Source organism: Lithobates pipiens, unplaced genomic scaffold (assembly GCF_037356315.1).
Source record: "Lithobates pipiens isolate NorthernLeopardFrog02 unplaced genomic scaffold, aLitPip1_a1.2 Scaffold_25, whole genome shotgun sequence".
Taxonomy (NCBI): Eukaryota; Metazoa; Chordata; class Amphibia; order Anura; family Ranidae; genus Lithobates; species Lithobates pipiens.
This window is the reverse complement of record NW_027507787.1, coordinates 11,537,984-11,608,590: the sequence shown is the minus strand read 5'-3', so window position 1 is coordinate 11,608,590 and position 70,607 is coordinate 11,537,984. Positions and strand designations below refer to the sequence as shown.

At 44.5% G+C, this 70,607-nt stretch overlaps 1 protein-coding gene and 1 long non-coding RNA gene across 2 annotated transcripts; one reads left to right on the top strand and one right to left on the bottom strand.

The window, feature by feature from the left end:
- Window positions 1–9,961: 9,961 nt before the first annotated feature.
- LOC143930102 (pancreatic lipase-related protein 2-like) lies at window positions 9,962–50,331 on the top strand. Its single transcript, XM_077454056.1, has 14 exons — window positions 9,962–9,973; window positions 12,171–12,219; window positions 12,638–12,792; window positions 16,304–16,429; window positions 16,506–16,640; window positions 16,806–16,914; window positions 24,332–24,451; window positions 24,974–25,090; window positions 25,176–25,291; window positions 25,800–25,879; window positions 33,721–33,788; window positions 43,392–43,503; window positions 47,622–47,789; window positions 50,221–50,331. The coding sequence occupies exons 2-14, from the start codon at window positions 12,171–12,173 to the stop codon at window positions 50,294–50,296; spliced, it is 1,431 nt and encodes a 476-aa protein (XP_077310182.1). The 5' UTR covers window positions 9,962–9,973; the 3' UTR covers window positions 50,297–50,331.
- Window positions 50,332–56,074: 5,743 nt separating this feature from the next.
- On the bottom strand, window positions 56,075–65,492 carry LOC143930101 (uncharacterized). The gene is made up of 3 exons (XR_013262712.1): window positions 65,326–65,492; window positions 64,270–64,323; window positions 56,075–56,266 (listed from the first exon to the last, which is right to left on the bottom strand). It is a non-coding gene; the product is annotated as an uncharacterized LOC143930101 (long non-coding RNA).
- Window positions 65,493–70,607: the final 5,115 nt, after the last annotated feature.

Here is a 70,607-nt window from a genome sequence, read left to right as displayed (position 1 = left end):
GTGTCTCTCTCTCTCTCTCTCTACACCTCTCTCTCTCTCTCTCTCTCTCTACACCTCTCTCTCTCTACACCTCTCTCTCTCTCTACACCTCTCTCTCTCTACATCTCTGTCTCTTTCTCTCTCTCTCTACACCTCTGTCTCTCTCTCTCTCTACACCTCTGTCTCTCTCTCTCTCTCTCTACACCTCTGTCTCTCTCTCTCTCTACACCTCTCTCTCTCTCTCTCTACACCTCTCTCTCTCTCTCTCTCTCTACACCTCTCTCTCTCTCTCTCTCTACATCTCTGTCTCTCTCTCTCTCTCTCTCTCTACACCTCTGTCTCTCTCTCTCTACACCTCTGTCTCTCTCTCTCTACACCTCTGTCTCTTTCTCTCTCTACACTTCTCTCTCTCTCCACTTCTGTCTCTCTCTCTCTCTCTACACCTCTGTCTCTTTCTCTCTCTACACCTCTGTCTCTCTCTCTCTACACCTCTCTCTCTCTCTCTACACCTCTCTCTCTCTCTCTACACCTCTCTCTCTACACCTCTCTCTCTCTCTCTACACCTCTTTCTCTCTCTCTCTCTCTCTCTCTCTCTCTCTCTCTCTCTACACCTCTGTCTTTCTCTCTCTCTCTCTCTACACCTCTGTCTCTCTCTACACCTCTGTCTCTCTCTACACCTGTCTCTCCCTCTCCCTCTCTCCCTCTCCCTCTCCCTCTCTCCCTCTCTCTACACCTCTGTCTCTCCCTCTCTCTCTACACCTCTGTCTCTCCCTCTCTCTCTACACCTCTGTCTCTCTCTCTCTCTCTCTCTCTCTACACCTCTGTGTCTCCCTCTCTCTCTCTACACCTCTCTCTCTACACCTCTCTCTCTCGCTACACCTCTCTCTCTCTCTCTCTCCACACCTCTGTCTCTCTATCTATCTCTCTGTGTGTCTCTCTCGCTCTCTCTACACCTCTGTCTCTCCCTCTCTCTCTCTACACCTCTGTCTCTCCCTCTCCCTCTCTCTACACTTCTGTCTCTCTCTCTCCCTCTCTCTGTCTCTCCCTCTCTCTCTCTACACCTCTGTCTCTCCCTCTCTACACCTCTGTCTCTCCCTCTCTACACCTCTGTCTCTCCCTCTCTACACCTCTGTCTCTCCCTCTCTACACCCTCTCTCTCTCTCTCTCTCTCTCTCTCTCTCTCTCTCTCTCTCTCTACACCTCTCTCTCTCTCTCTCTCTCTCTCTCTCTACACCTCTGTCTCTACACCTCTGTCTCTCTCTCTCTCTACCTCTAGCTCTCATTATCATTTATTATTCAGACATCTTGTTTTATTTTATGTATTTTTAGTTTGCTTTGTTTATAATTTTTTCAACTCAATTGTATCATTTTTAATGTGATCTGACGTGCACAAATACACCGTGTTGACAAATGTAAAAGAATACATTTTTTGTAAAGTATATAATTTAACAAATGAGTGAAGTAGATTTATAGAACATTGTGCGCTTTGTTTCTTCAATAAATTTTATATTTTTGATAAATTGAAGTATTTTGTGTTTTACTTTACATTATAAAATCCTTTGTAATCTTTTGGGTACTATATAATGAGTTTATAAATACATACTGATCATAAATTTAAATTATCACATTATTGAAAGTTCTAAATCATCGTTAACACTATCTGTTTTAAAATTTTGATTCTTTTGACAGTCCAAATTATTTAAAATTATATTATTCACAAATTTGTTATTTTTTTATGGGTGTTATCTTTTATTTTTAAAATTTAATAATAAAAAAAAAGCGTAACTATGTTTGAATTTTGTTTTTCGTACTAATTATTATGTCTTCCGTAGACATGCCAAATTGTTTTGCTAAAATTTGCTGCAACAACAATGCTGGCAGAAAAAAAACAACGGGCACCATTAGATTTTTCACCTTCCCAAACGAAGCGAACAAAATTAGAATCTGGCTGGAAAATGCCGGTATGGAGCCAGACGTGATTGAGGAATTTATCCCACTGATCCAAAATGACTTGCGTGGAAACCAGTACAGCATGTGTTCTGAACATTTCAGCACAGAATCTTTCATCGGTGAAGGCAATCGTCGAAAACTTAAAAATGATGCTGTGCCGACTATTTTTATTTTGGATGACACAGCATCATCAACACCTAACAGATGGCAAACCAAACTGGACAAAATCAAACAAAAATCGTTTAGAATACAAGACACTTCTACGTCAACAACTGAGACGCCCACAATCTGCAAATGTCACCTTCCCAAAGTGCGAAAGAATGATGCAGGCACACAGACTGACACTGTTCACTTTGCTTTTTCACAATCAGAAGAAAGTTATATAAAACTAGCCAGTGAAAGAGTGTCAAGTTTGGATCATTCTTATTGCATGTCGGAAGAAGCTTTGCCCATACCTTTAGACGGTTCTACACCGATACATGATGCACGTCCATTAGAATCTGAATCTTCTATTGTATTTTCTCCGTCTACTAGTGTGACACCTTATTTAGACTCCACTAATAAGAGGGCTCGTTTCATCTCTGACGATGAGAGTCCACAAAACAGACCAAAACGTAGATTAAACTATTACGAGGACCCTAGTTTCCACTTGTCCGATTGTGACACACCTCTAAAAGGTGACCTGAGTTTATGTGACAGTATAGAAGAAATAGAGCCCGATAACACTCTTCCTTATCCGTTAAATTTGGTCAAAGAGAAAAAATTTATTATATTTGAAAGCAAACTTGATCTGTTATTGTATAAAATGCGTTGTCCGAATCATGATTGTTTTTCGCGCATTGTAAAAATTGAAAAAACTAAAATTGGAACAATGTTGTTGGTCTTTTCCACATGTTCTGCTAGCCATAGATTAAAGCTGTGGGAAAGCCAACCTAAAATAAAAAGTTATCCTGCTGGTAATATTTTGCTGGCAGGATCTATGTGTTTAAGCGGCGGAAGTTACACAAAAATCAGAGAATTATTTGATTTTTGTGGAATCAAAATTTTTGGCAAATCTTCATATAATTTGGCCCAAAGTAATTATATTTTCAAAACTATTGATTACTGTTGGCAAGAAAACCATGTAAATGTAATGAATGAATTGGCAAAAAAACCATTGTGTCTTGTGGGTGATGGTCAGTGCGATAGTCCAGGTTTTTCCGCAAAATACTCAACATACACTTTCATGGATCTCTTTAGCAAAAAAATTGTGGATTATGAGTTGGTGCAGGTATCTCAAACAACTTCATCAGTTGCTATGGAAAAATTCGGTTTTACAAAATGTTTAGATGGTTAATAGACCAAAAATTAGATATTCAATTTGTTGGAACAGATCGACACACCGGTATACGAAAATTATTAACAACGGAAAAGTACCAAAATATTAATCATCAATTCGACATCTTGCATTATGCGAAAAATTTAAAACGTAAACTTATGCAAATTTCCCCCAAAAAAAAATGTATCGACCAATTCAGCCGTGGATTTGAGCCATATTGACACATTTCTATTGGTGTAGTCGAGATTGTAATGGAAGCAAGGAACGTTTTAAACTTCTGTGGGAATCTCTACTACATCATGTAGTAAATGTACATGTATGGAAAATTGGAGATACAGAGCACAAATGCCAACATGATGAGATCGATGTGCATTCTCCGACTGTTCCTTGGCTAAGCCAACAGACACCTGCATTTCATGCATTATCCTCAATTGTTTTGGACCCTCAGTTGGCAAAGATCATGAAACATCTCACTTTTTTTTGTCAGACTGGGGTCATCGAAACGTATCACAGCATGATTCTAAAGTATAGGCCCAAAAGAATCCATTTTAAAATGGATTCAATGGATGCAAGAACTAAATTGGCGGCATTATGCCACAATCACAATGTGATACGTAAACCCGCTCTGACAAAAAAAAAAGGATGCAAGTGGTGAGGAGATTTTTGTGGAAAGGAAAAACCTGGAATTTCCACGTGGACGGAAAAAATTGATTCTTCGCAATGTATTTGAGAAGATGAACACTGACCATACTTTTGTAATGCTTGCAAACATGATTTCGATTATCGAGGGCACAATACATAGTTCTTGGACATCAAAAAAAATCTTCTGATGCCCAAAAACATAGCGCCTGTTGAGAGGCCGGAAACAAGTGCGGCGGTGCGTGAGCATATGACACAGGTGAAAAATTAACTTTTAAAGTATGTCATATCTTAAAGATAGAATTGACATTAAGTCAACACATAGTTGTAGGCTACTGTCCTTCTTTCGAACACAAACAACTGGTGATGAGTATGCGGAAGACGATTTTGTTACCCAATCTCGGTCAAGAAGGTTTTGGATATATTCTTTCACTTCTTTGTATAGGGGTTTCGGTATAGAATTGTAGCGTTTCTGGACAGGAGTTTCATCTTTCAGATTTATCCTCAGTTTCAGGTTAGGGATGCATCCTATGTCTCCCTCATCTCGAGCAAAGACATCTGATTCATCATATAACATTTGTCTCGCTATCTCCTGTTCTTCTTCTGAGTGATCTTTCAAATTGACAGGTGGATGCCACTTAACAGATTTGTTAGTGGATAGCTGATTTCCAGTGTCCACTTGATTCAACTGGTTTACATGAAACACCCTTTTCTTCTGGTCAATTCCCTTTCCATCGTCTTTGTTTGGAGACAATGGTAGAATCTCAGCTGCTGGAGAAATGGTACCCAATACTGTTCTGGGTGGAAGGTAGATGTCATGTTGAGTACGGTTCAGTATAGGTATCTTCACCAGTTTAAAAAACCCATTTGGCACATCTACCACTGAAGGAAATAGTTCAAGTCCTTCCTCAACTGGATATTCGGGAAGTGGTTCAAATGGCATGATTCCTCCTTTCGGCCATGCTCTAATTCTGCATTTGACTTCACAGAGTTCGCCTCCTTTAATCTGGAGTCCCTTCTTCCTCACTTTGACCATACGACTATTGAATATTTCTCCTGGGTCAGTTGCTTGACTGACAGCATTGACAATGTTATTCGCTACACTCTGTCTTACTTTCATAGCTTCACTCAGCAAGATAGTCAGGTTTTGGATGCTGTTTGGTCGGTCACGGTTTTCTCTGATCAATTCTTCGATAACATTAAACCCAAGAATTGGATTGTCATTACAGCAGTCACTCACCAGCATTGGCACATAAATGGCTGAGTTTCCATGTCCACTACTTTCGAATTCCAGGCAGACTTCAATCCATCCAATGAATGCAATGATAGAACCATTTGCAGCTGTAATGGATAAGTTGTCATCAAAAAGTAAATCTTGTATGTGCCTAATGGAGACGCTGGCTGACCTGAGCTCCTGTATCCATCAACATGTCAACCGGAACACCATTCATCCGACATGACAGTAAGCATTTTCCTCCAATTAATTGTGCTACGTGTTGTTTGGAGAATCCATTCTCTTTTGGGAGTGTTCTAGTTGACCGGTGGGTGAATACCCTGTTTACCTTAGCATGGGACAGATCATTTGAGGTGGTCACTGGTTGTCCCTTTCCCAGTGACCGTCTGTCGTTTCCCAACTGCCTTCTTTTCTTCAAGCAATCAAGTGCTCTGTGTCCTGTCCAACCACAGTAGAAACAATGGTAGCAGTTCTGACTCTCTCGTTTAATGCAATCATCTCACCTGAGCTTGCAGTGAGTTGTATCTGGAACTTGAACATTGGTTAGTGGCTTAGTCATTTGGTTTCCAACAATAGGAGTTAGCTTCATCATCTTTTCCAGGTTCTTTGTGAGAGCAGAGACCTGTGTTGTTAGTTCCATTAATGCAGTGTGATTTGCTCTAGCATCTCCCTCAACTCCCTTTTGGAAGGTGTCTTTTTCACTATTCCCTGGTGTCTGTGATGAATGAACAGTAATAGGTTTATGTTTAGGAGCACTGTTTAAGCGTCTCTGCCTTTCTGTTTCCTCATCAACTGATCTGGTGACTTGCTCTATGATAAAGTCATCCGTTACTGTTAAATCAGACATGTAAGGCTTGATATCTCGTCTAACATTAGAATTTTTCTCATTTAGTCCCTGATACAATGTATGAAGGAATATGCCTTGCACCAGTTTTTTGTCATAGTTAAACTCTCGCCTATCATGTTGTGATGTAGACAGAACTTTTTGTTTTAACCCCACTAGCCTGTAAACAAATTGTTGTGCTGTTTCTCTTTCTTGCTGGGTAGCATTGCTAAGGTCCTGAAATAACTCATTACCACTCCGTTCTCTCATATGTGACTTCAAAAACCTTTTCAATTCAGCAACAGTAAGATCATCTTTGTCAGTCAACATATCTTTAAAATTACCAGGTTTGATTATTCTCAACACTGTGCGTATAATTTCAGATTCAGGGAATTTTTCTGTTAGACCCTCGTCAAATTGTCTGCACGCGCTACTGTAACTCATGTCCGGACCATGATCGGAAATGACACCACCATGCATTTTAAATTCTCTACGTGGCAATAAAGCAACAACATCAGTTAATCTCACCACCTCCGATACCTGTTCAGTCCTTGCAGGTTTACTACTTATTTTTTTTGCAGCGGTTGCAATGTCCACAGTTGGTGTACTTTCCTTGTTAAGTTTTAGTTCATTGATCTTGTCTTGGATGATGAGTAGGTAAGACATACCTTGATCTTCCAACTTTTCCAGCTGATCACTTCTCAAGTAGTCTTTAATAAATTCAACAAGTTCCATTTCGTTGGTACCAGTCACTGATGGAACATCCACTTCTCTTTCATCTCCCAGCGTAATAGCAAGGCTATGCAGCTGTTCTTCATTAAGCAGATGAATTTGTTTCCGGATATCCCACATCAGCACACGACGAGGAGACGCCATCCCTGTTGCAATCTGAAGACTTGCACTCACGAGGCAGACGACACTCACGACTCTCCTTGTAGCTCTGTAGCAGGCTCACGCTTGTCTCGCACTTCCCTTTCACTGGTAACACAACGAATCCCGGCACACGAGCCCCCAAAATGTTACCGGCCTCAAAATGTGAATTAAGAGAGCCGATGATTGTAGACGCGATGAGATAAGGTGATCAGCTTGGTGTGGACTGCAAAGAATCACACAAACAGCATGAGATATGACCACTGACTTTATGGCTGGAAGTAGTTTAATTTTTACATAACAATACATCTTTTACATTTTTATAGTCACATGTTTATAACCATTAACAATATATAATACAGATTTTAACTAAAGTATTTTAAAACGTAGTTACAACAATGAACATTACTATATTTTAATAACATATATATCCCTGTTATTCAGTGTTATAGATAATTATCTTTATCTCTCTGATACACTTTAACTGTGCAATAATCATACTGGCAATACATTGCTTTAATACAAATATTTTCATGGTAGTACTCTTTATCAACCACTAGATGGTGGACATTGCATGTCTGTATGACACAATGCATAAGCTTTACATACAATAGTTTGTTTTCTTTTTTAATAGTAGAAACCATGTGCTTTCTAATCTGAAATTTTCAACAAATCAGGTTTAAATATACCTATTTAGAACGGTTTAGTGCTTATAATAGACATTTGTTCTGACTAATGCAGTATTTTCATGTTCTTATGCCCTTTTCACTTGTTTCTCACACATGCTGTTCTAAACTTCTAATTACAGCAAACCTATAGCATAAAATCTGCTGAGACTTTTTCTGCATCTGCTCAAGATGTTTAGGAATCTTTCTATCACAGGTTAATACAGATTAGGAACAATTTAGAGTACATACCTGCCAAGAATCACACAAACAGCATGAGATATGAACACTGACTTTATGGCTGGAAGTAGTTTAATTTCCAGTCACATGGTGAGTGGCCTTATATAGACTCTGTTTGTGTACCTTCTCTGCCATCTACTGGTTATTAATAGAATAGAAGGGAGATATTTAGCAATAAAATAAAAAAAATGAATATGTACTTTGCTTTGGGGTGTCTGTTTTGTGACCATATAAACCCCAGTCCATCACATAAACGAGAAAGTGCATCAGCCACTTAATTCTCAACTCCTGGGATATGCACAGCACATACAACAATGTTCAAAATAAGACCATGTAACACCAAATGATGCAACAAACGCATCACCAGCAAAGATGACGTGCATGAACCACCCCCAGGTTATCACAATGAAAACAGACCCTCCAGTCCCTAAACTCCACCCCCCAAAGATCCAACACAATAGGGAACAATTCCAACAACATCAAATTCCTCAATTCCTCATCTATTCAATCACCACCGCCCCTGAAAGTAAGCTGCGAAACCCCCAGACCCTGCTGCGTCTGTGAATGACTCGAGTTCCTGCGCCTGCACCGCAGGCCCAAGTCAAAAAGACCTACTATTATACTACTCCAAAAATTCCCCCCAAACCTTTAAATCGCCCCTATGGTCCCGACCCAAACAAACAAAATGATGCGGGACCTTGACCCCAACCGTAGCAGCTGCCAGCCTCCGGCAGAACACCCTTCCCATTGGCATAATGCAGCACACAAAATTGAGTTTCCTCAATAATGCCACTGTCGCCACTGACTCTTTAAGATCATCCAGCTTATCTCCTGGAAAACGGCACTCCATACGCTCAATATCGATCACTATACCCAAGAACTTCAACACTGGTACAGGACCTTCCATCTTGTCCTGAGCCAACGGTACCCCAAAAACCTGAAAAACATGCTGGATGGTGGCCACCAAAATCAGACAGATACGATTGTCCGGAGGGCCTATCACAACAAAATTATCTAAATAGTACAAAATCAAATGAAGGCCCATCAAATCCTTGACCACCCATTCCAGAAAGGAACTGAACACTTCAAAGTAAGAACAAGAGATGGCACAATCCATATCCACGAAAAGCTCCCCTTCCCAACAACAGCCCAATAAATGCATGCTCTCCAGATGAACCGGCAACAGACGAAAGGCCAACTTCTACAGTGCTCCAAAGATGCTTTTTTTTTTACCGTCCTGCAAACGCACCACTCAAGTGTGAAAGCCCTTGGGCTTTCACACTGGAGAGACAGGAGAGGCTCTTTACAGGCACAATTTGTTTATCGCTGTATCGCCTATAAAGCGCCTCAGTGCAAAAGTAGCCTTATGGGCCAGTTAACACCACATGCAGTCCAGTGAATTTTTTTTCTGCATCAAAAATGCATAGAAAGTAGGTTATATGGTTTTCAATGGCATAGTTCACACCAGTATTTGCAGTTCCAGTGTGTTCCAGTTCCAGAAAAAAAAAAGTAGAACATGCTGCAGTTTTCCTGCACTGGACTGTACTGGAACACTGCAGAAAGTATCAAAAACTCACGGCAACGGACTGGAATGCATCTAAACATTTCAAAAATGCACTGGAACACCCATGTTCTTATTTAAGGTTAGGGCCAGTTCACACCACATGCAGTCCAGTGCGTTTTTCTCTGCATCAAAAACGCATGGAAAGTAGGTTATATGGTTTTCAATGGCATAGTTCTCACCAGTGCTTGCTGTTCCAGTGCGTTACAATTGCAGAAAAAAAGTAGAACATGCTGTATTTTTTCCGCACTGGACTGTACTGGAACACTGTAAAACATATAAAAAACTCACTGGAATGCACTTAAATGTACCAAAAATGCACTGCAACACACTTGTCCTTATTTAAGGTTAAGGAAATAAAGGGGAGGATGCACTGGACTGCATCAAAAATGCACCAAAAACGCACTGGAACACGTCAAAGACATGCATGCAGAAAAGCACCTGGAACGCACCCAGACTGCGTTTCTATGGTGTGAACTGGCCCTAAAAACAACCATTTGCCCGGTGTTCCACTTTAAAATTAGCTTGGGTTGGGGCAAAAAGCTAGTAAATTATGAAAGGTGAAAACAGGATGGTGATAATCTCAGCTGGTCACCATTATCCTAACAGAGCTAATTAGGCTCAGCTGCAGGTGCTTTAAATACAACTTCCCCATGTGGTGTAATGTTCAATAGCACCTTAGAGAGGTGGTAAGGTTAGTGCTTGTGGTGTATAGTATTATCCTGTGCTTTAGTCATTTTGTATGAGTCCAGCTTAGTGATATCTGCTGTGTTCAGTATGGGTGGGGGTGTCATATTGATCGGTCGTTATTTGCAATTGCACTGATCTGGATCTGTTATGAAATCTCCATAGTCTATATGCTATAAAGTCAATGTGCTGAGCAAATGTTTGATTGTCTTTCCCCTGACTCAGCTTTTAGGTCTCCTAGATTATGTTTGATCTATGAGTACTTCAAGAGCCTGATATCATTGTCCGTCTTGTTGAGGTAACCATGAGTGTGTAAATGGCATAAATCCTGTTATTGAGTGTAGGGTTTCTATAGGATGTCAGTGGGCTTAATGGCTGCCTGGTATGAATAGTGCCCTATGCCGTTAGGGGGCTCTTCTGGAGCCTGATCTGTTGGATATGGTGTACGCTGAGGGTGTTGGCACAGTCCTGCTATTGTCTTGCATCTATCTGTTAGGCTCCAGTCACACTTGTGTGACTTTGGAGATGGACTTTAATCTGAGCTTTCTGGCACTGTTGTCTAAGCAATGCAGGCACTTTCTTAACATTGCTGTGACTGTAAGACCCCTTTCAAAATGGGGTGCTTTGCAGGTGCCACGGTGCTAAAAATGGCACCTGCAAAGTGCCCTGAAAGAGCTGCTCCTGTCTCAGAGCGAGGCCCAGAGGACTTTCACACTGGATCGGTGCACTGGCAGGTTTAAAAAAAATAAACTCTGATAGCGGCCTCTTTGGAGCGGCAGTGTGTATATACTGCTCCTTCCCATTGTTAAAAGTGGTTTCTCTCAACCCTTTAACTGCAACATCTGCAGGGCAGCTTGTGGTGTTGGGGAAAAATAGACTTGCTAGATCACTAGGTGAAAATAGCCTAAAAAAAACAAATGCGGACATCACATCTAAGAAGAATTGGTAGGCTGCCATATGTTTTTGCTTTTGTGTTTTCTGTTTTTACCTGCTTAAAGTGGTATTCATTGTGCTGCTGAATGATTATAGCTATCACTTTGTCCTGAAAACGCTATTTGTTTGCTTGTCATTCTAGTCTACTGGCTTCAATTAGCTATACTAGCAACAGCAATGCTGCACACTGAGATGCAAAATAATGATCTTTTATTAGTGTGTGTTGCTTGAATGGAGATGAGCAGAGTTGGTATCTAAGATTGAAGTGTGGAGCCCTATCTCCCCTGGAGCATGTGAATTTAAGCCGGCCACCTTCGTCCTTAACAACCATGGGTCATCTGTCAGTGAGATTCCCCTACTGACAGGTGACTGTTGAGATCAAGCATTCCGGCAATAGAAAATTTGGGGAACCCCAAAAATTGCATAGGGTCTCCTCCAAAATCCATACCAGACCCTTTATCTGAGCATGTAGGAAAGGGAGCGAGCTCTTCCCCAGCAGACAGTCGTCTGTCTAGGACAGCGCTAGATAGATGGGCTTCACCTCCGGAGGAAACCCAAAATTCAAATCCATACAAGGTGACTTCCGTCAGTCTTTGTGTTTCCACCAGAAGGAGGCTGGATGGCAGAGCTCCTTCCCCCTGAGCCTAGGTGGTGCTGTCTAGGGAAGAGGGGGAAGGAGGTTGGCAAGTAACAGTCAGGCTGTGGAGAGATGATACAAGCATTCCCCCGCGTAGGCCAAATAAAATGGCATCCCGGCATGAGTCCAGCAGGCGTAGGCCTTGAGTTCTGGCCTGTGGAACGTGGGAGGTTCTGGATCGTGTGGATGCCAGATGCATGGATCTAGCTGAACCAGGTTGCAGTGGTGCCAGCTCAAGTAGGCGGACACTGGGGTGCCGGGGTGTGTGTGATATGGATGCAATTCTATCACCAATTTTTTTCCTCCCCTCCCACCGATCTGGGTTCTGAAAAGTTTGAATTTGTTAGACAATGAATAAATGAACAAATTGCATTAATTTGTCTACCATTTCATTTGGATACATTAAAATAACCAAAAATGTTGTCAACTTGTATTCAGACTGAAAAGAATTGCATATGTCTGAAATGCTAGATGTTCAGTAGTTGCTTGACTAAAAGTGTGTGGATGAATCCCTAGCTGATGTTTCAGCTCAGTGATATTGGGACATCAGTGTGACAGCCAGGTAATTAGCATTTTAGGCCATTTTATGTTCTCCTCTTTAATGTGCGGGGTTTTTTATTTTTTTTGGTTCCAGATGTTTATCAAACTGGTTCTGTTGTTGTCCATAGCAGCTGCTATTGAAGGTATGTGGTATTACTCATTTTATAGAGATTCTGTATTATCTGAAAAGGGTTAGGGTCAGATTTGCGGGAGGGCACACATTTAAGTTTTGGTACTTTTTAATTGCCATAAGCTTAACACTGGCACTGGTCCTTTTGTACAGAGCAGGAAAGGGTTATTCTGTTTAAGTTTTATCAGCATCTGTGTCATTAATGGGGAGATGCAGGGCAGTAGCTTAAAGGGTAACTCCATTGTCATGGGGTAGAAGCAAATTTAATATAGCATATACCATTTCTACACAAGTTGCATAGTAGTGGGCGGGGGGGTTCCGTTTTTTGCTCTCCTCGGCAGATCCGTTGATTTTGCTCCATGATGGTGCCCTGAAATCCCTAATTTTTTTTTTTTTTTTTTTTTTTTTTTTTTATCCTTTTCTCTGTTCAGCTGCTGACATCTGCTATGATAGGCTGGGATGTTTCACAGATGACCCTCCCTATTCTGGAACACTGGCAAGACCCATCAGGCGCTTACCATGGGCACCAGAAGTGATCAACACTCAATTCCTGCTCTTTACTAGAAATAATCCTGATCAGTACCAAGTAAGTCCTGCTCCAAGTTGGCCCTTCAAAGAAATATCCCCCCCCATATTTTTTAGGCAAGGAAGCTGTAATCTTTGCCTCTGTTTTAATCTACAAGTGCCATGATGCTTCGCTTGTGATCAGTTTAGACACCAGCCATTGGAAGCTTGACGGCTTGGTTCGAGCACAACCAATGATAGTGTTCCATTTCTGGCACATGCTGGAAATATTCTTTTATGGATGGGTTTACTTCAGCTTTAAAGGGTAGCTCCACTTTATGGAGGGAAATGGCAAAAAACTGCATTGCTAAAAGAGCACTTTCTGTAAAATTGAATGCAACCTGGAGGCCTACTGTATACAGTTGGTGTACAGAGCAGCTTAAAAATGTGATTGGCTCACTAAAGGACCAGCTGCCACTGTTGTACTGTGGCTCGATCACGCAAATCGGTTGGGCGCGTGGACTCTGTCTGCCAGCAACCCGCGATCTGTCACTGCGGGGTACAAACAAGGATCTGCCTGTATAAAGGTGGGAAATCACACAGGTCCTGTCTTTCTGCTATGCAGGAAGACTAATCTGTGTTGTCACAGTCCCCCATATGGTTGGACACTTAACCCCTTCCCTGCCAGTGTTATTAGTACAACTGCATATTTTTCAGACTTGTTCCCAAAAAATTATCAGTGTCAGGTGTCTGCTCTGTCCACTGCAATGTTGGAGGTCCACAAAATTGCTGGTTCAAAAATGTAAAATACATATTGGTCTAAAGTGAGAGGATTTTTGCCGAAATGATGTTCAAATGGCACCAAAAGAGAGCTCTGGGGGGAGGGGGCCATTTTGTTTGAGTGCAGGACCGTGCAATTGTCAAAGCATCACAGTGCCATATTGTGAAATGGCCTGGCCAGGGGGGGAAAAAAATCTTCTGGGTAAAGCGGAGTTCCAACATCAATTCAATTTTTTGTTCATACAATATAAATTTAACACACCCCCCCCCCCCCCAAGTCTCTTTCAGGACAGCCACCGTAGAGTGACCCAGGCTCCTCCCCTCTTAGGAAACACCGCCTTCAATTTCACAATTTAAGTCTCATCCTCCCACAGTCCCCTCAGTTATGGTGTTTCCTCCAGTGGGGAGAAACCGCTAAGGAACCTTAGCTAAACAGTCGGGAGGCTGAGGCTGTTTTCTAGAGTGGAGGAGACGGTGGTCTCTCTGGCTCTGATCGGCAGTCCGGTCGGCTAGGGAGCTGAACGTCCATACTGACTGTTTTTCGCACACTCCAAGCTTCTCTTGGGCAAGGCAAGAAGTTTGGGGAGGTCCACCTGTTCGTTCACCTAGTGGGGCGCTGCAGCAAGTTGTCCTAGGTCCCCCTGTGTTTTCAGTCGGCATGGAGCTGGAGGCCAGACCGGATGACGGGCAACATCATTTCTGGTGGGGGCAGACATCTTCGCTGGATCCGCGTCTTCCGGTTCCGGCCGCGGTTCGTGAAAGTGGATCAAGCATTCGGCTGGTGCAGCTTCTCTAAGCTGTACCGACAGCTATCGGAGGCACATTCGTACCACCCTTCCTCAGCAGGAGAGTGTCCGAAGCAGAGGCTTCAAGAGCGGCTCCTGGGGACAACAGCACCAGCCACTCAAAGGTAAGGGGAACCCTGGGGAGGTGTTCCCTTACTTAGTATCAAGTAGCTCCACTGGTGGTGTTCTTCCTTGGGGGGGGGGGGGGGGGGGAGGGGGGAGGGGAGTGTCTGGGACCCTGGTGGTGGGGTTGGTCCTGGGGGGGCACTCCCGGTGATCCTCTAAGTAGCGCTGGTGTTCTTTAAACTTGTGCTGCCCTCTTTTATTTCTGTGCATTTCAGAAATCCACCAGCAAGTCCCCCCCCCCCCCATGGTTCTAGGAAGAAGTGTAGATCCTCTATGGGGGATTCCTGGACCAAGGCACTTTGTAAGGAGTGCATTGAGGGGTTGGTTAGGGAGCAGGGTGCAGACCTGGCAGCATCTGTGAAGGAACTCTATTACTTTCCAGTCTTTCAAAATGCTTTTTTCTAGTTTCCAGTGGCCTCAGCCCCAGAGCACTCTTCCACCAGTGCATCATAGTGTACCACCTAGCCCAACGGAGGTTCCTCCTGCTAGTGGGGAGAATCCAGGGGGTTCCAGAGAGGAAGTTGACAGTGCTGCCTCAGATTCCCAAGGGGAATCTGATGGAGAGGGGTTGGATGGGCAATCCAAAAGAACCAACGATCAAAAACAGCGCATCAAAGGGACTAGTAGATTGATGTGGAAAAGACTTTAAAATGTCATTTATTAAATGTAAACAATGAACACAGACATCTGATCCCTGCAGGATCTAAAACGCATAAAAAACACCAATCATAAAACGGACAGATGTTTGATAAAGAAAAGCTCCTCAGATCTCTCAATTATAACTTTGGAAAGGTGAAAACCAAAGACCAATGTGCACAGCTATCGAATGCCTAATGAATGCAATCAATCATCTGAAAGAACCCAGAGCGTTGTATGAAAAGTCAGTGTAAACGAATGGAACAACGTTCCTAGGGACGCTCACTTCATAGGTGTTCAATGGGCTGCAGAGCTGATGAGTCCAGTCTGATGACCGAGGGGGAGGTGTTTATTTCAGCTCCATCTGAAGTGTTCGGCTTGGAGGCAGAGGTGTAATGCTGCACGCTGGGTGGTAAGGATCAAGCTTGGTCACCAGATGATATCAGCTGTACACATAGGCAGCTTAGAGAACGCTGCACTGCTTGCAGCGCCGCTTGTCCGAGTGGCTGTGGATCACATGAGGCTTGTCACGTGGAAGGCTGTGAAGGGGAAGGTTGCTATGCCGACTCTCCTGCTTGCATGTTTCGCGCTCCTGCGCTTTGTCAAAGCTCAAAGAATCTCATGGTATAAACTTTCTCTGGAAGAAGTGGAGGAGCTCTTAGGAGCTATTCATACCACTTTAGGTAAACAAGAGGAAAGGAAGGCATTGTCACCCCACGATCAGATGTACAAGGGCCTGGGGGAACAGAAAAAGCGGGTGTTCCCGGTTCATGATGTCTTGATCGATGCCATCAAGAAGGAATGGCAGGATCCTGAAAGGAAACCTTTCTTTTCTGGTGCATTGAAATGAAGGTTTCCTTTTGTGAAAGAAGATGCTCTTGTCTGGAATAAATCTCCCAGGTTAGATGCGGCCTTTTCTCAGGTATCCAGACATACTGATTTGGCCTTTTGAGGACATGGGGGATGGATTCACTTTTCAAGAGAGCCTGGGACTCATCACAGGGTAATCTTGACCCTGCCATGGCAGCCACAGTGGTGGCTCGTAATAGGGAGTATTGGCTTACCCAGATTAAGGCACACATTGAAGCAGGGATGGCAAAGGAGACTATTTTATCCTCCTTTCTCATGCTGCTTAAGGGGGTAGGGTACATTGTGGATGCTTCGGCCCATACAAACAATGCATTTTACAAAATATCATTTAGACGCAGTCCAAACTTGGTTTAGCTGAGTACTACATTGTAGCTGATTTGAGCATATCTCTTCCAGGTTATCAGTGCACTCAATGTCTCATCAATCACTGGTACCAACTTTAAACCCAGCCGACAGTCCATATTCATCATCCATGGCTTTGTGGAGACCGGAAACAAGCCGTGGCTGGTAGAAATGTGTCAGGTCAGTGTGGCTGAAGGCAAGGGGTCCTGGCCAACTGTTTTGAAATTGATCTTTCATGAATTCCTCTGTTTTGTAGACTCTCCTAGAGGTGTCGGATGTAAACTGTTTCTGTGTAGACTGGAGTGGAGGATCGTTTGCCCTCTACACACAAGCATCCAACAATATCCGTGTAGTTGGGGCTGAAATTGCCTATTTCTTGCGCTTTCTACAGGTATGTACCATGTCGGCAAGTCAAACTGAGGCTCATTGTTGCACTCTTTATGTGGTAGGGGGGAAAAAAATAATTTCTTAATGGTAAGTGAGGAAAATGGAGGGGTGGTGGTGAAGGCATTATTCCCACTTCAGAGCATGGCAGCTAAAATTGTTAATCTTTCAGGCAGTGCATGACTATCAAATGCATGAAGTTCATCTGATTGGGCACAGCCTGGGGTCCCACGTTGCTGGTGAAGCTGGAAAGAGACAGAGGGGTATTGGAAGAATTTCTGGTAGGTGGAATTGGAGAATCTGATGGTGACCAGCTGTTGTATCAGTCACAGGATAGATAATTATATGCAAAAGTTACAATGTTTCCTTTTTTATTCTCTGTGGTCTCTGCTAAATATATTTGGGGGTTTTGAGTAATTATCTAGAGAAATGATCTGCTCTCCTCCTACAGGCATGTGCTTGTGGGCACTTCAGAACAACTGATGGGCTCATCTGCATTGCTTCTGTCAGTGCAGGGACTGCAAGAGGTTGCTGCAGACTGAATGTGTTTTCCTTCAGTTTGAGTGGACCAGGCACACATTAACAGTAAGCAACTAAATGTTCATAGACACTCAGGACTGGAACACTCGCAGTGAACGGGGCACACTACAGACACCTAACGACAACATCCAGGTGGCTGGAAGGCAGACTGGCAATAGGGCCTGGATAGGACAACTGATGCAGGATGATATCGCTCCCTACTTTTGTCCCTCTACCACTGGAACCTGTCCTAGCTAAGCGATCTGTCCCTGACCTACCACTGTGCATTCCAATCCATGGGGACAGTGTTATTTCAGCACTGCCCACACCATAGATGGCCGCAATGTCCAGTCTGCTGCTCCGATGAGGCCTTGAAGGGATGAGTTCTGCCTGACCTCCACCTTCTTCACTTGGCAGCTGCCATACAGCGCTAGCCATGCTGTGAGTGCACAACTAGTGTATTCAGTACCTGGGTATTGGTGTCAGGTAATTTTGGACAGGGTATAATCTCCATTAAATCTGTGGTTGTGATGCAACTCTGTGTACATCTTGTGACATGTTCTGCACTGACAATAGGGAGATGGCATGAGTCTGGTCTACACTACATAGCATGTTCTATGCCATGAGTCTGGCGGACAAGATGGGAGAACTAGAGCTACTGTTGTACAAGGAGGATTTTGCTTTTGTAGGAATTTCAGGGACTTGGTTCAACAGTTCACATGATTGTCTGTCTGTCTGTCTGTCTGTCTGGCAACCATTCAAGGGTATTCCCTATATTGCAGGTAGAGATGGTAAAAAAGGGGAGGAGTATGCTTGTATATCAAATTATGCACAAGTGAATGTGAAAAAAGGAGGTAGAATCCTTGTGGAGAGAGCTACAAAGGGAGGAAACTAAGGGGGGGAAGTAATACTGGGTGTATGCTATGGACCTGCTCTCACAAATTTGGATTATCAGCAGGGGGGAATTCAGTAACTAAAACTGCCATGTTTATCCTCATGGCTAACGGGAAAGAATTTGGAAATGGACTTGAAAAATGTAACCTTTAATAAGTCACTGGGACCAGATGACATGCACCCAAGGGTCCTTGAGGAACTCGGTCAAGTAATTGCCAGACCATTGTTCCTAATGTTTACTGACTCATACCAGCAGATTGGAGAGAAGCCAATGTAGCTCCAATATTTAAAGGGCCAAAATGCATCCCTGGGAATTTCAGATCAATGGTATGCAAGCTCTTTGAGGGATTATAAGACTTTATACAAGATTTTAGTAATGAAAACTATCATTGGCAGTAATCGGCATGGATTCATGAAAAATTGTTCTTGAAAACCAACCTATTAACCTTCTATGAGAGGAGCTGCCCTCTAGATAAAGGAAGGCCCATAGACATGGTGTATCTGTATTTTGCAAAGGCATTTGATAGTTCCCCATAAACGCTTACTGTACAAAGGTCTGTCAGCATGGACCACAGGGTGAGTACATGGCTTGAATACTTTCTACAGGTCTGACTTTAGAGGGTAGTGATAAATGGTCCTTTGTAATTTTTTCATGACCTGGAGGAGGGATAAATGGTTCAATCTCTGTATTTACGGACTATACTAAGCATTGATGAGCTGGTTGAGGGTTTGGGGACCTGGGTCCTGCCCCAGGGGACATGTATCGATGCAAAAAAAAAGTTTGAAACCAGCAGTTTTTCAGCAGTCATTTTTTTTTAGCGATGCTTAAAAGTGAAATATTCCTTTTACATATATATAATGCCGGGGGGGGGGGGGGGGGGGTAGAGGGGTCTATAGTATGCCTGTAAAGTAGCACATGTTTCCCGTGCTTGGAACAGTCCCTGCACTAAATTACTTTTAAAGGAATGTCATTTAAAACTGCTTGCGGTTTTAATGTAATGTCTGATCCCAGCAATATGGATATTAAGGCTTGATTCACACGTGTGCATTTTGCAGATTTGCCCTACAGAACGTGTTCCATAGGAAACAATGTTAAATGGACAGTAGTGCAAAAAGCAATAAAAATGCATAGGTGTGCATCAAGCCTAAGAGGAACCCCACACCAAAATTAAAGGTGTGGGGCTCACAGGCCCTATATACTGAGCAGCAGTATACAGGTGGTGCAAACAAGACGGACTGTAGGTTGGTTGATTAGAATCTCTAATTTTGAACTGGTTCATTTTTAAACAAAGTGTAGCACCAGCCAACAAAATCTTTCTAGTTTTTTTGGGAAACATAAGGGTTATCACCCCTGTAATGTATGTTGTGCTGTCCGTGCACCTCTTCAGAAGATTTCACCTCACTTTCCGTCCCAATGACAAATGGTTTTTGAAAATTTGGGGTTTTAGTAAGAGGATTGGTGATAAAGCATCAGTGGAGAGGAGACAATTTTTTACTTCACTACTTACAGGAGAGAATTTCCCTTCCTAGGGGTAGATTTCATCTTTCTGTTGTCGCCTTCTGTTTGAACATAAGGGCCTGCCCTATATGCTCTGCATAAATTTGGGCCGAAGGTGTTGGTGTTGCCACAACACAATCCTCGGTTACTCTTGGTGGGCGCTGGAACAGGCCCTGCTGTGAAATATTATATCAAGAATTGTAATTGCATGCACCTGTTGACCAGGGGCTGAAAAATTGGGCCTTAGCCACTGGTGGCGGCACCCAGAACTAAAAATGTTCTTACAAGCTATCGGCATGATAATTTTAGGAGGAAGAGGATGGTCACTCGGCATCAGCATAGGCAGTCTTGAAGGGATCTGACATTTAAAAAATAAAATAAAAATTATTCGGTTGCATTAGCATCAGGTGCATGGTAGCTGGTGGTAATCCAAGACTGATTCGTTTTTATGAAGGTCAGTCGATCAACCGAGTCACAGGTGCAACCTGGCCTCCAGAGGCTCTGTGCATTACAAAGAACGCTGGCTGCAGGACAGGCCAGTAGCTCAGTTGCATACTGGGCTAGCTCTGGCCGGTGATCAATCCTCAAGACCCAGTAAGCCAGAGGATTTTTGGTGGGAAAGGTGTCCCAGTCTGACCTTGCCCCTAGGTATTCCTGCACCATGTAAATCAGAAGTTGGCCATGGTTGCTGGAACCGGTCATATCTTGGGGCTGCTGACTAAAAAATTGTCTGAAAGCAGCGGTCAGACTGCCATTTTCTCCACCGCTCCTTCTGTGACTGATCGAAGCTTCAGCAACGTGTCCAGGACCAGGAATTTGTAACATCCCTGTCTCTGGGAATGCGTTGCACAGACCTTTCTGCAAAGCCTTCTGAAGAGGTCTCATCCTCTGCTCCCTCTGCGATGGCACAATAAGGTCCTCAACCTTACCCTTGTAACATGGATCAAGGAGGGTTGCCAGCCAGTAATGAGCACTCTCCTTGATCCAACTAATGAGGATCCTTCTGCAGGATCAAGGAGGCCATGCAGCATAGGTTAGCTGAGGCATTCGGTCTAGAGTCCTCTGGGTCACTAAGGACGACATGATCCACAGCCACAGGTTTCTTGGGACTCTAAATGATCCCTAAAAGGCTGATGCTGAGTGCCAGGCTCCACCTCCATACTGATGCAATCCTCCCTTGGCGGGGCAGCAGGAACACTGTCTTGATAAAGGGGGGCCTTGAGAGGTAAGCAAGTCCTCCTCTACCTCCCTCTGTTCTGCCTCGAGTGCCCTGTCCATTATTCCATGCAGCGTGTGCTCCAACAGGTGGACAAGAGGGACTGTCACTGCTCACCATCCTCGTCTCGTCAAATGGTGATGGGACAGTGCATGCATCCCTGATCATGGCCCACTGGTGTGCGGGGGGGGTTATAACCAAGCTCCCCTGTCCTGGTGCCGTAGTTACACAGGTACTCATTGATGGCCCTCTGCTGTGTGCAGCCGCTCCAGCATGGCCAGCGTGAGTTCCACCTGGTGGGCATGTCACAGATTAGGCGGTTCTTGGGCAGGTTAAATTATTCCTTTTTGGAGGTCAGCCAGCCGAGAGCTGTCAATATGACCGGCAGAAATTTGCAGGCTTTCCTGACCTGCCTCAAGACATCCTGTAAGCCCAGGTACCTGCCTAAGGACTTAAGCCAAATGGGGCACATGGGTCAGTCGTCCCTGTCAGAGGGCGGAGAGGATGTTGGTGCCATTGTCGCAAACCACCATTCCTGGCTTAAGCTGGCATGGCGTCAACCACCTCTCAGCCTGTCTTTCCCCAGGGTGGCTCCTGTCCCCCCCAAGCACACTAGCGCAAGCACCGCATTACCTTTTTGCCTGCGTACTTGTGTAGCCCCTTGACTGCCTACGGAGCACCACTAGTTCTGAGGACAAAGCACAGGAAGGGGGTCGAGAGAGGTGTCAATTACCAGTAATAGCATTTGAGGTGTGGTGGTGAAACAACCTCCAACACTACTGCACCTTGTCTTGCATCCTTGCAAGCAGTCGCCCAATGGGCTGTGAAAGATGGGGTAACGTCCCTGTCCATGCCTGATGGGTCATGAGTCAGCAGCAATGTGCACCTGACCGCCTTGTCCATCAAGGCCAAGACATTGCCTTCCACATGCCGGTAGAGAGCCGGAATCTCATTCCATGTGCAAGTGCCATTTGGGAACCTGCCACCGGGGAACCGAACATTCCCCAAACTCACGGAAGGGGGCAGAGTCGACCAACTGAAAAGGCAGCAATTTAGCTAAGCTAGCATTCAACCGCTGGGCATGTGGATGGCTAGGAGTGAACTTCTTTCGACGGCGCAGCATCTGGGGCAGGGAAATTTTGCCTGGTACAATCAGATGTCGGTGTAACGCTAGCAGATTGCCCGCAAGTACTTGGCTGTGATGCACCTTGATTTCCTCAGCACAGGTTTCAGAGGACTGAATGTATAGTGGGGTTGGAGATCCCAGCTGATGAGCAAGGAGAGTTCCGCTTTGTTCTTTGGTGTGGGTCTTTTAGGTACGCGTGCCAATGAACTGCATGGCAGATCAACATGTCTGGTCAAGCATGTGGTGCCCAAGTGGCTGTTTTTTGGCCACGCGAGATACCTTGAGACATATATGTTGCAAATAGCGGTGCAATCTGATGCACTCATTTCAAATAAGCCTACGCCAAAGAACTTTTGGAATAAGAATAGGCAGCGCTCTGCAGTGTGATGCAGTCAGTGTGCTGCCCTTAAGCTGGCCCCTGGCGGCCATCTTGTCTCATTGTGCCTTCCTCCTGTAAACATGGCAGTATGCTGCAGCTGGGTCAACATGACTGCCAATTTGCTGTCCTTCTTGGACACCCCTTCTCTCTAGGCTCACGTTACTGCCTTCCTCCTATCTGGGTATCATCAGCCTTCAAAATGCTGGGCATACTCCTGGAGCATGTACCCAACACTGTGCTCAAACAGTTCAGGGGACTCCTCAGGAGGACATGGTGGGGCTAGGGAAGTAGTGACTGATGCCATTGAGCCGAGGTAAGAGGCCACATTGGCAGCTGCTTTGCCCGTACCCAGAGCCTGGGTGAGAGGATGGCTTTGTCATCCACTCTACCAAGTCTTCAGCATGTTGCGGCTCAACATGGCCAGCTGCCGAAAAAAGGACAAGCGTGTCCCATGGCCACATGCTGATGAGGATGCAGTGTTCATGACCAGCACTGTTGCCTCTAGACACAGCCTGCTTGCCCTCTTTTATTGGCTCATGACTGTCTGCCTCTCCTTGTTGGCCTTCCAGACATGCTAATGGCTGGCAGGGAGATGTAGCGGCACAAAGCTGGGACATGTATACTGCAGCTAGCAGAATCGCCTGCCTGTAGTATTAGTATGAGAACACCAGCAATTGGGAGTAGCTTTAAGTGCAGAGTACACCAACTTTAATTGCTGCAGCATCCTACCTGTGGTATAGGATCAGAAGAACACCAGCAATTGGGTAGTTTTAAGTGAACACTGTGCAAAGGACACAGTAACAAATCTAGCCAAACTGAATACAGTGTGTCCCTGATCCATAATTGGCCAAGCATGCGTGTCATAGTGCATGCTTAACCAATCTGCCACCATGCACTGTGATGCTGCAGTGAATTATGGGTTGTGATGCGCCACTTGCGTTTGGCCTGAACGGCCCATAATGTTTGGGATTCGCTGAACAGATTATGTTCGATTCAAACACTTTACTAATCCCTACTAAGCAAGGCAATAACTCCCCTACAGGCTGTAGAAACCTTCGGAAGTAGAGCTGAACAAATTAATGGGGTGGGCAACCACATGACAAATGGTTGGGGGTGGGGGGAAAAAAATGTAAAAAGATGCACTTGGGTGGCAAATATGAATGCAATCTACTCACAGGGGGGGAAGGACGTGGCAGTCCTAGTAGGCTCAGCAATGCCAAGCTGCTGTAGGCAAACAGAATATCGGCGTGCATTAAAAAGGGATTAACTCCAGGGATAATACAATAATTCTCCCTCTCTACAAGACTCTGGTCTGGCTGCACTTGGCATATCCTGTCCCAGTTATGGGCACCAGTCCTCAGGAAGGATGTGCTGGAACTGGAGAATCCAGAGGATGTTTGTTATGAGCACTGGAGTAGATGCGAGAGGGGGATATGACTTCAATGTACAAATGCCATACTGGTGACCCCACAATGGATAAAACTTTCCCTGAAAGACTTTTAAAGATGTGGCCATTCGCTAAAATTAGAGAAGTGGTTTAACCTTAAACTGCATAGAGGCTTCTTTTTACTGTAAGAGCGGTAATTATGTGTAGTTCTCTTCCATAGGAAGTGGTTTCAGCGCAAGACTTGATAATTTCAAACTATTAGATGGGCACCTGAACGACCACAACATACAATTTAATACTAACATAAGTGCACACACAGGATGGACTTTATTCATGCCTGCCTACAAGCTTCTATGTTTGGGGACCTGCTACTGTAACTCCATTAACTTGTATCCATGGATACATGTTTGCCAATGTCCAAGGAGCCCTGCAAACATCCAGAATATTTTACTTGATACATGCAATTTTCTTAAGGCAGCCTTTTTAATCTTGAACGAAATAACAATCTGCTATATATATATATATATATATATATATATATATATATATATATATATATATATATATATATATATATATATATATATATATATATATATATATTTTTTTTTATTTTTTTTTATTTTTTTTGGTGGTGGGGTTTAAAACCTGTCTCAGATTTTAACTTTTTCCTATCTAGGTTTGGATGCAGCTGGTCCTTACTTCGAATACACCCCACCCGAAGTGAGACTGGACCCTACAGATGCAGTTTTTGTTGATGCTATTCACACAGATGGGTCACTTGATGCATTTCATCGTGGTAGGTTTGTTTCTGCACTTTGAACAGTCTCCTTCCCAGTTTTTTTTTACCTATGGCAGAGCAGAAATGGATGAATTGATGTGAGGCATATGCCTGATTTTTCTTGCTTTATTTGTTGCCAGCACTTACCTCCCTTAGACTCCCTTTTTTTTAAAATGCATTGTAGTCCATATGGAAGGTAAAACTAAGGGGGTTAAGGGTCATTTAAATTATTTATATATATATATATATATATATATATATATATATATATATATATATATATATATATATATATATATATATAATTTTTTTTTTTTTTTTATTTAAAAACTTCGCCCAGGCAGTTTGAGAAATTAACTATTGCGCAATAATTTTAAACCATGCTGCTCATAGCAAAACATTCAACCCTAATTTTCCTGAGAAGCCACATGTCACAAGATTTAAATTTGACATCCTCTGGCTTGCTTTCATCACTGTAAGGAGGGACATAACCATATTTGCTGTATTGGTCTGATTGTATGTGACTTGCATTTTTCTTAGGCTTTGGCATGAAGCAGACGGTTGGTAATGTTGACTTTTTCCCCAATGGTGGTATAAAGATGCCCACCTGTGAGAAAATATATTTTAGACTTGAGGATATTGAAAGTATGACTGAAGGTAGGTAACCTCCATGGAGCCCCCTATTTCGCTATGCACAATTGTAGTGTAACAATGTTTTTCTAAAATTGCTTAACTTTTCCAGACTTGTACGAGAAGATCTGTAACCACCAAATGAGTTTAAAGTTCTTTACAAAGAGCATTCTGAGGCCTGATGGATTCATTGGTTACTCTGCTTCATCATACAGCGCTTTTCAAAAGGTTGGTCTTCATGAAAGTTGTATGCAACTTTAACTGGGCCAAGAGTGTTATTGTTGCAGTAACTCGAGTTTTATTTACACCAACGGGCAATCTTTTTGTCCACCTATATATCAAGCCAGATTTTTCTTTATGGGGAAGGGTTAAACTCCCCTTGCTGAGATAGGATTTGTAACTTTCTGGCATGATCATGTCACATTACAAAGTAATGTCTGAAAGCATTTCAAAAAGTAAAACGTATTCTTTGTTTGGGGGGGGGGGGGGGGGGTTACACTTTTATTGCAACCACATGTATTTTGGACCTTTTACAATGATGCACAAATTACATGATCACTTATTGGTTTTGAGAGCAGGCTGCTGCATTAGACAAATGAGGTAACCTGGCTTCTAATAAGCTGGTACTCTTTAACAAGGCAAGGGATGAAAGGCATGCTGCTATGACCTCAGTTTAACTTTCTTTTTTTTCTTTTTTTTTTTTTTTTTTTTCTTTTTTTTTTTTTTTTCTTCCTAGGGATTTGGTTTCCCATGCACCAAAGTAAGTTGTGCCTTCATGGGATACAAGGCAGGTGAATATGTATTTGGTCATGATTAGTGATGGCCGAACGGTTCGCCCGGCGGTCGTTTCGCGGCGAATTTCCGACTTTCGCCGTCCGCGGGTTCGAACGCCTTTTTCCGTCGTTCGCCCCGGCGGACTTACGTGTTTAATGTATACAAGAACTTTAACCTTTCGTGACACGTTTATCATGTGTTACAGGACAACCAATTGAGACATGACAGCTCATGGACACTTGGACATTCCCCCTAACCTATAAATACACCCGATCCGGTGGCCATTTTACATTCTTTCTTCTGTCACTGTAGGGAAAGGATCCTGTGTGGAGTAGGGACAGAGAAAACGCTAGCTATTTGGTACACAAAAGTTCTTTTCAGGACTGGTATAGGTGTTAGGTCAGCAGCCTGAGTTTCTTTTGTCAGTTTAGATAAAGGGACAGAGCGCTGTATGCTGCTATTTTAGGGACAGCTCAGCCAGATTAGTCTTTCTTCATCATCATCATCATCATCATCATTAGCTGTTACTATCAGGTCCACAAAAGAGCTGTTCCAGCTAATCGTTCCAGCCTACTCTTTTTTGCCAATTTGTATAGGGACAGGCAGGAAGCAGTGTGTCAGGCAGTGAGGATAATTTTAAAGACTTGCTGTTACTATTAGTTCCACAAAGGTTCTTTTCAGGACTGGTATCAGTGGTACGGTAATAGGCTTGTACACGTATAATATTCTTTCTTCCAAATATAGAAAGAATATTATACTTGACTGCTGCCCTTCTGCTGCAGTCTGCTAATCATTCACAACTCACTTGTTCCACAAAGCTCTTTATCAGGACTGGTAACTTGGTCTGTCTAGGGTGCTACGGTACATAGGCTTGGGTGCGGTACAGTCTGCTGTTCTGTAAGGACCGCTATCGGTCCACAATACATAGGGTTGCCGTGCACTACTGCTGACCGCTGCCCTATACTGCAGCAGTCCTTCATTGGTATAGGGACTGACGTACAGTCTGCTAATCACTAACACACAACCTGCTTGGTCCACAAAAGTTCTTATAAGGACTGGTAACTTGGTATAGGGTGCTACGGTACATAGGCCTGAGTGCGTTACAGTCTGCTGTTCTGTAAGGACCGCTATCGGTCCACAATACATAGGGTTGCCGTGCACTACTGCTGACCGCTGCCCTATACTGCAGCAGTCCTTCAGCGGTATAGGGACTGACGCACAGTCTGCTAAACACTAACACACAACCTGCTTGGTCCACAAAAGTTCTTATAAGGACTGGTAACTTGGTATAGGGTGCTACGGTACATAGGCCTGAGTGCAGTACAGTCTGCTGTTCTGTAAGGACCGCTATCGGTCCACAATACATAGGGTTGCCGTGCACTACTGCTGACCGCTGCCCTATACTGCAGCAGTCCTTCATTGGTATAGGGACTGACGTACAGTCTGCTAATCACTAACACACAACCTGCTTGTTCCACAAAAGTTCTTATAAGGACTGGTAACTTGGTATAGGGTGCTACGGTACATAGGCTTGAGTGCGGTACAGTCTGCTGTTCTGTAAGGACCGCTATCGGTCCACAATAGATAGGGTTGACGTGCACCACTGCTGACCGCTGCCCTATACTGCAGCAGTCCTTCAGCGGTATAGGGACTGACGTACAGTCTGCTAAACACTAATACACAACCTGCTTGGTCCACAAAAGTTCTTATAAGGACTGGTAACTTGGTATAGGGTGCTACGGTACATAGGCTTGAGTGCGGTACAGTCTGCTGTTCTGTAAGGACCGCTATCGGTCCACAATAGATAGGGTTGACGTGCACCACTGCTGACCGCTGCCCTATACTGCAGCAGTCCTTCAGCGGTATAGGGACTGACGCACAGTCTGCTAAACACTAACACACAACCTGCTTGGTCCACAAAAGTTTTTATAAGGACTGGTAACTTGGTATAGGGTGCTACGGTACATAGGCCTGAGTGCGTTACAGTCTGCTGTTCTGTAAGGACCGCTATCGGTCCACAATACATAGGGTTGCCGTGCACTACTGCTGACCGCTGCCCTATACTGCAGCAGTCCTTCATTGGTATAGGGACTGACGTACAGTCTGCTAATCACTAACACACAACCTGCTTGGTCCACAAAAGTTCTTATAAGGACTGGTAACTTGGTATAGGGTGCTACGGTACATAGGCCTGAGTGCGTTACAGTCTGCTGTTCTGTAAGGACCGCTATCGGTCCACAATACATAGGGTTGCCGTGCACTACTGCTGACCGCTGCCCTATACTGCAGCAGTCCTTCAGCGGTATAGGGACTGACGCACAGTCTGCTAAACACTAACACACAACCTGCTTGGTCCACAAAAGTTCTTATAAGGACTGGTAACTTGGTATAGGGTGCTACGGTACATAGGCCTGAGTGCAGTACAGTCTGCTGTTCTGTAAGGACCGCTATCGGTCCACAATACATAGGGTTGCCGTGCACTACTGCTGACCGCTGCCCTATACTGCAGCAGTCCTTCAGCGGTATAGGGACTGACGTACAGTCTGCTAAACACTAATACACAACCTGCTTGGTCCACAAAAGTTCTTATAAGGACTGGTAACTTGGTATAGGGTGCTACGGTACATAGGCTTGAGTGCGGTACAGTCTGCTGTTCTGTAAGGACCGCTATCGGTCCACAATAGATAGGGTTGACGTGCACCACTGCTGACCGCTGCCCTATACTGCAGCAGTCCTTCAGCGGTATAGGGACTGACGTACAGTCTGCTAAACACTAATACACAACCTGCTTGGTCCACAAAAGTTCTTATAAGGACTGGTAACTTGGTATAGGGTGCTACGGTACATAGGCTTGAGTGCGGTACAGTCTGCTGTTCTGTAAGGACCGCTATAGGTCCACAATAGATAGGGTTGACGTGCACCACTGCTGACCGCTCACCTATACTGCAGCAGTCCTTCAGCGGTATAGGGACTAAGAGTTTTGTCACAGGGTCATTTAAAAAATGACATGCAGAGGAAGAGGCAGGCCCTTCCGCAGGGGTGGTAGGGGTAGGGCAGGAGCAACAGGCTTGAGCCAAAGTGGGAAGTTGCAGAAGGTGCGTTCAATTACTTTAAAGGATGCACCAGACTTGGTTGAGTGGCTCGCTCAGCCTTACTCTTCTGCACCCTCCTCATCCTCTCGATCTGCACCCTCTTCTTCACTCTCTGCTATGTGCACCCCCAAAGACACTACCACCAACAACACGACCACCACCACCACCACCACATACCTTCCGCTTGAGTCACTGGAATTATTTTCCGATCCATATCAAGAGGACATTTCTGATGCGCAGCCACTCTTGGTATTGGATCAGGAAGAGGAGGTAGCAACAAGCGCTACTCAGCAGTCTGACGCCAGTACCCAGATCAGCCCAAGGAGGAGGTTGGTCCCCGGTGTTGCTGCCTACTCTACTTATAGCGGTGGGGAAGGTGACGTTGATGATGACGTGTCTAGTGATGTCACGTGGGTGCCCACAAGAGAGGAAGAGGAGGGGAGTTCAGAGGGAGATATGGACCAGCAGATAGGGAGGAGAAGCAGCAATGACTTACATTGCACAGCAGGGACAAAGCAGACTGCAAATGTATCAGGAGCGAGTCATCGACCATGTACGGTCACATCTGGCGCTCCCAGGACACCGGCACATGGCTCCGCAGTGTGGGCTTTTTTTAACGTGTCCGCTGCTGACAATAGCGTTGCCATCTGCAATCTTTGCAGTCAACGCGTTAGTCGCGGTAAGCCCAATACTCACCTAGGGACGACCGCCTTAAGAAGGCACATGAGCAGCCATCACCGAGCCCAGTGGGAGCAACGGAACACACAAAGCCACACTGCAGGCTCTCACCGTCCAGCCTCGTCTTCTACTTCTCCTTCTCCTCTCTCCTCACAATTGTCCTCCACTCCACCTTCCATCACGCCAAGCTCACATTTTTCTGCAAAAAGGCAGGCTTCCGTGGGCCTAATGTTTGAGCGTAAAAAAATGATGACGCCGGATAACCCTCTTGCCCAACGGTTGGCGGCTGGCTTGTCAGAACTCATAGCCCGCCAACTACTGCCATATAAACTGGTGGACTCGGAGGCCTTTCGCAAATTTGTGGCCATTGGAACACCACAATGGAAGGTCCCAGGAAGGAAGTATTTCTCAGAGAAGGGCATCCCAGAGCTATATGGCCATGTTCAGCGGCAAGTGAATGTATCTCTGGCACACAGTGTCGGTGCCAAGATACATCTGACCACAGACACGTGGTCTAGCAAACACGGGCAGGGAAGGTATATCAGTTTTACTGCCCACTGGGTGAACCTTCTGACGGCCGTCAAGCATGTAACCCGTGGCACCCGTGTAGATTTGGTTTTACCGCCACGGATTGCATGCAGGCCTGACTCTTCTTCTCCTCCTCCTACTCCATCCTCCTCCCTCTCCTCCTCAGCTGCCTCCTCCTTTTCCGCTGCTAGCGTCTCTTCCACTGCACCGCCCAAGCTCCCCAGAACCTATTCCACATGCCAGGTGAGACGTTGCCATGCCGTGCTGCGTCTGTTGTGCCTGGAAGCAAAGAGCCACACTGGCCCGGCACTCCTTTCAGCTTTGCGTTCACAGGCAGATGAGTGGCTAACACCGCTCAATTTGACAGTTGGTAAAGTGGTGTGTGACAACGGTGCCAATCTGCTTAGCGCATTGAAACAGGGCAAAATCACGCACGTGCCGTGCATGGCACACGTCTTAAACTTGGTCGTGCAGCGATTCCTTGTCAAATACCCTGGGGTCCAGGACATCTTGCGGCAGGCAAGGAAAATCTCGGCCCATTTCAGAAGATCTTACACGGCCATGGCTCGCCTTGCTGACATTCAGCGGCGACACCATCTGCCGGTCAGACGTCTTATTTGCGATTGCCCGACGCGATGGAACTCAACCTTCTATATGCTTGATAGGCTGCTCCAGCAGAAACGTGCAGTTAACGTCTACCTGTATGAACTCTGCGAAAGAAACGGTTCTGGGGAGCTGGGTTTTTTTTCACCGCGCCAGTGGCTGCTCATGCGCGACACATGCAGACTTCTGCGGCCATTTGAGGAGATCACCAAACTGGTCAGTCGCAGCCATGGCGCCATCAGTGACATGGTACCTTATGCCTTCTTTCTGGAGCGTGCATTGCGTCGTGTCATTGATCAGGCTGTGGAGGAGCAGGAGCGGGAAGATGAGGAAGTCGCAATGCTGGATGAATTCCCAGGGGGGGCTACTCTATCTGAGACAAGTCAACAACAGGAGTCTGATGAGGAGTCAGAGGAGGATGGTGCCGGGGCGGATGAGCAGGAGCAAGAAGAGCATGCTTTAAACCTTTCTGGGATCCCTGTTGTGCGAGGATGGGGAGAGGAGAATGAAGAGGACGACATTATCCTGGATGATGAGCAGGAGCCAGGCCACCACACCGCTTCCACTTTAGTGCAAATGGGGGCCTTCATGCTCCAGTGTTTTAATAGGGACCCCCGTATAAAAAGCATGAGGGTCAAGGACCAGTACTGGGTGGCAACGTACTTAGACCCCCGGTACAAACACAAAATGGCGGAAATGTTACCGCCGTCGCAGAGGGCTGTCAGAATGCAGCACTTCCAGGCCTTGCTTCGAGAAATGCTGCATTCTGCTTTTGCGTGCGCTGGCAGAGGAGCAATTCCCACTCCCAGAGAAGGATTTGCGGGTACCAATCCAACAGCGCCTGCAAGAAGAGGCCGGTTTGAAGATGTGTTGGTGACTTCGGATATGAGGTCATTCTTTCAGCCGACCCATCGACAGGTGTCATCCGGATCCAGCATCAGGGAACGCCTAGACCGTCAGGTGTCCGACTACATTGGGTTAACGGCCGATGTGGACGCTCTGAGGAGTGATGAACCCCTAGACTACTGGGTGGGCAGGCTTGACCTCTGGCCAGAGCTTGCCCAATTTGCAATCGAACTGTTGGCTTGCCCCTCATCCAGTGTCCTGTCCGAAAGGACGTTCAGCGCAGCAGGGGGGATTGTGACCGATAAGCGTACTCGCCTAGCTCACCACAGTGTTAACTACCTCACATTTCTAAAAATGAATGAGGCATGGATCTCGGAGGAATTCAACACATGTGATCAGTAGACCATGTATATGTCTATAAACAATTTTTGGAATCAAGCACACAGACCTTCTTAATTCATTTGGCTCACTTCCCTGACCCAAAAAAGCACACCGTACTATATGCCCCTACCCTCCTCTTTGAAGAGGTTGAGCGGTGTCATATTTCTACTGGGGCTGCTTATTATGAGGGGTTCCCACCATCCCTGTGCTGTGCTGACTTCCTCCTGGGTGTTCTTATTATGAGGGGCTCCCACCATCCCTGTGCTGTGCTGACTTCCTCCTGGGGGTTCTTATTATGAGGGGATCACACCATCCCTGTGCTGTGCTGACTTCCTCCTGGGGCTGCTTACGGTGCTGCTGTCAGCGCTGTATGTCACGGAGCTGCTGTCAGCGCTGTATGTCACGGAGCTGCTGTCAGCGCTGTATGTCACGGAGCTGCTGTCAGCGCTGTATGTCACGGAGCTGCTGTCAGCGCTGTATGTCACGGAGCTGCTGTCAGCGCTGTATGTCACGGAGCTGCTGTCAGCGCTGTATGTCACGGAGCTGCTGTCAGCGCTGTATGTCACGGTGCTGCTGTCAGCGCTGTATGTCACGGAGCTGCTGTCAGCGCTGTATGTCACGGAGCTGCTGTCAGCGCTGTATGTCACGGAGCTGCTGTCAGCGCTGTATGTCACGGAGCTGCTGTCAGCGCTGTATGTCACGGTGCTGCTGTCAGCGCTGTATGTCACGGAGCTGCTGTCAGCGCTGTATGTCACGGAGCTGCTGTCAGCGCTGTATGTCACGGAGCTGCTGTCAGCGCTGTATGTCACGGAGCTGCTGTCAGCGCTGTATGTCACGGAGCTGCTGTCAGCGCTGTATGTCACGGAGCTGCTGTCAGCGCTGTATGTCACGGTGCTGCTGTCAGCGCTGTATGTCACGGAGCTGCTGTCAGCGCTGTATGTCACGGAGCTGCTGTCAGCGCTGTATGTCACGGAGCTGCTGTCAGCGCTGTATGTCACGGAGCTGCTGTCAGCGCTGTATGTCACGGTGCTGCTGTCAGCGCTGTATGTCACGGAGCTGCTGTCAGCGCTGTATGTCACGGAGCTGCTGTCAGCGCTGTATGTCACGGAGCTGCTGTCAGCGCTGTATGTCACGGAGCTGCTGTCAGCGCTGTATGTCACGGAGCTGCTGTCAGCGCTGTATGTCACGGTGCTGCTGTCAGCGCTGTATGTCACGGAGCTGCTGTCAGCGCTGTATGTCACGGAGCTGCTGTCAGCGCTGTATGTCACGGAGCTGCTGTCAGCGCTGTATGTCACGGAGCTGCTGTCAGCGCTGTATGTCACGGAGCTGCTGTCAGCGCTGTATGTCACGGTGCTGATGTCAGTGCTCTGTATTACGGTGCTGCTGTCAGTGCTCTGTATCTCCTGCACCCTCTTGTTTGCCTACCCTGGTCCCTGACCTTCCCTCTCCTCCATTGCCTTCATTAGCTCCATAGTCCTGAATTGTCAGAACAATTTCCCAAATAAAAAAAAAATGCTTGTAGTTATCGATCCCAAATTCACCTCATACATGTATTATGCTATTGTCCAGGTGGTGGGACTACGTGCTACCCCCTAATAATTACCCCGTGGCCGCAAATTCGACCTAAAGGTTTGCGAAATTCGCCTCCCATTGAAGTCAATGGAGCCCGCGGCGAACGGTCGTTTTCGCGAACGTTTGTGTCCGTTCGCGTTTCGCGTTCGCGAAACGTCCCGTCGGAAGTTCGTCCATCACTAGTCATGATCAAGACTCTACAGACAACAAGCTTTTTTTCTTGAACACTGGAGACCCTTCAAACTTCCTGCGTAAGTTCTTAACTGCTTTATGGCTGGTTTGAAACTAATGCCAGAATCCTTCAGACTTGCATGTCTGGTGTTCAGGCTGAGCTATGAATTGCAGATCTAGACAACTAGAGTCAAATCAATCCACTGATTTTAATTTCACATATGTAGCAAGGCCCAGGCTGCCTTTGGTTTGAGAACCTCCAGGGCCAGTGATGGCTGACATCCTTCTGTATATGGTGGGTGCAAAGTAGTTAAAGCTATTGGGTGCCAGCTGCTTCTTGAATGCAAAAGTTTATTTCTCAAACTTTTTGGGCTAGAGAGGGGTCTCTGACTTCAACATGGCATCCAGCAAGACTCCACAGCTGCATGTGCAGGCATGCTGTCTCTAGGGATGAGCCGAACACCCCCCGGTTCAGTTCGCACCAGAACTTGCGAACGACCCCCGCGTTCGAAACGAACGTTAGAACCCCATTGAAGTCTATGGGACTCGAACGTTCGAAATGGAAAGTGCTAATTTTAATGGCTAATATGCAAGATAGTGTCCTAAAAAGGGTTTGGGGACCTGCCTCCTGCCTCAGGGGACATGGGTCACTGCAAAAAAAAGTTTTAAAAACTGCCGTTTTGGCGGGAGCACTGATTTTAATGACGATTAAAGTGAAAAAAAAGGTGAAATATTCCTTTAAATATGGTGCCTGGGGCGTGTCTGTAGTATGCCTGTGAAGTGCCACGTGTTTCCCGTGTTTGGAACAGTCCCTGCACAAAATGACATTAAACGGAAATAACACCATTTAAAACTGCTTGCGGTCTTAATGTTATATCTGGTTCCTGCAATATGGTTGAAAATCATTGAGAAACATGGCATGGGTAGCCCTCCCTGCCCATTACCAGCCTATTTGGGTCTTGTACGCATATTAAGGGGAACCCTGTACCCATATTAAAAAAAGGAAATGCGTGTGGCCCCCAGGCCCTATATACTCAGAACAGCAGTATACAGGCGGTGCAAACAAGACAGGGACTGTGTAGGTTTGTTGTGTTAAGTTGAATCTGTTTGTAATTTTTAAAGTGTAGCTCCAGTCAAACAAACTATTCTTAAGCTTTTTGGAAAACATAGGGAAGGGTTATCACCCCTGTATAATTTTGTTTTGTCATCCATCTTTTTTCATCTCACTTGCTGCTGTCTCCTTGCGTTTGCAAGTAGGAGATGTTTGTAAGTAGGGGCCTGCCCTATATTATAGCAGTATGTACTGGGTACAGAGCACGCAGACAGCACGCACTATCTCCTAACACTACTGACTGCAAGCTCTATTATTAACCACTTGACCACTGGGCACTTAAACACCCTTAATAACCAGACCAATTTTCAGCTTTCGGTGCCCTCACATTTTGAATGACAATTACTCAGTCATGCAACACTGGACCTATAGGAAATGTTTGTCCTTTTTTTCACACAAATAGAGCTTTCTTTTGGTGGTATTTAATCACCTCTCAGTTTTTAATTTTTTGTGCTATAAAAGAAAAAAGACCGAAAATTCTGCGAAAAAATGAATTTTTCTTTGTTTCTGTTATAAAATTTAGCAGATTAGTCATTTTTTCTTCATAAATTTTGGCCAAAATTCATACTACTACATATCTTTGGTAAAAATAAGTACAAATTGGTGGATATTTGGTCTTTGTGAAAGTTAGAGTCCACAAGCTATGGTGCCAATATCTGAAAATTGATCACACCTGAAGTACTGACGGCTTATTTCCTTTTTTTTTTTTTTCACAAAATTGTCATATTATCAGGTTATTTCACAAACAGCATATGCATACCAAAAGACCCTGGAGAATACAATGGTGGTCGTTGCAAATTTTTATCTCACACGGTATTTGCACAGCAATTTTTCAAACGCGTTTTTTGGGGGGAAAAAACTGTTTTGTGCTTAAAAACAAAAAAAACAGTAAAGTTAGCCCAATGTTTGCATAAAGTGAAAGATGAAGTTATGCTGAGTAAATAGATATCAAACATGTCAGTCTTCAAAATTGCACGCACTCGTGGAATGGCGCCAAACGTCGCTACTTAAAAAATCCCCATAGGCGACACTTAAAATTTTTTTTACTGGTTACATGTTTTGAGTTGCAGAGGAGGTCTAGGACTAGAATTATTGCTCTCGCTCGAACGTTCTCGGCGATACCTCACATGTGTGGTTTGAACACCGTTTTTATATGTGGGCGGGGCTTGCGCATGCGTTCGCTTCTGCATGCGAGCACATGGGGACATGGGCGCTTTAAAAAAAAAAAAAAATTTTATTGTTCATTTTACTTTATTTTAGTTTGACATTTTTTTTCCCCAAAAATATATTTTTGATCACTTTTATTCCTATTACAAGGAATGTAAACATCCCTTGTAATAGGAATATGGGGTGACAGGTCCTCTTTACAGTGAAATCTGGGGGTCAATATGACCCCACATCTCACCTCTAGGCTGGGAAGCCTGAAATAAAAAAATAAAAAAAAGATTCTGGCTTTGATCGTACTGGCGAGTTGGTAGAAGCACCGGAGGGCGGTGAGGGGTGGGGGGCTTCTATGGCTGGGTATTTCAGGGTATCACCGAGTATGGCTGGGTATGGCAATTTATGGCGGGGTACTGCAGAGTAATAGCAGGGTACTGCAGAGTATTGGTGGGGTTACTGCAGAGTTAAATTCGGTGAGCAGCGATGTGGGCACTGCAGATGCAGCCCACATCGCTGCTGACACAGATCTTTCCCCTCTGCTGTACCGATCGGTACAGAGAGGGGAGGGAGGAACCGGCATCATAACATGACGCCGGTTTGTTTACAAGTGATCGCTCCGCGACGAGCGGCCGTTCACCGTGATGCGCCGGGTCCTGTGGACCCGGCGGTCACGGATGCTCTCGAGTGCGCCCCCCAGGGGGCGTGCGAGAGCAGAATTCTGGGAGGCCGTTAATTAACGGCCTCTCAGAGTTAAACAACCGCCCTGAAGCCGTTAATCGGCAATGGGCAGTTAAGTGGTTAAAGCTAGATCACTAGCTATATAGGTGAGGTGAATCTAGTGGTGTATACTGCAGTCAGGGCACAGACAACAACCACTACACAGCAGCAAGATAGGAAATCAGCCAAAAACGATTGGTGTGTACTGTGTTGAAGGTACACAGAACACCCACTGCTTCAGATGCTAACACACTACACGAGGCTGCCTCAAAGGCGGCCTTATATAGTGTGGGGCGTGCACTACACAGCCTGAGCTATGATTGGCCACAGGCAGGATGCCTGTGGCCAATCATGGCTCTCCTCGCTGCTGGCGCTACGATTGGCCAAGCATGCGGGGTCACAGTGCATGCTTGGCCAATCGTGAGCCAGCAATGCACTGCGCCACCGCAGTGCATTGTGGTCCGCGCGCCACTCGAATTTTGACACGAACGGCCCAAACGTTCGGAATTCGTCGAACAGCCAATGTTCGAGTCGAACGTACGTTCGACTCAAACACTAAGCTCATCCCTAGCTGTCTCCTATGGCAATAGTGTTTAACAGTTTCTTCACTTTAACTACAATAACAATAATTTCAGCCCACTTAGCTCCCAGTCTCACTAGACAATTCACTGCCACTGAATCCCTTGAGCAATTTTCTGGTATGGGGAATCTTGTGACACACCACCCCAAATTGGTGGGGGTAATTCTGTCTGACTAGTTAGCAATAAAGGCTACATCAGGGCCACAATTCAGGGACTATGGTGTAGGGGTAAGCTTTGTGTTCGAACTCGAACATCGGCTGTTCGGCGAATACCGAGCGTTATGGGCCGTTTGTGCCAAATTCGTGTGGCGCTCACGGCCCACAATGCACTGCACCATCAGTGTATTGCTGGCTCATGATTGGCCAAGCATGCACTGTGACCCCGCATGCTTGGCCAATCACAGCGCCGGCAGCAAGGAGAGCCATGATTGGCCACAGGCAGGATGCCTGTGGCCAATCATAGTTAAGGCTGTGTAGTACACGCCCCACACTATATAAGGCCGCCAGAGTGGCAGCCTTGTGTAGTGTGGTGGTGTCTGTAGGAGTTAGTGGGTGTTCTGTGTACCTTCAACACAGTATACACCGTTCATTATCGTTTTTTTTTTTTTTTTTTTTTTGCATTCTTGCTCTTCTGTAGTGCAGTATACACCATTATATCCACCTATATAGCTAGTTGTATTGCTTTTTAAATGGAGCTTAGTCAGCTGTAGGAGGTTGTGCGTGCTGTCTGTGTGCCCTGACCTCAGTATACACCCGTGTATCCACCTACATAGCTCTTCTCTAATTGAGCCATCTGCAGGAGTGTGTGTGTGTGTGTGTGTGTGTGTGTGTGTGTGTGTGTGTGTGCGCCTCCAGCACAATATACACTACCCAATTGCTGGTTTTCATCTCCCTTCAGGCCATTACCATGTCTGGAAGGCCAGCAAGGAGAGGCAGACAGGCACAAGCCGATAAAAGATGCCAAGCAGGCTCTGTGTCTAGAGACAACAGTGCTGGTCATGGACACGGTACATTGTCCTCATCAGCACGTGGCCATGGGACACGCTTGTCCTTCTTTTTCAGCAGCTGGACATGTTGAGCCGCAACATGCCGAAGACTTGGTAGAGTGGATGACCAAGCCCTCTTCATCCTCCTCATCCTCTCACCCAGGCTTGGGGTACTAGCAAAGCAGCTGCCAACACATTGTCTTCCATCCTCTCAATGTCATAATCAGTGACTCCTTCCCTAGACCAACCACGTCCTCCTCAGGAGTCTCCTGAACTCTTTGAGCACAGTGTTGGGTACATGCTCTAGGAGGATGCACAGTGTTTTGTAGACTCTGATGATACTCAGCTAGAGGAAGGCAGTAGCGTGAGCGCAGAGAGGATGCTCAAGAAGGACAGTAATCTGGCAGTCAGGTTCCACAAGCTGCAGCATACTGCCAGGTTTGCTCCAGCGATGAAGAGGGAGGGGATGATGAGGGCACTGACTCCATGTGGGTGTCTGGTAGGAGAGAGGAGGAGGCACATGTCCGAGGCAGGATGCCCTTCGGGGGCCAGCTTGGGGTCAGCACACCGACTGAATCACACTGCAGAGCTCCGCCTGTGCAGGGCGCTGCCTCTGCGCGTTATTCTAAAAGTTCTTTGGTGTGGGCCTTTTTTGAGACGAGTGCATCAGATTGCACCGCTGCTATTTGCAATCATGTCTCAAGCGTATCTCGCATGGCCAAAACATCAGCCGCTTGGGCACCACATGCTTGACCAGACATACGTTGACCTGCCATGCAGCTCGTTGGCAAGCGTACCTCAAAGACCCACACCAAAGAACAAAGCGGACCTCTCCTTGCTCCTCATCAGCTGGGATCTCCAACCCCACTAGACCTTCAGTCCTCTCTGAAACCTGCTGAGAGGAATGAAGGTGTAGAATTAGGTGTGTCACAGCCAAGTGCTTCCAGGCACTCTGCTAGCAGTACACCCATGTCCGATTATAGCAGGCAAATGTCCCTGCCCCAGCTGCTGGACCGGCGAAAGAAGTTCACTCCCAGCCATCCACATGCCCAGCGGTTGAATGCTAGCTTGGCTAAATTGCTAGCGCTTCAACTGCTGCCTTTTCAGTTGGTAGACTCGGCCCCCTTCCGCAAGTTTGTACAATGTGCGGTTCCTCAGTGGCAGGTCCCCAAACACCACTTTTTCTCATGGAAGGCGATTCCGGCTCTCTACTGGCATGTGGAAGGCAATGTCCTTGCCTCGCTGGACAGGGCGGTCAGCGGTAAGGTGCATATTACCGCTGACTCATGGTCCAGCAGGCATGGACAGGGACGTTACCTGTCTTTCACAGCCCATTGGGTCACTCTTCTGGCAGCTGGGAAGGATGCAGGACAAGGTGCAGTAGTGTTGGAGGTTGTTCCGCCTCCAAAATGCTACTATTGGTTGTGACACACCTCTCTCCTCCACCCCTCCTCTTCCAGTTCTCTGTCCTCGGAACCAGTAGTGCTCTGTAGGCGTTCAAGAGGCTACACAAGTATGCAGGCAAAACGATGCAATGCTTGCGCTGGTTTGGGGAACAGGAGCCATACTGGGGCAGATTTTGTCAGCTCTGCAGGGGCAGGCCGAGAGGTGGTTGACTCCACGCCAGCTTAAACCAGGAATAGTGATTTGCGACAATGGCACCAACCTCCTCTCTGCCCTCCGACAGGGACAACTGACCCGTGTGGCTCACATCCTTAACCTGGTGGTACAGCGGTTCTTGGGCAGGTACCCGGGCTTACAGGATGTCCTGAAGCAGGCCAGGAAAGTCTGCATTTCCGCCGATCATTTAATGCCTGTGCTCGGCTGGCTGAGCTCCAAAAGGAGTTGAACCTGCCCAAGAACCGCCTTATATGTGACATGCCCACCAGGTGGAACTCAACGTTGGCCATGCTGCAGCGGCTGCACACCCAGCAGAGGGCCATCAATGAGTACCTGTGCAACTACGGCACCAGGACAGGGTCAGGGGAGCTCAGTTTTTTCTCACCACGCCAGTGGGGCATGATCAGGCATGCATGCACTGTCCTGTCACCGTTTGAGGAGGCCACAAGAATGGTGACAGTGCATGCATCAGTGACACTGTACCTCTTGTCCACCTCTTGGAGCATGGAATAATGGACAGGGCACTTGAGGCAGAACAGAGGCCGGAAGAGGAGTACTTCCTTGCCTCTCAAGACCCCTTTATCCAGACAGTGTTCCTGCTGTGCCACCCATCACACAGGAAGAGGAGGATTGTGTCGGCATGCAGGTGGAGGCTGGCACTCGGCATCAGTCTTGTAGGGATGATTTACAGTCCCAAGAAACCCGTGGACTTGTACGTGGCTGGGAGGAGGTAGCTGCGGATCATGTTGCCCTTGGTGACCCAGAGGACTCCGGACCGAATGCCTCAGCTAACCTACGCTGCATGGCCTCCCTGATCCTGCAAAGCCTGTGGAAGGATCCTTGTATTCTAAGGATCAAGGAGAGGGACCATTACTGGCAGGACACACTCCTTGATCAAGGGTAAGGTTGCCGACCTTATGTTGCTGTCGCAGAGGATGAGACATCTCCGGGAGGCCTTGCAGAAAGGTCTGTGCAATGCGTTTCCAGAGACTGGGAGGTTACAAACTCCTGGTCCTGGACAATGTGTTTTTGAGGCATCTGTCAGAAGGAGCGGTGGAGAAGGTGGCCGTCTGACCAATGCGTTCAGACAATTTTTTTAGTCCGCAGCCCCAAGGTATGATCGGTTCCAGCAACCATCGCCAGCGTCTGTTTTACATGGTGCAGGAATACCTAGGGGGCAAGGTCAGACTTGGACACCTTCCCCACCGAAAATCCTCTGGCTTACTGGGTCTTGAGGATGGATTACTGGCCAGAACTGGCACAGTATGCAATTGAGCTACTGGCCTGTCCTGCATCCAGCGTTCTTTCGGAACGCACCTTCAGTGCTGCTAATGGCTGTTGCCGATCACAGGGTGCGCCTGTCCACCGACTCAGTTGATCGACTGACCTTCATCAAGATGAATCAGTCTTGGATCACCCACAGCTACCAAGCACCTGAAGCTGATGTAACCAAATTTTTTTTTTTTAAATATCACATCCCTTCAGGACTGCCTATGCTGATACTGAATGACTGTCCTGTTATGTTGATTGTCTATCCTCTTCCTCCTCCGCTGATATGTTGGAAGAACATTTTTGGTTCTGGGTGATGCCACCAGCCCAATTTTTCTGCCCCTGTTTAACAGGGGCGTTTAATTACAATTTTTGATGCTATGCTTTGCAGCAGGGCTCATTCCTGCACCACAACTAAAGTATATGGGAGAGGTTGCAGTGTCGTGGCACCTGTGCCTAAGGCCCAATTTTTCTGCCCCTGTTTAACAGGGGCATGTAATTACAATTCTTGATATAATATTTCACAGCAGGGCCCGTTCCTGTGCCCACCGAGTGTAACTGTGAGGACTTGTAGTGTTGTGGCACCACAACCACCAAAGGCCCAATTTTTCTACCACTGTTCAACAATGGCATGTAATTACAGTTCTTGATATAATCGTTCACAGCAGGGTGCTCCAGCGCCCACCAAGAGTCACTTTGAGGGCTTACAATGTTGTGGCAACACCTTGTTCTGCCATTTCTGCAGAGCATATAGGGCAGGCCCCTACTTTCAAACCTCCAACTTGCAAACGGAAGGAGACAACAGCAAGTGAGATGAAAAAAGACGGACGGCAAAACAAATTATACAGGGGTGACAACCCTTCCCTATGTTTTCCAAAAAAGCTTAAAAATAGATTTTTGGACTGGAGCTACACTTTAAAAAATGTACCAGTTGAAAATTACAAACAGATTCTATTTAACACAACAAACCTACACAGTCCCTGTCTTGTTTGCACCGCCTGTATACTGCTGTTCTGAGTATATAGGGCCTGGGGGCCACACGTATTTTTTTTTATGGGTACGGGGTTCGTACATCCGTACAAGACCCAAAGGGGCTGGTAATGGGCGGGGGGGGCTACCCATGTCATTTTTCTCAATGATTTTCATCCATATCGCCGGAACCAGATATAGCGTTAAAACCACAAGCAGTTTTAGATGACGTTATTTCCGTTAAATGTCATTTTGTGCAGGGACAGTTCTAAACACGTGGCACTTCACAGGCATACTATAGACACCCCCCCAGGCACGATATTTAAAGGAATATTTCACTTTATTTTTTTTCACATTAATCGTCATTAAAATCAGTGATTCTGCCAAAACAGCCATTTTTAAAAACATTTTTAGGCATTGACCCATGTCCCCTGGGGCAGGCCAGGTCCCTAAACCCTTTTTAGGACAGTATCTTGCATATTGGCCATTAAAATTAGGACTTTTAATTTCAAACGTTCGAGTCCCATAGACTTCAATGCGGTTCTATGGTTCGTATGAATTTTGGGTCCATTCGAAAGTTCTGGTGCGAACCCAACCGGGGGGTGTTCGGCTCATCCCTACTATGGTGTATTGTTTTGGGCTTTTCTTGGCCTAGTCTAGAAAGTCATTATAAAAATGACTACTAGGCAGCCCTTCTACCTGAACACAAGACAAACCACTTAATGGAGGTTAGCTGACAGATTGGCCACTACATCTATCTCTATGAAAACCTGGGATTTTATGTTCAGCAATTTTTAGTAAATTTTTTACTAAACTTCATATGGTTTCTTACACTCCCACAATGCAACAAGGTCCATTTCACTTTGGTGCTCAAAACATTATTCATGGTAAATGAGCTACTGAAGGGCAAGGCCAAGGCTTTTTCTATTCCTTGACATGTTCTAAAGTTAAAAGGGGCTGTGGACTAAACTTTTAGAAATTTAAAGCAATTTCTTAATGGGCTATTCCACGAGCCACCCAGTTCGGATTACAAGCAAAAGCATGTAACATATGTGAATTTAGAATTTTGGTCAATGGTTGTTGTGACTTGCAAACTTCTGACGCACAGGGCCAATGTTAAATCTGAAAATTGGCTTGGGCTTGAAGGAATGAAGGTGTCCGGACTTGAGGTGTTTAAGATTAGAAGTGTCCCTTTTTGGAGGTTGGTGTAGTAAATGTTTACCATAATGCCAACAGTGATCTTGATGTAACAGCATTTATTTCTTTATAGGCTGGAGGTATAATATCTCAATCACAATCACTGGATTGGATCTCGTTTTGGGGTCTCTTTCAGTGTCGCTCTGTGGAAAAGCTGGATGTTCCAGTCTGCATACAATTTACAGGTATGTCAGTCTCGACTGTATTCTGGTCTGAGGCATGGTAAATTTGCACTTAAAACCACCTGGTTTTACATGATTTTTGTGCGCGCCTTACTGTAAAAGCTACTTGTAAATTGGGGTGGTTACCCTCTTGTTCACTGGATTTGGTGTGGGGATGCACTGGACACCTTCAGTTGCCATTGTGCTTTTGATGGGTGTCTGTACCCCTCCACCTTAAGGGGAAGTGGGCTCCCTCTTGCCAAACCTGCCCTTTTAGCCCTCCCCATCTTTCAGGACAGCCACAATGAGACCTTGGCTCCTCCTCTCTTTGGAAACTGCACCAGCCCCCATAAACTTTCACCTCTCCCTGACGGCCTGTTATTTATGTTCCCCCCCCCCCCGGGGAGACACTGTGCTGAACAGGTTTTCCCAGTCCTGGTTGAGACAGTCAAAAAGGAATGGCAGGTTCCTGAGCGGAAACTCTCTCTCCTTTTCGATATCCCTGAAAGGGTTTTCTGTTTTCGGATGACCCGGCATCAATGTTGAACAAGAACCCCAAACAGATCTGGCCTTTCGTGGAACTAGGGGCTCTGACAGATTGCAATGGAGAAAAATATTCCCTTCTAAAGACCTGGGGATCAACTTTGGGCAATATGAAACCAAAGATGATGGTCTGTGGTGGCTCGGAGTCTTGAACATTGACTTGCACAGATTCAAGCCCACTTCGAGGCAGGTATGGCCAGAGACTATTTTGTTGCCCTTTCCGACTATTTTGCACAGAGTAGCGTATATAGTGGATGCTTCTGCTGAGTCGGTTCTGATGTCTGCTGCACTAGCCAACTCAGCCGGAAGGGCTCTCTGGCTCAAAACATGGCCAGGTGATAATGCCTCTAACATTAAATTATGTGGCATTCCACTAACTCGACCCTCTATTCGGCCCTGGTCTGGAAGCTGTATTAGACCGCACAGCCGATAAGGAAAAAATGTTCCTGGTTAAACTGACAACCCCAATTTAGTCCAAAGGGGGTGTCGTCCACAACTGCCTGAAGGGGAAAGATTTTGGGCCCAAGGGGTAAGGTGGTGGAAGACTGGGGGCCTTCCTTCCACAATGGGAAGCTATTTCCTCCAACCAGTTTATCCTGGGGGATAAGGGGGGGGGTACTATCTAAAATTTAGAGCCCCCTCCACGTCTAAACCTAGGCATGCTTCTCCCCAGATGTCTGGCAAAGGTAGAAGCCCTCCTGAAAGCATTAAAGGAACTACAGTAACAGAATCTTTGCAGGATTCCAAAAGGGGAAGAAGCAAGGGGCTTCTATTAACATGTTTTTTATGGCAAGAAAGCCCTCAGAAGTTGCAGATTAATTCTAAACCTGAATCCCCTAAACCACTCAATTGCCTACAAAAGGTAGAGTCAGACTGTTATACAGTGTCACTGGATCTCAAGGATGCCTACCTCAACGTTGGACATGTGCATTTCATTCCGAATCGATATTCGGACGAATTTTCATTCGGATTCTGAATTACAATGGTAACTCGGGGTCACTTGGAGCTAGAAACCCCAAATTTGGTATGCAAACACAGTTGAACTAGCACTACAACATCTCCAAATTTGGGAGTTTTTAGCACCAAGTGACCAAGATACATGGCCCTAAAGTTGGGTCACTAAATATTTTCGAATCCGACTTTTTTTTTTTTTTTTGCATTCGGTAGAAATCTGAAAACTAATTTAACGAATATAACCAAAATTAACAAAATAAAACTAAATTAAACTTTTTTTTTTTTTTTCCCCCCTTTTGCTCAGGTCTACTCCACGTGCCTATTATAGAAACTTTTTCAAAAGTTCCTACACCTAGCGGTGAAGGTAGAGTAAGAAGCCATGCATGAGCAATTTCAGGCCCTGCCATTCAGCCTATCCTCATCACCCCAAGTATTTGCAAAGGTCATGGCAGAAGCCATGACTTTTCTGTGACTCAAGGTTGTATCAATTATTGCATACTTGGATGATTTACTCCTCTTTGCAGTTTCTCTGGAGCAGCTAATTAGGGCTCTGGAGCTAACAAAACAGACCCCGACAGGGCTAGGATGGCTGCTGAATCTGGAAAATCCAGTTTAATGCCAGCTCTGCAAATCTCCTATCTGGGATAGCTGCTGGATTCAACCCAGATGAGTTTGTCCCAGCAGAAAAATACTGAAGTTGGCCAGAGCAGTAGCTTCCTTCCAAAACAACCAGCAGGAATCAATGAGGGCTGCAATGTCCACCTTGACTCACTGACCACTGCCATCCGGCAGTCCAATGGGCAGGCCTTTGTTCTAAAAGTGTGGGACCACAGCCAGGAGTCATTGGACTCTCTGCTTTCAATTTCCCATCGGGTCAAAAGATCCCTCTGGTGGAGGAAGCAGAAATCTGTCCACAGGGGTGCCTGTGGATTATTCCAGTGTCCAAAGTGATTACCACAGACTGGGGAGCACACTTTGGTTCTTGGCCGGCACAGGGGATGGGGGGGGGGGGGAGAAAGAGAGGAAACAAAAGGTCACCCAACTGGAAAGAACTAAAAGCAGTGGGATAGGCACTCAAAGCCTTCAGAGGAGAACTCCTGGGCCAACACATCCAGGTGTGGTCTGCCAACTGCTCGGTCATTGCTTTATATAAACAAGCAGGGTGGCATGAGGAGCAGTCCTGCTGAGCCTAGCAACAGAATGAGCTGAGTAGAAGCCAACACTTTCCCTGTCAGCCTTTCTAAAGAGGGAAGAGAATGTAGTGGCCGACTTCCTCAGCTGCAAACAACTAAGAAGATGACCGGGTCCTCAATGAGGAAGTCTTCAACCTTATTCAGATGAGTCCACCTCTGGGGGGGGGGTTTCCTATTTGCTTCAAGCAGCAATGCCAAGACCCCATGCTTCTCTCTAAGTGGGGGGGGGGGGGGGGCAGCGGTGGTAGTGCTATCCTCTCCCACCACCTCTGCCTCTTTACTGATCTCTTCCCTACCCTATCCCCCCCCCCCTCCTGTTGACGTGATGTGGGTGGGTAGGGTTGAGATCAGTAAGCCGAGGTGGAGGGCTTGGGATAGATCAATTTCACTGCAATCCGAATCATCAGTCACTTGAATTCCACCAGGGATGCTTTTCCTCATGGGGAGAGACCCTCCCCTTCACTTGATTGGTGTCAGCTGACTTCATTTGTTCAGTATCCACCCCAACCCCTACATTCTCTCTGGATAGGCAGGGGGGATGGGGCGGTCCAGACAGTCTGAGTATCGGCCTCTTCTCAGTGGGCAAAATCCTCCCTCCCCGCAGCGGGGCCTCCCAGGCGGTCGATGTAATTGAGGTAATGCTGCCCAAGTAATGGGAACGGAGTTACCATGAGGGGCAGAGTAATCGGTTAGATTACTCCTTACCCTCTAAAGTAACTGTTACATAACTCAGTTTATTTTAACTCTGTTACTTCACTGGTTTTGAGGAAGACCTAAACACAGGCACAATAGTTATGTTATTAACATGTTCGTGTGTCTCCCCAGCTGACTGGTGGTGCTCTAGAAAAGAGGGAATTTATGGGGCTGGCACAGTGTTTCCAAAGGAAGGGGGAGCCAAGGTCACATTGTAGCAGTGCTGAAAGACCACTGGAAAAGGCGTCACCGGTAAGCGTAACTTTAATTTAATATTCTAATAAGCTGCCTGCAAACCCCAGCCATGGTTGTGGGGATTAGGCCCTTGGGGGGGGGGGGGGGGGGGCCCATTAATGTGTGGACAAGGTGCTGACACTGCACCCTGATTGGGCAAAGCTTTGTCCAATCAGGGCGCAGAATGCACTGTGCAGCTCTGTTTGGCAAACGAGCAAATGTTCAGCCTGAACGGATGCTTGGGCCAAACCTTTCACCCATCCCTAATGTTGCAAAATATCATTCCTTCCTGGGAATTTGTAATTGTAATTTCTAGTAGCTTAAACTACGTGTCTTCACTTGCATCAGACACTACGACATCAAAATGACTGTGCAGTACTAGAAAAGCGGAACCTGTCTAGGTAATATGCATGTCTGGTGGACCCCAGTAAATGGGATTAAGCCCTGCCTGTTGCAATAAGGTTTGTTTGTCTTTGCAGTGTGTCTTTTAACAGGATAGGCAACTAACACTATGCTTGTTTGCAGTGGGCTGCTGAATTCTGGTTTGACCTACGCCTCTCTTGTTGATGTGGAGATGGATGTGAACCCTGTCCAGATGGTGGAATTTGTCTGGCATAAAAATATATTCTCCATCCTGCATCCTAAACTTGGTGCCTCAGTTATCACACTACAATATGGACCAAGTGGAGAGATGTATGTATAAAAATTGATTCTAAGAGATTTTAAACCCAAGACTCAAGTACAACCGGTTTTGATAATGTGGCAAATGCCACAAATGGGATCCAAATTTAGGTGTAATTAAGACTTAAGCCAATGGGTCTACTAAAGAATGTTCCCTTACATTTGACATGCCTGATGTGTTGGTACCCTGTTTTTAAAAGGATCATGTTCTTTGCATGTAAGTGACATACCTGGTGATCCTGCCCATCCCCCTTGCTTTTCTATTCTAAACTGACATCAGGGCATGGAAGCACATCCAGCTCAGTGTTAATGTTCTTGTTGTGCTGGCTAAAAAGCTGGTTTGTTCAATTGCAAAGAGCCTGGCTGGTACAGACATTCCCTGGGATGTTCCGTGCACTGCAGTTTATAACCCCCCCCCCCCCCCCCAACTCTCAAATCAATGCCACTTGGAGCTGAAGCCATGTGGTCACTATAAAAGATATTTTATTTAAAGCAAGGGTGTTTTTCAAAGAAATTGAGCATGCCAGTTTTATAACCTAAAGTCAACTTCACACTCCCTCTCTACAGCATTTACTTTATTAAAAATATTTTGTGATAAACTACTATAGATGTGAAAAATTAACATTTCTCCCCCCCATCTGCCCCACCGCTGTATCACATGCTCTTCATTTCCACTTCATTTTCACTTCTCACTTCTCTTTCGCTTCACCTGTCCACCCAGGGCCATCTTTAATATATTGGACCTTGCGCAAAACATTTTGGATCCCCCCCCCCATGCAGTTTCGCTCTCCACCTGCTGAGACATGCAGTAAATGGCAGCTAGGCTCAATCTGTCTACTGAAGTGGATAAAGCGGCTATTATGATTGGTTGGCAGAGGTTACAGTGTATCATTACTGCTCACTGACTGGTTGTGAAAGGTACAGCGCACATTACGGCTCACTGTTTAGTTGCTAGAGGTTACAGCACATAATTTCTGCTTGTTGGTTGCTAGAGATTACTGTGGCTATAACCTCAGCGGGGCATGATATTGCATATCAATGCTGCTGCTATTTACATGTAAATGACCAGAATTTGTATGTAAAGACAGTGTCTGCATGTGAGTCATCTGTACACAATAGGGCAGAGCTGGACAGCATTAGTGGCAGCACTTCACACTGAGATATTGGGACACAGCATGGGACTAAAACCTTGAGGGACAAGGGAGTTTAAACCAGGATAGTTGGTAAGTATGAGGCAACTTCTTTGAGTCCCACAACAATGATGAGCCCAAGGGCAGCTGCCCCTTTTGCCCTGCCTTAAAAACAGCCCTGGCCCCACCAATGTAGCGCCTGCACACCTCTGTACCCCCCCCCCCCTACTCTCCTGTACCACCAATAAACCTCTTCACATCTGGTCACACCCCACCCGGGTGGGTTACAGTGGTGGTTCAAGAAACACTGCCCCCCCCCAATCCATGCTCATCTATGATATGCAGACTAGGGAAAGAGCAGAGATGAGATGCATTTACCTGTCCTGGCACACCTATCCTGCTGATCCACCTTTTGCATCCAGCCCACATAATTGTATGTGACATCTCATACAGGCATATGGAATGGATGGGGTCAGGGGCATTTTCTGAAAGCGGTAGGCTTGTGTGCAGAATCATAAGTTGGGCCCCTGCAGCTGAGAAAGTTGTTTGGTGTGTTTTGTTTTTCATTGCACTGAATACTGGCTGTGGCTTAAAGGAAGAGTGCAGGGGATCAGTAGTAAGTGGTGCAAAGGTTCAGAAATAATTTCAACAAATTCCACAAACTGTCACCTGATTGGGGTTTTCTCAATTGGTGAAATCTCTTCTGAGATTGGTAGTGGCCACCAAGCAAGTCATCTTCCTCCAGATGGTGGACTGGGCTAGCAAGACTGTGATTGACTTTAGCAGTGGCCAATGATGGTCCTCCTCCTGGAAACAAGGACCAACGCCCCCAGCAGAACTACACCCGATCTCTTCCCCATCACAAAAGCTGACTATCGCAGCTACAGCAAAGTTAGAGAACCAAACAATGTTTCCCATCTTTTACAATGCATGGGGGCACACTGCCTCCCCCTCAGAGCAGGTGTGGTGTGGGGAGTTCTGAAATTGGAATGCATTGACTCACTGACTTCCCCATGCTGCCAATGCGGAGGGAGTCGAGTGTCAGCAAAAGAGTCTTTGCGTGCCACTTGCGACACCAATGCCAGGGGTTTCCTACCCCTGATTTAAAGTATGTATGTAATGCATTCAAATTTTTCTGGCTTTTGCGAATTCCCATCTTTGTAATCTTGTTCACCCCTAAAGAAGGCATTCTAAGAACCCTGAAATGTGTCAACTTCACATCAGTCAAACTTTGGCATTTTTTTGCTGTTTTTGGGTTTCTTTTCAGTTTTTTTTCCTAATTCAGTGTTTTTGTTTGTTTTTTTTGTTTTCAGTTTCAAGTTCTGTGGAAGAGACATGACTGAAGAAGATGCAAAACAGACTTTGAAAGAATGTTTCACTTTTTTGTAATTCTAAAACTTGCTAATAAATGGAGGAATTTAAAATGGTGTGTGGGTGTTTGAGCTTGAAGTCCTCAAACTGTTGACCTTTTCCTGTTTTATAGTTGCCACTCACTCAACACTATAATAGGTATAGTAAAACTGGTCCAAGGCATATTGATAGATGGATAGATTCTTCAGGGTACATTTGGATCCATTCTTCTACTTCACCACCCTTCCCCTATATTTATTTATTTATATATTTTTTTTTTCTTCTATGGGATGGGTGCCTTATTAATGGCAAGCCAAAAGGTATTTGTGATGGTGCTAAGCTTAACCTCTTGTAGATGTAACTAGACCTCCTACATTTGGCAAAGTCTATGGAACATGTCTTTAACCTCCCTGGCAGTATGATTATTTCAGATTTTAGGTGCTGAATGCGGTACAATTATTTTGCGTGGAAATTTGGCGTTTTTTATATTGTAGTCCTGTAATTCTTAGGAATAACTCAAATCTGTCCAGACCAGAGTCTAGCGGACATCTCGGGTATGATAGTTTGAAAAATTAAATCATAAACTATAATAGAATAACTGTAAATATACAAAATATAACAAAGTTATTCAATAATGTAATCAAATCAAACTGAAATTTGCTCAGTTGCAGAATTTTCACTGTCATTACTTCAATATTTGACAGTAATCGCTTAATTCTGCGAGTGATTCCAATTTATTATCGCTGGTATAAAACCATTTTTGTAACCATTTTTCTGTAAGATTACATTATACTGTATGGTGTGTGTTTCCTATTTGAAATTGGCGCCATTCTCTGTCCCCATGTGTCACAACGCTCGCAGGGAACGGGGGGGGGGGGGGTTCAGCATACTATTTCAAACCATGGAGTGCCAACTTCCTTTTGTGGCAATCCACTCTAGCAGGAATTATTGTACAATTTGAGTGTCTGTCCCAATTCCTGGATAGGCTTTGGGTTCTAAGGTTGGAAGGGGAAGACCTGGATTTCAATGTAACCTAAAATATTCAGTGTTAGAAGTCAAGGCTCTAGATGGGCCACTCATGTTTTCAACATTAAACTGGTCAAATTCCATCTACAGAAGTGGCTTGTTGGGCTTCTATCACATAGGACATGGGTCACATAGTCATGCTGGAACAAAAAATGCTTCCTCCCCATGTTTCCACTGGATGGAAGTGGGCAACTATATTTGTGCATATGGGGAGGTTTTCCTGATGGGCTTCATGATCAGGTAAGGGTATAATATTGAATCTGGTATGGCCCCCCCTGCTACTGATTTTCAAAATAAGTTTATTGCCATCCAAACCTGCCCCAAATGCATGTCTGGCTCCTCACTAGAAGAGTTAAATGTAGCACCCTTCTAGTGTAGGTGGCTAGGCAATTTTTAGCTCTGGCTCCTTCTGTAATTATTTTGTGGGAGATTCAAATTGACCAGCCTGAATATTTACTGGGTTCCAGCCAGTCCCTGGAGGGGTAAGTATTCAGAAGGGGGCAGATGTGCAAGTGATTAACTAGTGCTGACTTCTACCTCTGGCAATGTGAATACCTGGCATCCTGAAGATCCTTATGGGCAGTCTTAATTGGCCTGAAGCATATCATTTAAACTCCATTTAGCTGTGTAAAAGTCCTACACCTGTGGTATCACCATACTTGGGAGGAGTGGCAGAATGTGTTTTGGGGTGTCATTTTTGCTATATACATTGTGTTAGAAATATCGTATAAATTGACAACTTTGTGTGTAAAAAAAAATAAAATAAAAAAAATGTGTTCCTTTTTTTTCCACATATTCCAAAAACTTCTGGAAAAAAATGAACCATTCAAAAGACTCATTATGCCTCACAGATTATACGTTGGGGTGTTTGCTCTCCAAAATGGGGGTCATTTTATGGGAAATTCCATTGTCCTGGTACTCCAGGGACTTCAAAAGTGTGATAGGTGGTTCAGAAATGAGATGCGTCATTTTTTTGATCGTAGAACATCTGAAGGTACTACATCAATGTTGGTGCTCTGTATGTGGCCAGGCTGTGTAAAAGTCTCACATGTGGTATGGCCGTACTCGGGAAGAGTAGCAGAATGTATTTTGGGGTGTAATTTGTTGTATGCATATGCTGTGTGTGAGAAATAACCTGATAATATGACAATTTAAAAAAAAAATAAAAAAAATCTTCATTTTGCTAAGAATTGTGGGAGAAAATGACGACAACTTAAACTCCATGCTACTTAATAACTCGGAATGTCTACTTTGCAAAAAGGGGTAATTTGGGAGGTATTTGTACTTTCCTGAATTGTTAGTCTCTCAAAAAATGAGATACACCTGATGTACTGAAGGCCTGATGAGATGTGATCAATTTTCAGTGATTGGCACCATAGTTTGTAGACTATAACTTTCACAAAGACCGGGGGTGCAATTTTGGTCATTTTGCACCCATTTTGGAATAAAAGGGCCAGGGTGCAATTTTGGTCATTTTGGGGTAAAATGGGTGGAGATGCAATTTTGTGTCATTTGAACCCATTTCAGGATAAAAGGGCAGGGGGTGCAATTTTGGTGATTTTGCACCCATTTTGGGATAAAAGACAGGGGTGCAATTTTGGTCATTTTGGGGTAAAAGGGCCTGGGGTTAGATTTGTGTAATTTTGGGGTAAAAGGGCGGGGGGGTGCAATCTTGGTTTTTTTTTGGGGGTAAAAGGGCCGGCGGGATAATTTTGGACCCATTTAAGGATTAAAGAGTCGGGGGTGAAATCTTTTTTTTTTTTTTTTTTTGGGGGTAAAGGGGCCGGGGGGTGCAATTTTGGACCCATTTTGGGGTAAAAGGGCCGGGGATGCACTTTTGTGTCATTTTGCACCCATTTCAGGATAAAAGGGCCGGTGGTGCAATTTTGGTCATTTCGGACCCATTTCAGGATAAAAGGGACAGGGGTCCAATTTTTTTGGTCATTTCGGCCCCATATTGGGGTAAAAGGGCCGGGGATGCAATTTTGGTCATTTTGGACCCATTTTGGGGGTAAAAGGGCCAGGGGTGCAATTTTGGTCATTTTTGGAGCCAATTCGGGGTAAAAGGGCCGGGGGTGTAATGTTTCATTTTGGACCTATTTCAGGATAGAAGGGCTAGTGGTGCAATTTTGGACCCATTTCAGCATAAAAGGGCCGGGGGTGCAATTTTGGTCATTTTGGACCCATTTCAGGATAGAAGGGCCAGGGTGCATTTTTGGTCATTTTGCACCCATTTCCATCTAGAATAGCTGGGGGTGTGATTTTTGTCATTTTTGACCCATTTCGGGCTAAAAGGGCCGGGGTGGGTTTTTCATTTTGGACCCATTTCGTGTTAAAAGCGCCAGGGGTGCGATTTTGGTAGTTTTGGACCCACTTAAGGCTAAAAGGACCAGGGGTGCCATTTTGGTCATTTTTGACTAAGGATGAGCTGAACACCCCCCAGAACCTGCGATCAGACCTAAACTTTGTGTGAACTATAGAACCCTATTAAAGTCTATGGGACTCGAACGTTCAAAATCAAAAGTGCTAATTTTAAAGGCTAATATGCATGTTACTGTCCTAAAAAGTGTTTGGGGACCGGGTCCTGCCCCAGGGGACATGGATCAATGCAAAAAAAAAGTTTTAAAAATGGCAGTTTTTTGGGAGAAGTGATTTTATTAATGCTTAAAGTGAAACAATAAAAGTGTAATATTCCTTTAAATTTCATACTTGTGGGGTGTGTATAGTATGCCTGTGAAGGGGTGCATGGTTCCCGTGCTTAGAACTGTCCCTGCACAAAGTGTCATTTCTGCAGGAAAATAAGTAATTTAAAATCACTCACGGCTATAATGAATTGTTGGCTCCCCGTAATACAGAGAACAGTCATTGATAAAAAAAAAGCGTGGGGTTCCCCTACATTCCAGGCCCTTCAGGTCTGGTACGGATATTAAGGGGAACCCCACGTCAAATTACAAAAAAATGACATGGGGTTCCCCCCCCAAACACAGGTTTGATAGGTTTCTGTTACATCAGAGGGGGGTGGGGTTATCCACATGTCATTGGGGAAGCCAGGCTTTCCCCTTGTGTCAGAGGGGTCAGGTGGCCCCGCCCTCCTCATATAAGAAGTGTCAGGCTGCCGGGATCCCCGCAGTGTCTCCAGTGGAGACAAGATGGATGCGCTGCGCTGGAGGGAGAGATCACCCATCGCTGGATCAGATCAGCCAACGCTGGACCCCGGAGAGATGATCATCCATCGCTGGATAAGAGTGGATTACCACCGCTGGAATGCTTTTTTTTTTTTTTTTTTTTTTTTTTTTTTTTCTTCTTCTTCTTTAATAAAGAACTTTTGCAATGATGTGTGTCTTTTTAAACTATTTTTTACACTTTCTTTGTGAAATGGTAGGGGTACATTTGTACCCCCTTACCATTTCAAACAGGGGGAGGCCAGGATCTGGGGGTCCTCTTGTTTAAAAGGGGCTTCCAGATTCTGATAAGCCCCCCGTCCGCAGACCCCCACAACCACCGGCCAGGGTTGTGGGTTTTAGGCCCTTGCCCTCATCAACATGGGGACAGGGTGCTTTGGGGGGACCCCAAAGCATCCTCCCAATGTTGAGGGCATGTGGCCTGATATGGTTCAGGAGGGGGGGTGCTCTCTCGTCCCCCCCCCCCCCCCTCTTTTCCTGCGGCCTGCCAGGTTGCGTACTCAGATAAAGGGTCTGGTATGGATTTTTAGGGGGAACTCCACACCAAATAAAAAAAAAAAACACGGTGTGGAGTTCCCCCCTAAAAATCCATACCAGACCTGAAGGGTTTGGTATGGATATTTGGGGGAACCCCACGTAATTTTTCTTTTTAAATTTGACACAGGGTTCCCCATAATATCCATACCAGACCTGAAGGGCCTGGTAATTGAATTTGGGGGAACCCCACAATTTTATTTTTATTTTTTTAATCAATGACTTTCAATGACTGTTCTCTGTATTATGTAAAATGTATTGAAAACTCACCTAGAATATATAGCACACTACATCAGGTGAGCCTGATCACATTATCGTATACTGTAAACAGGAATTTAAATAGCATAGCTAAGGAAAGCCAGTGCAGAGGATGCAGAAGGGGGGGCAATGGGGGGAAGTGCATGGGGGACACTGGGCAGGACAGCCTGTCAGTCAGACTATATAGGGCCCTATGATTTCTAATGGTGGCCCTGCAAACAATAATAAGACACTGATGCCACTTTTTATTCAGGAGACTTATGCCCCGTACACACGTTCCGATTATCGTAAGACAGATCGTTCACATTTTGTTGCATACAACTAAGATCGAATACAACAGTGCAAAATGTGTGTAAGATTTTTGTCGTATGATTCTGGAAAAATCTTCCATTGTGCGTAGCTACGTATTTTAAATTATGTCAAATACGCGTGACCCGTGTGTCCTTCTGGTTTATTTTCGTGTTTCCGATCATGCGTGGTGTTTGTTGAATGACTTTTATCGGACGCATACTGTACTGACTACACGATTGTCGTATGATGGGCTGTCATCCGACCAAAAGTTTTCCTGTTTGTCCCTTCGGATTTGGTTGGACGGACTGTCGTGATCGGCTGTCAAAATCTGCGTACTAACGATCAGATTATCGAACGATCTGTCCGAAAGCGACTTTTGTAGTCCGATAATCGGAACGCGTGTACGGGGCATTAGAGTAAATATCTTAATTTAAGCATCTCAAACTTCACATAGGTTTGTTTATTCTTTTCAACACACCGACCCTTTGGGCATAACATTGCAAATGTCAGGAAAGAATTTCCAGAAGCTTTTTGTTGTTTTTACCAAATTTATTGAATATGCAGATTTGCACAGAACATCAAGACACAGACAACATAACATTTTTAATCATTTGTTTGCTTGGTATTGTTTCATTTGAGTCTCTTTCATGTAGATTTTATTTTTTACATCCTTGTTGTTGGGTCTGGCATGGCTCAGGAGGGCAGGGGAGGCAAGGATCTGTGCAGACAGAAAATTATAATATGAATACATGTTATACATTTGTATTCTTAACTGACCTTATAGAATATATACACTTTCTGTATATACACTTTCTGAGAAACCTGGTATTCAGTAATCACTAATTATATAGGTACTAAATTGTGCGTGTTGTCAGCCTCTACACAATAAATTAGTATGGCATCCCTAAATATACCCCAATACAACCACTACTACTACTTTCTTGTTGATCCTCAAGCCCTGAATCACAGAAGCCGTGATTTCCATACATTGAACTTATGATGGCAGAGAAGCCTGTAAGCCCTTGTACACACGGTCGGACATCCCGACAACAAAATCCGTCGGATTTTGTCCTACGGATTTTGTCCGAAACTTGTGTTGCATACACACGGTTGGACAAAGTTGTCGGAAAATCCGATCGTACGTAACGTGATGACATTATTTTGTTACGACGGGGCTACGTTCAGGCTAGTAGCCAATAGCTTTGGTCTAGGAATTTGATCTGAGCATGCGTGGCACTTTTTTTCGATCGGAATTCTCTATACACAATCGGACAAACTCCGATCGGATCATGTTGTCGGAAAGTTTTATAGCCCAGCTCTAAAACTTTGTCCGTCAGATATTCCGACAGAAACAGTCCGATGGAGCCCAACACACACGGTCGGATTATCCAACAAAAAGGTCCGATCGGACATTTTCCGTCGGAATGTCCGACCGTGTGTACAAGGGATAAGAGCGAATGCCCATAAATTCTCCTAAATTCTTTTAAACAGGCATGTCTTTGAATTTGTTCTGTATGATTGAACTGAAGGATTTGTCTATAAAAGAGTAAATCCTCCTAAATGTGACATTCCAATAGTTGGCTGATACTGTTGGCCCAAAAGTGAACCTGCGATACAGAAATGTAGTGGAATCCATCGCTGACTTGTTTTTAAAGGTGGAATCTCCAAGGCTGTCATCCTCATTCTGTCTTTACTACCTATCAGCAGGATGAGGACTTTTCCCATGTAACTGGCTGCATGCTTGTTCTGGTCAGTGACTCAAGGTAGGGAAAACAGTATGAGGATGGATATTATAAATGTCACTCGCGCAAAGTGTGAAAAGCTAAATAAAAAATTGTGAAAAAAATAATTAAAGAGCTAATGTGCATGTGGATAATACAAAATTCCTGATGCTGCGTACACACAAGCGAAATGTCAGACAGAAATAGTCAGACGGAAGCTTTTTATCATATATTCCGATCCTGTGTATGCTTCATCTGACTTTTTTTTTTTTATTATTCTGACGGACCTAGAAAGAGAGCATGTTCTAAATATTTCCGACCGAACCAATTCCTATCGGGAAAAACGCTCGTCTGTATGCTGTTCCGACAGACCAAAAACGACGCATGCTCTGAAGCAAGTACGAGACGGAAGCTATTGGCTACTGGCTATTGAACTTCCTTTTTCTAGTCCCGTCTTACATACTGTACGTCACCGCGTTGCGCAATAAACAGATTCTGGACAGCCGCACTCTTGAAAAGTAGCCTTCTTTTATTGAGAAAAATTCACATAAAAAAAAAAAAAGATGGAAATCACAACAGACAAAATAGCTGAAGTTTCGCACTAGCGATAGTGCTTATTCATAGTTCAATAAAAGAAGCTACTTTTCAAGAGTGCGGCTGTCCAGAATCTGTTCCTGTTCATTGCTATTAGCCATTGCCAGCACCTACGACTTCCGACCCGAGAGTTAGGTTTATTATCTGTTTGTTTTTCCTGGAGCGGTGATATCTCCCTTTTTACCGCGTTCTTGGTGGTCGGAATTTGGTGTGATGGGGTGCACACTAGAATGTTTCAGCAGAATTCTGTCGGAACTCCGTCGGAAATTTTATTTTATTTTTTTTACGATGAGAAAACCGGTCGTGTGTACAGGACATTAGTTGCCCACTGCTAGGATGCCATAGCATTAATAGTAGAATTAATAGTAGTACACCCTGATACCAAACTATAGTAATATTCTGCCTACTAAAATAATGTGGAATAAAGTGCTAAGGTGCTATGTCACTGATACATAAATCAACCTATTCCTATATTCATGTAAGAAACTCATCAATATGCAAAGATCAATCAGAATAAATTCATAGTTACATAGTTACCAAGTTAGTAAGGTTGAATAAAGGCACCAGTCCATCCAGTCTACAATTGTCCATATCCCTGTACATTGCACACTCACATCGGTCCCTACCCTCAAGGAGCCCACAATCCAAGGTCCCCATTCATATACTAGGGCCAATTTTGGACAGAAGCCAATTAACCTACCTGCATCTCTTTGGAATGTCATTAATGTGAAATTTAAAAAAAGAAAGAATATATGTGCAGTCCATGGTTCAAGAATTAAGCATGCTGCCAGTGAATGCATAAGAGGATTCCCATGCCATCAGGTGGATATACATCTATTCAAAAGCCTTGCTGACCCACCTCGGCATAAGCCCAGGGGGTCCACACCTGCGGGTAAATGCGCACTCGCTGCTGGGAGTCTGTGTTGGGTGTTGCAGTGTATTTGCACAAGAACGCAGCACTTTACAGTCTAATATTGATGAACTTCACATGCAGTTTATGTTGATGGACTTTCATGGTAAAACACTTATAGTAGGACAGGGAGTGAGGGTAATTATATTTAATGGACCCTGAAACAGCAGCAAAAACCTGAGCGGAATTCTGATCCTTTATCACTTTGTCCAAAACTAGAAAAAAAAATGTTTTTGGCTTGACAAACAGTTTAAGTAATTTACACCTCCTTGCTCTTGGGCACCTACTTATCTCCCCCAGCTATACCCCAATCATTGAACCCAATACAAAATGATCACATTATTGTACCTGGATTATATTTAATATATTTGATATAATGGAAAAAAAAAAAAAAAGGTGTGATGCCCTCTTTTGCTTTACAGTTGTCAGAGCTGAGAGGCAATGCTGGAGATTCTGCTGTGGCAACTTATCACAGTATTTTAAAGAAAATAACAAAACCTAGCTGATCCTTCCATCTACTGTGGTACAGCTTAAACGAAAATGCCATACTGGATACTGTTCTAGGCACAGAGTCCACTAAACTAACCTCTACCCAATACTTCACTATCTGCCTTCCCACAGCAACAACATTGGCTGACAGCCAAAAGTAGATGGGAACCCGATATTGGGGTCATAGAAAAAACGGATTGGAAATAAATTTTAGATCATACTAACAGTTTCCCCCAAAAGGTCAGACCGGTTAAAACAACTATACAGGATATCCTACATTGGGCATATTTGACAACCCAGAAAATTGCGCAATGCCAGTCCACACGTAGTACACTTTGTCCATTATGTGCCTCCGCACCTGGCTCTATCATTTGTTATGGAGTTGCCCGGTTATAAAAACTTTTGGCTTCAGGTAATTCACAATCTGCATGACAAGATGGGTTCACCAGCGGTTCTAGATCCTAATTTAGGCCTAATGGGCCTACTTGTGGATCCAGAGGTAGATAAATTCCTTGCTAGCTTTTTATAGGAAACACTGTTTCTTTTTTATATGAAACAGTGGCATCGGAACTGGATGTAGGAAATACCCCCCATAATCCAGAGGTGGAAAAAAAGCCTCTATGTGTATTAAAAAAAAAATTGATTTATACACATAGAGGCTGTCCACTTAAATATCCCACGGTGTGATATAGGTGGTTAGCAGATAGTGAGAGACTCGTACCTGAACATCTAAACTTTGTTGCACTCAGCAAAGTCAGTGTATACCTGAAATGCCTTGTACACATGGTTGGACATTCCATCCACAAGATCCATCCAATTTTTTCCTACGGATTTCGTCCGAAACTGGCGTTGCATACACACAGTCGGACGAAGTTGTCGGAAAATCCGATAGTTCGGAATGTGATGACGTTCGTTTGTTACGATGGGACTACGTTTAGGCTAAGTAGCCAATAGCTTTGGTCTCGTAATTTGATCTGAGCATGCGTGGCACTTTGTCCGATTGGAATTCTCTACAAACGATCAGAAAAAGTCAGATCCTGCTCTCAAATTTTTCCCGTCAGAAAAAGTCCGATAGAGCCCACACACGAACGGATTTTCCAACAATATAATCCAATCGGACCTTTTCTGTCGGAATTTCGGACCGTGTGTACAGGGCATAATGGTATGTATACCAAAATCTTTTACCTCTCGTCTATTTGTTTGCCTAGGGCATAATTTTTCCCCTTCACATTGCAATGCAAATCTGTGTATTAAAGCTCTCTATATGATATAATATGATCATTGATGCCTAAAGTTGTGTAATCTGCTACTTGCAGTCAATCTGTAGAACTGTTTTACCCATGACTTTGCCCCCTTTCCTTTTTTCTTTTTATGTGATTATTGTACCATGTACCTTTTTCTCCATAAAGTTGTTTTTTTCCAATTAAAAAAAAAAGCAAACTAAAATGTAAATATATATTTATTTCTAAAGGTAAGTAAAAAGGAGCACCCAATGCCCAGTGCATGCAAGCAGATAGGTGAGTTTGTAATTGTTTTGTGAGTAGCAACAAGTAATCAAGCCAATGCATTGCAGGGGAACAAAGACTTCCCCTACCACAGAGATGTGTCTACAATGTACAGTGATTCTCAACCAGGGTTCCGTGGAACCTCAGGGTTCCTCCAGAGGTTGCTAGGGGTTCCTCCAGCATTGGGCAATTTCTGCCTCTCAGATAAGTTCCCACTGTTCCCAAGATCCCATTGATCCTTTTTAGCTATCTGCAAGGAGGTAATTCTTCCCAATGACCACAATTGTAAGGACCATTGTTTCCAACGACCATCACACTAATGTATCATGAATTGTAGATTTCTAATTTTTAGCAGGGTTCCCGAGACCGGAGAACTATCTCAAGGGTTCCTCTGTGTTGAAAAGGTTGAGAAAGGCTGGTCTACATACTAATACATTTGGAAGGATCTCAAACAAGTGTGTCTGTAACACCAAGATCAGAAAGATCGATGTTGGCTGTGTTTGCAGTGGCAGCATTGATTCAATGGTGATCAGGGTAATTAGAAAGAGAGAATCTCATTAATGAGATCAGACCGTAATAAAAAAAAGACAGAGGTTTTAACCCCCCAGCCCTGTATTCAAATCTAAAATTGTTTTGTCCTTAGTAATACCTTAACAATAAGTAAGCAATGGCCACTTCCATATATACCGGATAAGATAAGTATTGAACACGTCACCATTTTGCTAGGTAAATATATTTCTAAAGGTGCCATTGACATGAAATTTTCACCACATGTCAGTAACAACCCATACAATCCATACATGCAAAGAAACCAAACTAAGTTCAGAAATTAAGTTATGTGTAATAAAATGGAATGACACAGAGAAAAAGTATTGAACACGCTAACTGAAATGTATTTAATACTTCATATAAAATCCTTTGTTGGTAATGACAGCTTTAAGAAGCCTTTTGTATGTGGAAACTAGTTGCATCCATTGTTCAGGTTTGATTTTTGCCCATTCTTCCACAGTCTTCAAATCTTGGTTCCTTGGGCTTCTTGTATGATCTCTGATCTTTAGTTCTTTCCACAGATTTTCTAATGGATTTAAGTCAGGTGACTGGCCTTGTTTCATCTTCGTCATTCTGGTAGATGGCAGCAGATTTTTATCAAGAATGTCATGGTACAATTTTCCATTAATCTCTCCTTTAAGGATATGAAGTTTGCCATTACCGTATGGTGAAAAACAGTCCCACACCATGATGTTCCAACCTCCATGCCTCACTGTCGGTATGGGGGTGTTTTTGGGGTGATGTGCAGTGCCATTTGTACCTCCAAACATGGTGTGTATTATGGCATCCAAAGAGTTCAATTTCGGTCTTATCTGACCAGATTATATTTTCCCAGTATTTCACAGGCTTGTCTAAATGTTGTGCAGCTTCAACATGTTTTTTCTTCAGCAATAGAGTCTTGCGTGGTGAGCGTGCATACAGGCCATAGCGGCTGAGTGCTTTACTTATTGTTTTCTTTGAAACAATTGTACCTGCTAATTCCAGGTCTTTCTGAAGCTCTTCACAAGTGGTCCTTGGCTCTTAGACAACTCTTCTGATAATTCTTTTCACTCCTCTGTCAGAACAGTTGCGAGGAGCACCTGGTCGTGGCCGGTTTATGGTGAAATTATGTTCTTTCCACTTTTGGATAATGGCCCCAACAGTGCTCACTGGACACCTTGGTAATGAGACACCTTTTTATAGACCATCAGTTGAGACTGAACCAGCTGATATTAATTTGCACTGACAAGGAACAGGATTGCTTTCTAATTACTGATAGATTTAAGCTGGTGTCTTGGTTTTCCGTGCCTTTTTGCACCTCTTTTTCTTCATGTGTTCGATACTTTTTCACTTTGTCATTCCTATTTATTACACATAACTTAATTTCTGAACTTATTTGTTTTGGTTTCTTTGTATGTATGGGTTTCATGGGTAGTTACTGACATGTGGTGAAAATGTTATGTTAATAGCCCATTTGAAAATATATTTACCTAGAAAAATGGTGACTTGTTCAATACTTATTTTACCCGCCGTATAAGTTGCCCTAAATGCAATGAAATTGATTTACCACTGATGTGTACTACATAATTCCTGCCACAAAAAATATATAGGCAAATGTATTCCAACTGAGTACATACAAATTATATTTGTAAATGATATTTGATGTTTACTGACTCACTAGGCTTAGGGCACTTTGGTTTTTGGTCCTGACATTGCTGCACTGGCTTGCATTCTGCAAAGGAAAAGTAGGGACATTAGATGGCATGGGAAAGGTATCCCCATCAGTGGCGGCTGGTGCTCAACATTTTTGGGGGGGTGCAAACAAACTGAAAAATTCAGAAAAAAACCCCATCAATTGCAGCCTCACTGTGCCATCAAACGCAGCCACTTTGCCCATCAAACGCTGCCACGGTGCCCATTAAATGCTGGCACTGTGCCCATTAAATGCTTCCACTGTGCCCCAAATGCTTTCTGTCACTGTGCCCATTAAGTGCTGCCGCTGTGCCCATTAAGTGCTGCCGCTGTGCCCCCCACCCACCATCTGCACGGCACTTACCTCGTCTCTAGTGTGCAGTGGGTGACATCGGCAAGCGGTGTCCGGTGTCCTCCATATCCTCTTCTCCCGCGCTCCTCCTTTTGTCTTCTGCAATGATTGGATGCCTGGTAGGCATCCAATCACAGCGCCTGTGATTTCAGCCAATCATGTGACAGGTAACCCAGACCCGGCAAACTGATTGGCTGAGAGGCGGGTCAGTGTTAGGGAAGCAATGTATTCACTTCTCTAACACTACACTGTGTAAACAGTGAACACAGAGCAGTGCACCCACTGTTTACCCTTTTGGAAGCCTATTAGAGACCACGGCTCTAATCAGGACACCTATTAGAGCTGACAGCTCTAATCAGGCACTTCCAAAGAAACCCCACCGCTGTAATTCAGAAGCCGGACACCTGAATAGGGGGCAGGAGCAGTGACAATATATAGATTCATGAAATGCATGAATCTATCTATTGGTGATAGAGCGGTGCAGGAGAGAGGGGGTGGTGCTCCTGCGCCCTCTATGGACGCACCACCACTGATCCCCATTGAAAGATTTTCCCTCTATTCTTGTTTTGGTGGCAATTCAAAAACGTGGATCTACCCTCACATTTAATCCCCGTGCCAATGATGATCAGGATAATTAGAGAGAGTGAATCTCGCTAATGGGGACACAGACAGTAATAAAAACCTAACAGAGATTTTAACCCTCTACCACTGTGTCAATACCTAAAAATTTTATGCCTTTAGTAATACTTTAACAATAAATAAGCAGTAACCGATCTCATATAAAAGTTGACCTAAGCAAAGTGAAAATGAATTATCACTGATGTGTTCTATATAATTGTTTCCATAAAAAAAAAAAACCATAATGGCAATTTATTCCAGCTGAATACATAAAAATGGCATGTAAATTAGTTTTGCTGTTTACTAACTCACCAGGCTTAGGGCACTTTGGTTTTTGGTCCTGACATTGCTGCACTGGTTTGCATGCTGAAAAGGAAAAGTAGGGACATTATTTATGAAGCCATGTGTCTTTTTAGGCCTTAGATCACTACTGTTAATGATAATATATATATAAAAAAAAAGAACAATTCAAAAAGAAAACACTAAATCTGAATTTGATAAAAGTGTCTAGTAGCAAGTATTTCTATATCTTTGATGTCTGATAATTGCTCAGACTTACAGCAGCATATTTGTATGACACAAATGAATGGGAATGACACATGGCACTAGACACCGCTAAAAACCTATAATGCGCTTGCTGCTGGTGATTTGATTAAAACGTATTCTTACATAAAATACTTGAACATGCTGAAGCATGGTTTCTATGAAACAGGTATATTAATTTAGACTTTTATTTTTTTTTTCTTCAAAAGTCCTTAATAAGTTATCTCTTATTTTAAAAACCCCTTATGCCGCGTACACACGACCGGACTTTCCGGCAGACTAGGTCCGACGGTCTTCCCGATGGACTTTTGGCGGAGTTCTGACTGACTTTCCGAACGGAATTGGCCACACATGAACGGACTAAGTCCATTCGTAAGTCCGTTCATTTTGAACGTGATGACGTAAACGGTACTAAACAAGGAAGTTCAATAGCCAGTAGCCAATAGCTTCCCTTGCGTTGTATTTGCACACAGACGAGCGGTTTTCCCAATTTTAGTCAGTCGGAATTGAGTCTGTCAGATAGATTTGAAACATGTTTTATATCTACTGTAGGTCCGTCTGATTTATTTTAATTTTTTTCTGAAAAACGATGGGATTTGCCCACACACGATCGGGTTGTCTGACAGACTAATCCCTAGACCTAGTCTGCCGGAAAGTCCAGTCGTGTGTATGCGGCATTAGAGTTATGTTATTGTATATTTATTTGTGGCATGGGACTTGTGGATTTAAATTAACACATCATATTGTAGACACCAAAACAGTGTAAGGCCGATCATCAACTTTTCCACTTTCTGAAGGGTTCTATAAGTATAAAAAGCTACTTACGGTCCTGGCACTTCTGATCATGATGTTTTTGATGTTGTTCATGTTGTTCATGGTGTCCATGATGTCCATGAGATCCACCTTTAGTAGACATTGTTGTTGGCTGGTGCTAGCAAGTAAGTTCAAAGTTAACTCAAAGGAATAGCAAGTTCTGTTATGAAGGAGATAAACCTGATGCTTTTATACCCAAGTTGTTTCCTGCTTGTAAAGGGGGATGTGAATCTCTTGAAAAACCAGTTTGATTTTTCACCAAACCTGACATTCATTTTATAGAGGAACCTTTTTAAATTATTGTAATGTTCCAGGAAGGAAGGGGTGTTGCCTCCTTGGTGTATCATTTAAAAGCTAATTATACCCAAATCTTACATGAGTTATAGATGACTCTCTAAGGCTGGGTTCACACTAGTCGCAGAGAAACCAGAGCTGGAATTGGCACCTGAAGAGAAAAAGCAGCTGATCAGCAGTTCCTCTCTGTTGTAGCTGTGGATCAGCTGACCTGGGAGAGGGGAGATGTAGTGAAGAGGGGGAAAGAATTTGTGTTCAGAACAGAAAGCATCTGCAAATCAGATGCGTTCCCATAGAAGATTATGTGTCTGCAATTCGCACCGCAATGCCTAGAAAACTGACACTTTTTTTGGGCAATGCGGAGTGTGGATGCAATGCACATATGTGAACCTGACTCATTCAAATGAACAGATTTCAAAAATGTCCCAGCCATATTGAACATTAGGTCATGAATTCCATAGCTGATGACCGAATGAATATATAGTTACATAGTAGATAGGGTTGGAAGAACCCCAGGTCCATCAAGTCCAAAGTGTGTGTGTGTGTGTGTGTGTGTGTGTGTGTGTGTGTGTGTGTATCAGTTTTAGTCTTCTAAGAGTACAGTATACATACCCTTATATAGTGTGCTCATTGAGGAGAACACATCTAGAAGGCTTTTGATTTTGTCAACACTCACAGCTGATGTTTTTGCTCTAACGGTAAAGTACCCTCTACACAATTTCAGATTAAACCTTCTCTCCCATCTTTTAAATTGTGACTGCCTGCCCTCGTCATGGACCCATGATTACAATTAAGATTAAAAAGTTTGTTGCAGTCTTTCCAATCACCAATGATTCATTTGTATGTAAGTATTGTAAAGTCTCAGATTTTTTTAGGTAAAAATAACAAACAGGTTATACTTATCACTGTGCAGTGTATTTGCACAGAGCAGCCCAGATCCTCTTCGGCTCTCCCGGTCCCTCCCTCCGGTTGAGTGCCCCCACAGCAAGCAGCTTTCACCTGAGTCACAGCTTCATATCTCCATTTGGACACAGAGCTGCGGCTTGCCCCCCCCCCCCTCCCTCCTTCTCTTCTCATTGGCTAACTGACTTTTTTAATTGTATGTTTATTAGAGATTTTTTTTTTTCCAAAAGTTTTTATTGGGAATCAAAAGACAATCATACAGATAATTGACAGTCAATTTTGATAACGATTTACAGAACACAGTAATTTACACAAGTCAGAAGCAATACAAAAGACTAGTATTAATCCTGAAAGACTAGCCTTACGGGGTTGTAGAAAAGCTTTATAAAAAACAGGAAATCTCACGTGGTGAGGTTATGAGGGACCATCAGAAATAACCATAGGCCTAAAGCATAGAAGACACTGGATGGATTGGTCTACAGGCCCCTGCTATTAAAAGTAAAACAACAGTAACTATAACCGGGGTAGCAAGGGAGGAAGAGAGGGAGGGGGGAGGATGTGGGTGGAGGGCAGAGAGTCTCAGTGGTGGTGGTCCATGTAGATACTCAACCATTGTGTCACTGGTGAGAAGCATATTGTATGGGCATTGGGAGTGCCTTTCATTAGTCCTTTGAGGATGGCTTGTCATAAGAGAACGTGAATTGTTCCAATGTGGCTTGGTCGGCTGGTGGAAGGGCCGAAAGGATGAAAGCTTGCCGCCTGTAGAAGAAACGAGCTTTAGGTATGAGTTCCTTGAAATCTGTGAGAAGTCATTCTCTGAATAAGAGGGTAAGGGGGTCCTTTTTGAGTTGGGAAATAGGTGGACCTTGGGGTGAAATCCAGTGTTTAAGGATGAGCCTCCGGGCGATAAGCAAGCATAACAAGATCCAGTCTTTGGAAGAAGAGTATTTGGAGGTCGTCCCAAAGGAAGAGACTCTAGAGGTCAGGGACCAAGGTAGCAGCAAAGGGTCGCAGTATCCGAAGATCAGGAGTAAGGGCAACTTCAGCCGGGTGACTTTGAAAATTAAGGAAATAACTTGATCCCAAAATGTAGAGATGGAGGGGCAGAGCCAAAAGCAGTGTGAGAGAGGTGGTTTTGATGCCTGACATAGGGGGCATGAGGTCCCATCTCGGTTGGATTTGGGAGACAGGAAAGGGATGTGGGCCCGGTGGGCAATCTTGAGCTGGGTTGCTCTCCATATTTCGTTGGGGGTCAAAGTACTTTCTGTAGTCCAATCAAAATTTTTCCACTATTTTGGGGTCCAGGAAGTCTGTACCCTCGTTGGGGATAGAGGAAAAGGATAGGGGCAGATTAGAGATTTTTACATTACAAGTAAAGCACATTGATCATGGAGAGAGCTATAAGGCATCAAACAAGAAACAGAAAACAGACAAAAAAAAGGAGAGTAGTAGAGCAAATCGACTAAAGGTTATAGCCATTGTTCTCTTTAGTCAACTAGAAAGTAAAGCAAAATTAACCAACACAGATTTATACCATAGGATAAGGAGGTAGTATGCTGGATGGTAAGTAGCGATCAGCAAGGGAACAAGTTATGAGGAGGGGAGAGGGTTACATCAGGTTGGGGTGGGAATGAAAATATTGATATGATTCTGACAGAGTCAGGAAGGGGTACCGTATTGAGATTTGTCCCACAATTCCCAGACCCCGTCAAACCTGTCAATAGCATCTCCTACTAATGCCATTATGTGCTCCATTCTACGAATTTCGCCAAAGACGTTGAGGAGTTGCTCTTGAGAGGGAGGGGTAGAGGCCAGCCAACACATTGGAATAACTCTCTTAGCTGCTAATAAAATCTATGAGGCCAGTTTATTTTCGTTTTTTTCCCCAAGTCTGTAAAGGGAAGGCCAAGGAGGTAATACAATGGATCAAACGAGAGGAAGGACTCAAATAATCATCGGAGTAGAGACATCACCATGGACCAAAAAGGAGTAATTAACTCAAACTGCCAAAATATATGGTAATGAGTACCTCTGATTTTACCATACCTCCAGCAAAGAGGGGACAAGGAGGGCTCATAACGGTGCATGATCTCTGGTGTCCTGTACCAGAAGAACAATATTTTGAATGCTTTCTCTCTCTGCGCCACACATCAGGATATTTTGGAGGTGGAGGTCTGTAGTGGAAATATTAAAGCTTCTCCTATAAGAAAATAATTCCATGCACTAATAAGCATAATCATAACTCTCTTGTATAATGCATAAGTAACACGGACAGGCGCTGATATCACATTGAGCTTAGCAAAATCCTGCTATAGAATGCTCTCCTGCTTTTATTTATACTGTAAACATGAACAACAAAGGAAGGTGGTGGCTTCAAAAATCAGACAGACACTTGTATTCTTTCAAAAGAACCAATCATGTATATATTCAAATAGAATTCCAGTAGTGACGAGTTCAGATGGTCGTTTACAGAGCCATGCGGCAAATGTCTTGTGAGACACAAGGTGTCTCACAATTCGAACACTATTTACATGGCTCTGAAAATGATTGTGTGCATATTCCCACTGCTACCAATGACACAGTGGGAATATGCAAAGTGCCAGCATATCCAGAAAAGAACAGATGTCACTTGGAGTACATTTTGTAGACAAGCAGCACCGTAGTTGACATCAGAGAAGAATTCCTTGGATTTGCAACCTTAAAAAAAAAAAATGGATGCCATCTAAATTGCAAATATGATTATGGATACATGTTCTAAATTTTAATTAAACTTAAAAATCTCTAAGGATATGATGGATATGGATATAATGGCAGGAAAAGGTGGCGTTCAAGCCATAATAAAGAGAAAATATCCTAAAGCTGCTTTTGCTCACTGTGCTGCACATAAACTCAAATTGGTTGTTAATGATCTGAATGCTTTTCCGCATATACAGAATGCTATTGGCAGGGCTGGACTTACCATTGGGCTTGACTGGGCTCAAGCCCATGGGCCCCACCCAATAGGGGGCCACGCGGGCCCCACTACGATACATAGCCAAGTTTAATCGGCTCATCTCCTCTCACAGTTACGCCCAGTCCCGCCCAATGATGGACATAACACAGGGACTGGGTGTGAATGTGAGCCAAGCCGACTACACTCGCCTACTCTCGGACCCTTAGCCACCGAGAGCCACCAAGAGCCGCTAAGAGGACCCGAGAGCCACCGAGATAAAGAAGACTATGTATCTCGGCAGATCCATTTTTAAACTTCAAGACTGCAATGACAGGCTGCATTGATGGGCATTTAAATGTAATTTTTCTCCTTAAACTTCCCTCCTAAAAGTTTTTTTTCCTTAAAATTCCCTACTAAACTTGGGGTGCGTGTTACATGCCAATAAATACAGTATTTTATAGAAGGTAGTGCCCGAAAGTGACCCAAGCCCAGGGGCCCCCACCACCCTAAGTCCTGCCCTGGCTATTGGCACAGTGTAAGCTGTCATCAAGTTTTTCCAGCGCCCAAAAAGAAAATCTCTTATTCCTAATGTGCCGTTGCTGAGTTAAACACGTTGGACAGAAAAATACAAAAGCATTAGAAATTTTAACTCAAACTTTGAAGATATTTTTAATCAATTAAGCTTACTAGTCACTACAGCATCAGGGAAAACACTTCAGGATATCAATTGCAATGTTCTTCAAACACAGTGAGCTTCCTATTTTGCTTGACCATCATTTCGAATTACTCATCACGATTGTAATCAGTAAGCAGGGCTCTCCAAGCTGTTCAGGTTGATATCCTCAATATGTGTAATCACGTGCAAGACCTTCTGACCGTGTTCCATGATCACAGAGAGAAAGCAGAACAATTTAAGGAAATATTTTCAAATCTTTAAACAATGGCAGAAACATTTTACATAAAACTTTTACATATAGTTACTGTAACGACACCCGAGTATGAAAGAGGTTAAAGTTGTTTAGAACATTCCATACCCAAACACAAAGACAGCTACCGAACACTTCAATCAGCCGAACAAGGAACCCATACAAATAATTCTCCCCCAAGTACGAGACGAGGCTCTGTTTGAGGTTCAAGCAGGAATGAATCTTTATTCAAACACGTT

Coding starts and splice junctions, on each gene's coding strand:
- LOC143930102 (XM_077454056.1), top strand. CDS start 12,171: ATGTTTATCAAACTGGTTCTGTTGTTGTCCATAGCAGCTGCTATTGAA. Junction 12,793..16,303: donor ATAATCCTGATCAGTACCAA/GTAAGTCCTGCT, acceptor TATCTCTTCCAG/GTTATCAGTGCACTCAATGT. Junction 24,452..24,973: donor ACTTGATGCATTTCATCGTG/GTAGGTTTGTTT, acceptor CATTTTTCTTAG/GCTTTGGCATGAAGCAGACG.